This window comes from Ceratotherium simum, chromosome 2 (genome assembly GCF_057802395.1).
Source record: "Ceratotherium simum simum isolate JZ-2026a chromosome 2, ASM5780239v1, whole genome shotgun sequence".
NCBI lineage: Eukaryota > Metazoa > Chordata > Mammalia > Perissodactyla > Rhinocerotidae > Ceratotherium > Ceratotherium simum.
The window spans coordinates 72,181,665-72,253,753 of record NC_141901.1 but is presented as its reverse complement, the minus strand read 5'-3'; the positions used below and the strand labels follow the sequence as shown (position 1 = coordinate 72,253,753).

General features: G+C 37.2%; 1 protein-coding gene across 1 annotated transcript; it reads left to right on the top strand.

Moving 5' to 3' along the window:
• Positions 1-25,370: 25,370 nt before the first annotated feature.
• Positions 25,371-71,553, top strand: BRDT (bromodomain testis associated). Its single transcript, XM_014780157.2, is given in 17 exon segments — positions 25,371-25,601; positions 26,341-26,478; positions 27,909-28,023; positions 34,560-34,732; positions 35,340-35,693; positions 43,368-43,496; positions 44,203-44,391; positions 45,007-45,179; positions 45,259-45,548; positions 45,637-45,750; positions 45,826-45,969; positions 53,236-53,297; positions 56,400-56,571; positions 62,793-62,893; positions 67,025-67,230; positions 67,748-67,922; positions 71,345-71,553. Coding segments are annotated over 17 exon segments (2,808 nt in total). The 5' UTR covers positions 25,371-25,412; the 3' UTR covers positions 71,429-71,553.
• The last annotated feature ends 536 nt before the right edge of the window (positions 71,554-72,089 follow it).

The window sequence follows — 72,089 nt, the reverse complement described above, 5'->3', positions numbered from 1 at the left end:
TTTGGAAGTAGGGGCTTTGCAGACATAATTAAGATATAAGATGGAGTGTCTACAAGACAAGGAATTTCTTATATGTTTGCTATTAACAATTGCTTAAATTTCTGCTTCTCAATTATGGTTTTTTTGGGTTTTTTTGGTGGGGAAGATTGGCCCTGAGGTAACATCTATGCCAGTCTTCCTATATTTTGTGTGTGGGATGCTGCCACAGCATGGCTTGATGAGCTGTATGTAGGTCCATGCCCGGGGTCCGAACCTGCGAACCCTGGGCCGCCAAAGCAGAGCGTGTGGACGTAACCACTATGCCACGGGGCCAGCCCCTCAGTTATATTTTCATAGGAATACAGCCTATGACCACTAACTACGCATTTTGTGCTATCTTCTTATAAATCTTAGTGTCAGAAAATTGTGCAAAATAAATAAATGAAGTATAATACTAAAGTCCTTGTTGAAAGATTAAGAGATCGTCAACATAATCTAAAAATAGAAACAAGTTGAAGGGTTGATTGGGGTTGTGTTTTCCCGTTTACTCAGTTAGTCCATTAAGCAGGCCAACCTTGGTGACATTCTGGAACCACGTAAAAGAAGCTCAGAGATGCAGAAGTTCTTCAGCTCTTCTCAAGCTCAGATTGCTGTTGGTCATGAATGAGATGCATCATCTTTCCCGAGGCTCAGAACTGATTCTGGAGTTATCTGAGGGTTGTTTCTCAAGCCTTTGTTTTCTTGTTCCAATTGAATTTTTTTTTTCCTGTTCCTTGCAACCTGCTGCTCATCAGGTTTTCTAAATACTGCTGCCAGGTCAGTTTTTTGGTCACATGCTTATACTTTGCTCTGATTTACTTCCAAGCACCTCACGTTGAGGCGCTACATGGATCCATCAAGGAAGGATTTGGAGTAGTTATAATGTATTATGCCAATCTAGGAATGCTGCTTTTTTTTTTTTTTTTTTTTGGTGAGGAAGACCAGCCCTGAGCTAACATCTATTGCCAGTCCTCCTCTTTTTGCTGAGGAAGATTGGCCCTGGACTAACATCCACGCCCATCTTCCTCTACTTTATATGTGGGACGCCAGCCACAGCATGGCTTGACAAGTGGTGCGTAAGTCGGAGCCCAGGATCCAAACCTGTGAACCCCACGCCACTGAAGCGGAGTGCACGAACTCAACCACTGTGCCACCAGGCTAACATCTATTGCCAATTCTCCTCCTTTTTTTTTTCCCTCTTTTCTCCCCAAAGCCCCAGTAGATAGTTGTATGTCATAGTTGCACATCCCTCTAGTTGCTGTATGTGGGAGACCACCTCAGCATGGCCAGACAAGCAGTGCCTCGGTGTGCACCCGGGATCCGAACCTGGGCCGCCAGTAGCGGAGCACACACACTTAACTGCTAAGCCAGGGGGTCGGCCCCATCCATATCTGTTTTTTAATCAAACAAAATAAGAAAGATAGTAAACTCTAATAATATTTAATATACATAATGACACAGGTACATAGACTAAGGAAAGTAGGGGACGTTTGTCACATGCATGGCTGCCCAGCATATTCTAATTAGCCTTTCCATTTGTGTAGAAATTCCCACATCATGAGGCCATTTGCCTCACTCAAATACACAGCAGGTGCAGGGGCTCTGCCACTTAGTGGCGCCCACATCAGACTTTGATTCAGGATTAAGCAAGAAAGGAAATTGGGCTCTGAAGGGAGTGTCCACCTTGATGGCACTGTTGGCAGCAAAGCTGGATGCACCGAGGAATCCAGCTGTTGAGGGCAGCAGGGGCTGCAAGGTCAAGTTCCTGATGCTGAAACTTTGTTGTGGAAAACAGCAGTAGCAGCTGCAGGAAAGCTTAGAGGAGCTGCTTTCACTTCAGGCCAGTTCCACAGCAGGTTTGGAGTATTGTTTCTGGAAGCTTAGCTTTGAGTCTGTTTCTCTAAACTCAACAATTCTGCGAGCTCCCTAATATCCTTTAATAAACCATTTCCTGTTTAAATTAATTAGGGTGGATTCTGTTATTTGCAATTAGAAATGTAACTGATGCAGTGAGGTATCTTGGGGGTAAGTGGGAGCTAACAGTGTCACCCTTACTCAATTGTTCATTTTAAGCACATTGCAGTTGCAATTTACATGGGCCTGGTTAAGCGCCATATAGAGTATTATGTGGTATAACAAAAAATATATATTTGGTCTTTTTCCTGGCACAGAGCTCCTGAAACCCTTGGAATTCACTGTCTGTCTTTGGTTATTCACAAGCCCCTTGCAACCACACCTGAGTTTATGCTAACAAGATGGATCAAGGTGAGGCCCCTTAGATAGCTTCGGAATGGGAGCTGGTCACCAGAAAGACCAAACACTTGATTAGAGGGTTGGACCTTTCAGCCAGGGAGGGGAGGGGGGACTAGAGATGGAAGTCCATAAAAACTCTCAAAGGAGGAGATTTAGAGAGCTTCTCAGTTAGCCAACATATTGAGGTGCCGGGACGGTGGCTGCCAGGAGAGGACATGGAAGCTCTGTGCCCCTCTCATTGCTCTCCATATCTCACCCTCTGTATCTCTTCCATTTGACTGTTCCTGAGTTGTATCCTTCATAATAAACCTTTAAACGTAAGTAAAATGTTTTTCTGAGCTCTGTGAGCTGTTCTAGTGAATTACGAACCTGAGGAGGGGATCACGGAAACCCCCAAATTTGTAGTCAGCCAGGCCGAAGTGTGGGGAGGCTGGGCACCCCATTTGCTGCTGGCATCTGAAGTGGGGCAGTCTTGTGGGACCGAGCCCTTAACCTGTGTGGCCTGTGCTGACTTCCGACAGTTAGCGTCAGAATTGAATTAAATTATTGGAAACCCAGCTGGTGTTGGAGAATTGGCTGCTGGTATCAGAAAAACCACACAGTATTACTATCTAGTTTGACTTAAAATTTTTCCTGGAAGAAGACACATATTAAAAAAAACAATAAGGCAAACAGAAGCTAATAAGAAAACAACAAAACTGACATATTATGAGCTTTTTATCAGCCAGGTTAAAACAGTGTGACAATCTAATTAGATATTACAAGCAGTCATCCAATGAATAAGAAATTGCCTTTGAAAAGAAACTCATGCTATGAAAGGAACATTTTGAAAATTGACGTGTGAAATTATTACTATGTTTTTGTGTAGGGAAGATTAGCCCTGGGCTAACATCCATTGCCAGTCCTCCTCTTCTTGCTGAGGAAGATTGGCCCTGGGCTAACATCCGTGCCCATCTTCCTCTACTTTATATGGGACGCCGCCACAGCGTGGCTTGACAAGCGGTGAGTCAGTCCTCACCCAGGATCCGAACCTGCAAACCCCAGGCTGCAGAAGCAGAGCGCGTGAACTTAACCGCTATGCCACCAGGCTGGCCCTGATGTATGAAATTATTTTATTGTTTGTAATTTTGTTTCCCAAAATAATATAACTGTTACCTCTAAAGTGTCACCCGCACAGTAAAATGACGTGGAGACAATTTATCATCTGCTTGGAAATTTCAATGGGTTTTGAAACTATTTGTTAAAAATATTAAAAATGCAAAATCTCCCATTTATTTCACAAAACATTGATTGACACATCAGGAAAGAAAGAAATTTAGTGGCCAGATTTTAACAAAACTTTGCAAAATTGGTGGATTGAATTGAAGAATGAATATCAAGATTTAGTAAGTATAGACAACAGTGTATTTCCATTTGAATTTGTCTATCTTGGTGAGACGCTGGCTCTGGTGGTCTAGTGGTTAAGATTCGCTGCTCTCACCGCCCCGGTGAGAGTTTGGTTCCTGGTCAGAGAACCACAGTACCCATTTGTTGGTTTCAGCAGAGCTTCCAGAACGGACAGATTAGGATGAAGAACCTGGCCACCCACTTCCGAAAAAATTGGCCATGAAAAACTCTTTGAATAGCAGCAGGGTATTGTCTGATACAGTGCCAGAAGATGAGAGGATGGTGCAAAAAGACCAGGCAGGGTTCTGGTCTGCTGTACAGGGTCGCTAGGAGTCAGAATCCACTCCATGGCACTAACAAACAAAATCTTTGTGAGATACCTTTATCAGCTAGGACTGTCATTAAACCAAATACCAAAATAAACTGAACTCTACGTCAGAATCCCCAGCGTACTCCTTAAATGCTGTTGCCTGAGCCTTGTGTTCAAGACATACCAGCACCAAACTGAGATATTCTTCTGGGTTTAATACGAAGAGAAAAAGAATAATTTTACGACCATGTGATTCTCTCTTATTTAATGCTGCCGCCCATGAAGCATCTCAAGTCATTGGTGAAATGCTTCCCACAATTTAATCCATTGATTTGCGGCATTTCAACATAGATTTCATGTTAAGTTAAATTCAGTATTAGTGAAAAACCTGGACTTTATCCCAGCAGCTACTTTATTGAAAGAGTTTTGTCTACTTAGTGAACTGGAGAAAGAAACTGGAAACAGAGAGGACCTGGATGGAAGGAGATGAAGGAATACGGCCAGAAGGAGAACAGCAGAGACGGCCCTTCTGCAGGATACTCTTGCCTCCCAGTTTCTCAATCTCCTAAACTCCAGAGACTTGCATTTCCACTGCTTTTCATCCACCCACCTTGGACCTGGTCCTCACTTAGAATGGCATGACCTCCAGGACCTCAAAGGAAGCTTTCTTTCTCTGATCACATCTCTTTCCTGTCCCTACTCCCTCAAGCTTGTTGAACTGCTCTTCCTTCTTATAACCTCTGGTCCCTCGCCCTTCTCCTAGCAGAGCGCCTCATTTCCAGTTTCCCTTTCCCTGACCTTTAGTCCAGACAGGATCTAACATTGGGGAAAAGATTGTACCCCTTCAGAGCCCAGAGCCCTTCATTATTTTGTGCAGGGTGCCTGGTAGGGCCTGGTTAGAGGTTCCCTACGTTCCCAGGACAGACACTTTGTCATGGGCACAGCCCAGCAACATGATCCAAAGCCCTAAGGCTGAAACCTCCCATCTGAGATTCTAAGATGTTTTTAGAAATTGACCTTAATAAATTACTTGAATGCCATCCAAAAGTATAAAAAGGTAGACACAATTATATTCTATACTCAAGTATTTGATAAATAAATTGTGGTGAAAAAAATAACAAAACTATTCATTTTTCATCAGTTATTGTATTGAAGACTTTCTTTTATAAAAGAGACAGCAACAACACTGATTAAAATAGACTGAGGGAGTGGCCCGGTGGTGCAAACAGCTAAGTGCATGCGCCCCGCTTCAGCGGCCTGGGGTTCGAGGGTTCGGATCCGGATCCCAGGCGTGGACCCATGCACCACTTGTCACACCGTGCTGTGGCAGCATCCCATATAAAGCAGAGGAAGATGGACACAGATGTTAGCTCAGGGCCAATCTTCCTCCGCAAAGAAGAGGAGGATTGGCATTGGGTGTTAGCTCAGGGCTGATCTTCCTCACACAAAAAAAATAAAACAAAATAGACTGAAAGGCATATATGTTTTTCAAATAAGCAGCATTAGTAATTACCTCTCTGGATACTATATTAATTACCTTATTGTACTTTTGAGAGATGATTTGTTTATTCTATTAGCCTAAGAGATCAACATGTTATAACACATTTTCTCATCACTTATAATTTGAATTGCTTCATTTTCTGGTAAAACTTAGGATCAAGAAATACAAGCATTATTGATTCTGACATCTGCAAATCCCAGCATTTCTAGTTAAACAAATACATAGAAGTTATATGTTTGAGGATCTAACTATATAAAATTTTTTTAAATCAAATAATTTTACCATGTTAAATATAGTCAAAAATTCTTTTTTTTTTTGCCACTAATAACATTTAAAAATTTATCTGTGTCAGGCCCCGTGGCTTAGCGGTTAAGTGCACGCGCTCTGCTACTGGCGGCCCAGGTTCGAATCCTGGGCACTCACCAACGCACCGCTTCTCCGGCCATACTGAGGCCGCGTCCCACATACAGCAACTGGAGGGATGTGCAACTATGACATACAACTATCTACTGGGGCTTTGGGGAAAAAGAAAAAAAGGAGGAGGATTGGCAATAGATATTAGCTCAGAGCCGGTGTTCCTCAGCAAAAAGAGGAGGATTAGCATGGATGTTAGCTCAGGGCTGATCTTCCTCACAAAAAAAAAAAAAAAAATTTATCTGTGTCAATGATCATCTCTGAAAAGTATGGTAAAACAAATTCAAAGGAAAACAAACCAAAACAAATAAAAATTCCTTCCCTTTTCATGATCTGTGCTCCAGTCTGTCAAAATAAAATTCTTCTAGTATTGCTTATTTGTTTCTGAGGAGGTTTTGTGTACACTGTAAAATTCACCTATGTGTCAATAACAATACAGGAAGTGGCTGAGTTACAATGTGCAATTCTCCAACAGAAATGCATCCTTAGAATTGATTAGGTCTGGACAATGGGTCAGAATTCCATAAAATTAATGCAAAGGCTCCTAAGAAACAAATGATTAAGCAATAAAAGAATTTTATTTTGACAAATTGGCTTATTTTCCTTTGAATTTGTTTTAAAGCTGTAACTAATTTTTGCTATGATGACTCTTTCTCTGATTCTGTCAGAGGGGATTTTTTCCCCCTTACGAATCGTTTGTTTAGTTCTGATCAAAGAATTCAGATATGAGAAAGACCCATTGGGTCACTGAAGGTATCTCCTTCAGTCCCCTGACATGGATCGTAATTGTTGACGGCAGCCAAAAGACCAGGTCATTGTTCCATGTGTAAACTTTTCCATTGGCCTGTTTCTTTTTCAGCATAATAGAGAATATACTTGCCAATTTCCAGCCAATTAGGAGAGGTTTAGATACACAGAGTTTTGATAATTTCAACAATATTTGAAAGCTGGTGGCCTGTTTAAATGTCTGGGCAATCTTGGAAAATATTTAGGAACTCCCTAATCTATTCTTTCTTTTTTTATATATTTATTTTTTTAACTGAGATATAATTGACATATAACATTGTATTAGTTTTAGATGTACAACATAATGATTTGATATATGTTTATATTGCAAAATGATTACCACAATAACTTCAGTTAACATCCATCACCATACATAGTACAAATTTTTTCCTCCTGATGAGAACTTTTAAGATCTTCTCTCTTAGCAGCTTTCAAATATACAATACAGTATTGTTAACTATAGTCACCATGCTGTACATTACATCCCCAGGATTTATTTATCTTATAACTGGAAGTTTGTAACTTTTGACCCCCTCCCTAATCCATTCTTCAGTGCAAGATAGTCTTTTCTGCCATCACTGTTGAGCCATGTCAGGGAACGTCAGGTTTCTTCTCAGGCCCAAGTTAGGGCACCGTCTTCTACTTGTTACTTTGGCAGGTGGATTTCTCTGTTCACTTTACCTCTTTGTCTCCTCCATTCCCACCTTTGGTAAAGAGTGATCTTTAGGCAAAAATCACTTATTCATTATTAGACCACTGTCAGTTGAATACTTGCTACGTTCCAGATACTCTATTAGGTACTGAGGATAAGGGAGAGAATAAAACAGACAAAAATCCCTTCTCTGAGCTTCCATTCAAGGAAGAGAGAGAAATTAAACAAATAATCACATAATGTGTCAGATGGTTATATGTGCTGTGGAGAAAAATAAAGCAGGGACCATGGAGAGGGAGTGTGGGGGTGGAAGTGGTGCTCGCTCTTTTAAATAGGATGGTGAGGTCTCACCAGTAACGTGAGTGGAAAAGTGATGGATTAAGAAATACAGCATAATTGCCCGTTTGAGGTTCATGGTGATAAATTTAAAGAAAGACCTGAAAGCACGGTTGTGCATTTTCCTTTAGTCACACTGAGCTGCAAGGCACAGAGTAGATACAGACTTAATCAGGATTGGATTTAAGCTTTAATAAGGGTTTAATAAAGGTTGTGATCTTGCCAAGCATGAAATGAGGAAGAAGCAAGAGGGGGCAGAGGAGTTGAGGGTGATTGCAAGAAGAGAGTATCATGATTGACCATAGCGTTACAGCTGGGTAAGAGGTTGAGGGATAGTGAAAAGGTGTTAGGGTTAACGGATTACTGATTCCGGTGGAGGTGAAGGATTGTTCACAATCCTTCCTGTGAAGGAACAGTCCACGAGTTCCTGATTCTCTTCTGGGATGGAAATCAGAAGCCCCATTGGGGTTTGATCCTCCATTTTTATTTTGGAAGGAGGGGATCACCATCACCCCTCCTCAGCCCTTTAGGAATCCAGACTTGGGCAAACAGACACTCCTCTGTAATGGTTCCTCTTCTCAGGAGGAACCTGAAAATGCAATCAAGGCCAGACAGTAGGCATCCTTTTGACTCAAGGGGGCTAGGAATTCCTGAGGACTTCAGATTAGGTTACAGCCGTTTCACAGAGACAGTCTCTGTAACTTCCTACTTTACCTGATTTATATTTTTTATTACTGACAGAAATGTTTTGTGTCGTATAGTTTCACCATTCTAGATGCAAAATTAACTTTCTTTTAGCGTTTTCCAGTGTGATTTTGCTATTTACAAAATCTTGATTTACAGGGTTAATGGGACAGAATCTTACAAATAAATTTTCTTAAGCTGATTAACTAAATTCTTAAGTTTTGTGGTAGTGCTTATAGAAAATTTACGGCTTCTCTCCTCACAGAAGGGGCCCATGTTTACTGCCCACTCCCCCAAAATTATTTGTAATCTTTATTTATTTGAAATGTTTATACTAAGATAATTCATTATTCACTATACACGTTCATTTACATCCAAATTTGAAAGTTCTACACTCTAAGCTATATATGAGGAGCATTATTTAATTATACTTAATATGATTTCTAAAATAAATAAATTTGTTAAGGAAAATTGTAAGCTTATATCTATTGGTAAACATTATGCATTTTATTGTCAAAATAATTTAAAAACTCATTTAACTTCACTTTTTAAAATAAATGGGAATATAAGAGCTGAAAAGCTGCTAATAAAAATATTGATGTCTACAGCAAGTAAAAGGTCAAATTTTTTTCCCCCAAAGCCCCAGTAGATAGTTGTACGTCATAGTTGCACATCCTTCTAGTTGCTGTATGTGGGCCGTGGCCCCAGCATAGCCGGAGAAGCAGTAGGTGCGCGCCCGGGATCCGAACCCGGGCCGCCAGTAGCGGAGCTGGTGCACTCAACCACTAAGCCACAGGGCCGGCCCCCAATTTTTTTTTTTTGCAGGGAAAGATTCACCCTGAGCTAACATTTGTTGCCAATCTTCCTCTTTTTTTTTTTTTCCTCCCCAAAGCCTCAGTACACTGTTGTGTATCCTAGTTGTAAGTTGTTCCAGTTCATCTATGTGAGCCACAACCACAGCATGGCAACTGACAGATGCGTGGTGTGGTTCCGCGACTGGGAAGCGAACCCGGGCCACCGAATCAGTGAGCACCAAAATTTAACCTCTAGGCCATCAGCGCTGGCTCTCAAATTTTTATTTTTTTTATTATTTTTTTTTAATATTTTATTTATTTATTTATTTTTTTCCCCCCAAAGCCATGGTAGATAGTTGTATGTCATAGCTGCACATCCTTCTAGTTGCTGTATGTGGGACACAGCATCAGCATGGCCAGAGAAGCGGTGTGTAGCTGCACGCCCGGGATCCGAACCCGGGCCGCCGGCAGCGGAGTGCGCACACTTAACTGCTAAGCCACGGGGCCGGCCCCTCAAATTTTTAAACTATGAAGTTGAAAAGGGAGATGATAAGACTAGGACTGCAATCAAGCCCCCCCTTGAAGTTAGTGTATGTGTTATTTGACTCAAAACCTTTTTTCATGCTTTGTCAATGAATAGGTCTTGTTTCTTCAAACAATTATGGAGCAGTCTACCTGCCACTAGTACTATTCTGTTTTCTTCTCTCAAAATCATATTTGTAATTCTTCAAAGCATTTTGCATCCCCCAAATTTACTTATTCTTAATATATGGCTCACTAAGCAGGTCTGCCCAGGCAAACTTACCTATGGTGATATATGTATAAACACAGCTTATCCCAATTCTTTATTTCAACTGTGTTTTTCCCTATTATACGGTCGTAAGTACGTATCTTCTTTCTGTGACAGAGCAGAACGATCCAGACACATATTAACTAATTCATTCATCGAATAATTATTGAGTGTCTCCTATATGCCAGGCACTGTTTTAGGTACTTGGGACGTATCAGGAACAAAACTAATAAAAATCCTGGCCCTTATGGTGCTTACAATCTCATAGGGTAAGGAGACAATAGATAAGATAAATAAGTACGAATACATAGTATGTTAGCGATTAGAATTAAGGAGAAAAGTAAAGCAGAATGGAAATAAGAAATATGTGTATGTGTGAATGTATGTGATGTTTTAATTTAGATAAGCTAGCTAATGGAAGGTCTCACTGAGAAGCTCACAGTTGAGGGGAGATCTGAAGAAACTGAGGGAGTAAGCCATTCAGCTCTCTGGGGAAAAAGCCTTCCAGGCCAGGGGAACAGCTAGAGCAAAGGCTCTGAGGCAGGAGCATGGCTAGTGTGTTCTAGGATCAGCAAGGAGGCAAGTTTGACTGCAGTGGAGTGAGCATGGGGGACAGTAGCCCACAATAAGATCAAATAACAATGATGGGGTGGGGCGGTAGGGATGGAGGTTGGGGTAGATGATATAGAGCCTTGAAGATCATTGCAAGGACTTTGGTTTTTACTGTGAGGGAAATGGGAAGCCATTGAGAAGTGCCGAGGGGTGGAGTGACATGAATTGATTACCAAAATCATTCTATTGCCGTGTTGAGGCTAGACTGAAGGAGACCAAAAAGAGAAAGAAGCAGAAGCACTGGAGATCAGTCTGTCGTAATAAACTAGGTGAAAAATTATATTGACTTGGACTAGTTTGGATTCTGGATAGGTTTTGAATATGTAGCCACAAAGATTTGCTGATGAATCAAATCCTTTTGGACTTGACTGGCTGTAAGACATGCGAGAGACGATGACTGAAATTTTTGGCCTGAGTAACTGTGAGACTGGAGTTGCCATTTACTGAGATGGGGAAGACTGTAGGCAGAGCAATTTGAAGCGAGATATCAGGAGCTCAGGTTTGGACATACTAAGTGTAAGATGCTCATTAGACTTTCCACATGGAGATATCCAGTAGGCAGTTGGATGTATGAGTCTGGAGTTTGGACAAAAGGTTCAGAAATCTGGGAGCCAAGAGTAGACAAGCCTTGAGACTGGATGTGCTCCTAAGGGTGTATGATAGGGAGATCCAAGGACTGAGCACTAGAGCATTCCAACATTGAGAATGGAGGATTGAGAAGAAACTAGCAAGAACTGACTTTTGGATTTAGCAACACAGAGGTAACAAACATTTTTATTTTTAGTAATAAAGCATCTCCTATGTCTATCTGTATTATATTGCCTCCTAATTCCTGGACAAAACCATCTGTAAATTTAAATTCTTTAACTGTGAGTTCTGGGGACATTTGTGAATCCATAGGAAACCAGAAAGATGGGCTTCCTCTTGCTGAGTCTGCTGCTGGAATGAAAGATGGGAACTTTAAAATGTCTTTCAGCTATGTTCATATGATATCTTGATTAAAACTAAAATACTTCATGGAAATATGTGTGATGCTTTAAAAAAACATAATTACAACTATTTCCATATGTCATAGAATAGAATATTTTAGAAGCTGCTTTTCTCTGTCATCTTTCTGTGACAAATCTGTGACATCCCTGACAAATCTTAATGTTGGATAAAAGCAACTATCTTACTTCTCCATGAACACTCACCAATTTCTGGGTCTTAACTGCCTCAAATACGTCTTACTAACACATTTACCCAGGTAGCTTTTTTTCTTGTTCTCCATAATAATTTTGAACCTTTTTCACTCTCCTAACCTCCTTCCTGCCCTCCTCTCCCATCTTCAGCCTAGACTGTATTTTTACCTATATAATAAACTCCCTATTCAAAATCTCTACCCAGATATCTTACAAGATCCCTGAACTCATTATGCTCAAAACTGAACTAAAGATCTTACGCCTCCCTCAAACTTGTTCCCCTCCTACATTTCCCTTCCCAGTAAATGGTGCCTTCCTCCAAGAGCTCAAGCCAGAGAGCTCAAATCATCTTTACATCCAATCTAACACCAATCCTGGGGAGTCTACCTCCCAAATAAACCCATTCTCCATTTTGCAACCATTTTAAGTTATTTTGAATACTCAAATCTGGTTTTGTCACTCTCTTCCTCCCCACCCACCCACACCCTTAATTCAAATCTGATTTGCCACAGAGCTTAAAACTCGGCAGGATCAAAAGATAATGTACTCGATAATACACTTTAAAGGTTTTTGATACTTTGCACTCATGGTGCTTACTGTCTAGCGGGGAAAACAGACATTAAATATACCCCTAGCTATATCATTACAACCATAGTAAGTGCTATGTAATTAGGTTGTAATGACAATGTATAACAGGAAGATCTAATCTAGTGGAGGCCTCCTTGAGGAAATGACTTTAGGCTGAGACTGGAGTGTGGGATGGGAGGAAAGAAAGAAAAGCCCATTATACAAACCCTGAGGGGGGGGGCTCGAGGACAGAGCACTGGGACGAGCTGAAAGGTTAATGTGGCTGGAGATGGGGACACTGCTGGACGGGTGGTAGGATGTGAAGATAGATAATTCTTGTAGGACCTTGTAGCTCATCTTAAGATTTTGATCTTTATCTTAAAAATAAAGTGATTGAAAGGTTTTAGAGGCGTTAACATAATAAGATTTGGCTTCTTAAGAGATCACTCAGGCTTCTCTGTGGAGTGTGCATTTCTCTCTTCCATTGGTTCTCAGGAGAGCCAAAAAGTTGACAGTTGAGCAAGATTTACATTGAGTCATTCCTGGCTTTTCTTTCCTTTCACCTCCCTTAGACCTTTCAGGGTGTGAGGGTCACACCCTAGGTCTGTACCTAGTCACACCCTAGATCCCACCTTTTCTTGGCATAGTAAGATTTTAAGCAACAAAAACAAGTACACAAACATCAAATCTACACAGTATATGTTATGGCATTTACTCTTCCATACAATTCGCTTTGTTTTGTTTTGTTTTGGTACAATTCTTGATCAGCGGGTTCCTTGGAAATAAAGGCCTTCTCATGCTTTCTTTGACTAAAGTAAGCCATTTTCAGTGTTTTGAATAAGATCCTTTCTAACGTAAAAATGCCTGCAGCTCCAGTAATTTATATGATCTCTAGCAGTGTGTTGCTTTCTTGTGAACAGTTGGTCCTGAGGACCTTCACACATAAAAGCGACTGAATTAAGATATGCCAAGCTGTTAATGACCCCCTGATTTGCGCTTCCCCCTGATTTGCGCTTCAGGAAACTGCAGATTGATTGGGTTTTGACGGGTTTATCCAGCCGCTGGTCAGCTGTTTTTGACTTCCTCTCCCCAATCCATCTTTCCATCCTCTCATCCATCTAGGAATGAATATTAAGAATTTAGGGGGCCAGACGCTGGTGGCTTAGCGGTTAAGTGCACACTCTCTGCTGACTGCTGCTGGCAGCTCGGTTCCCACCAGGGCGCGCACCCACACACCACTTGCCGGGTGGTGCTGAGACGGCTTCCCACATACAGCAACTAGAAGGATGTGCAACTATGACCTACAGCTATCTACTGGGGCTTTGGGGAGAAAAGTGGGGGCGGGAAGGAGGCTTGGCATGGATGTTAGCTCAGGGTCTGATCTTCCTCGCCAAAAAAAAAAAAAAGAAAACGAATTTAGAAACATTGTTTGCAATTGGATCCAAAAGGCAACTACTGTGCTAAATACATTCTTCTGATACACGTCCACGAATAACCAGGAGGTAGTCGCCAAGACTCTCAAATCCTAAATTACTCTCCTTACGCAGCTGTTGTGAAACAGCTCTTAAGTGCCATTTTAAACCCAATGAGCTTCCGTCAGCTCCACCCTCAGCTGATACCTACTATTAAGCACTCACTACGTGCAAGAGACAGGAGCTTTGAGGAGGGCTGGAGAAAAGTATGAAAACCGCGGAAAGCGCCGCAAACTCACGAAGCTCCAAAACAGCAACACAGGGCTACTGGACTAAGAGTTGTGTTAAGGGTGAACGCCTCCAGGGCGGCGCTCCTACCCCTTAACTCCCGCCTCTGCGCACCGTGCCTGACTTAGTAAGCGCTCAACAAGCGCGCGCTCGCTGAGCGAACCGCCTCCACACCTCGCTCCAGCCCCGGGCCGCCCGGCTCAGCCCTCGCGCGCCGTCGGCCGGCCGGAGCCCAGGCGCGGCCACGTGACACGCTCAGGCCAATGGGCGAGCCGCCCGCCGCCCGTCTCCCATAAAGGCGCGCGTCGCTGCCCGCTAGCGGCTGCCATTAGGGCGAGAGCCGGCGGCGACGCGCGGTGGAGGCCCGCTGCCCTGCAACGTTTCATCCTGTGCAAGCCGAAGGGGATGATCAGATAAATAAGGTCCTTGTCTCAAGAGGTGAGAGCCTCTTTGGGGAGCGCTGCCCTGGGATCAGGGCCCTGGGTGCGACCCTGAGGGGGAACAACCGTTTTTCCTCTCCTCCCCTCCCCCATCAACAGTGTGCAACGGGCAAGGCAGTTAGGGAGGCCGTCCCGGTGCCAGCCTGCAGCCCTCCTTTAGCCTTTCCAACTGCAAGCTCGTTGCCCCAAAGGACCTTTTTAAAATTTTTTGGCTTTTCTCTTAAACGCTTGGGGTCTTTTGCAAGGAAGGGGTGGGAAGAAGGAGGCTGGGGCGACGGGGTGGGGGTCCAGGTGTGCAAACGCCTCCTCCCCATCTCGAAAAACACTCATGGTCTTTGTAGTTCTCTTAGGTCTTGCATTGGTGGATCGCTGCTTGTACTGTAGTTTCGGGCATGCAGGAGAGCCTTCGGAGCTTTAGCTGTAGCTGGCATCTTTGTTGTCTTTATTCTGGGCGTCATTATTTGGGACAGAGAAATTCCCGTCCTTGATTCATTCAGTCGTTCAACTAACATTATTAAGCCCTTGGAACTTGCTAAACCCTCCGTTGGGCGTTGAGAATCGGAGGGCCTGACCTCAAGGCGCTGGCTTGTGTTAATTAAGATGAGGTAGGTACAGGGTGCTTTGGGACCCCTGGGAAGGGCCTGGGTGGATGCAAAGGAGCGAGGGAGGCTTCCGGATAGCGGTGATAATTGAGCTGGGTCTTGAGAGACAAATAGAAGTTAGACTAAAGAGTGATGAGGGGAGCTCTGGTAAGGATGACTAAATTTTCAAAGGCATGGAACTGTGTGAGCACAGAGTAGGCTGGGGCAGTGGAGAACTGCAAATATTTTTAGTGTGGCTGGCACAGTATTGGTGGATGGTAGAGTAGCAAGAGATGAGTCTAGTGAGATAGGCAACGGGTCATAAAACGGTTTATATATTTGTATTGCACGAAGGGCAATGGGTTTAACAATATGATCTTAAGTTACTAAACAAAAATCAACATCACCATTGCATTAATTCATGTGGGAAGTGACACGTGATTGAACAAAAGGAGTGGATTAGGGGATGGAGAATAGGAACACAATAAGTATTCAGAATATGTAAATTTATAATCAGGAGTCATTTGTATAGAGTATTTGATACCTTGGAGTGGCAGAGATCTGCATAAGGGGAGTGTGTAGATGGAGTAAAAAAAATGCAAAGGAAGAACTGGGGAATATTAAGGGATTAGCAGAAGATGAGATTATGAAGGAGGTAACTTTCTTTGGAATTCCACTGTGATCCTCCTATTTGTTCCCTTCACACCCTGTTCTTACCTCTGGCATAGCAGTAATTATATGTATCATGTTGTAATTGGCTATTTATAAGTCTCTGTAAAGAGACCGTATCCCCAATGCCTAGCTCAGTGCTTGGTACCATTGTAGGTGCTTTATAAATATTTAATAAATGAACAGGTAGAATCTGGGAAAAAGTGGTATCCTGGAAACCAGAGCAGAGTTTCAAGAGAGTCACAATAGTCTAGTGACAGATGTAGCTGATAGGTCTCAAGTAAGATAAGATTTTTCAAAAATAATCCATTGGATGTAACAACTAAGTATGGTAAGTATTAACCTCAGGGTAAGGGAAGTTGTAGAGGAATGGCAGGGGGAAGAAGTGAAGTGTGAGGTGGAGAGTAAAGACAATGTCATTTTTTAGGATGCTCTGGTGTGAGCTACAGAATAGAGAAGATTGAGGCTACAAGGAGACAATAGGATCCAGAAGAATTTTAAGGAGACTTGAGAAAGTTTGTATGAGGGAAAGCTAGTATAGAAATGTTGACGATACCATCAAGAGAGAGCAAGGACCTTCAGGAGGGGGGTCATTATGAAGAGTAACTGGGAAAAGAGTTCTAGACAGGAAAGGTACCTCATTCTTAGACTGAAGGGAGGAGCAGATGAGAAGATTGAATTGTGAAGAACAGGCATTTCTACAGATTACTTGTTTGACCTTAATTGAAGACTGATTTTTTTTTGAAGAAAACATTTTCTCCAACATTGGAGACAGCTCATTTGATGATGCAGGATTTGGAGTATTTGAGCTTATCACAGGGCAAATTACTTTTGACCTTCCTGAGCCCTAGAGCAGTCTGATATCCAGAATCCAAAAGTCTTTAATTCTATTCTGTACCGTTTCCCTGCACTTATAAGATCTATGAAGTCCAACCAGAAGTGCCACCACACAGCAGGATAACTTATTCCCTGCCATTTATTGAAATGGATGGAAAATAATATGTTATTGTATCTTGAGCCTGGAAGGCTCAATTTTAGATAAATATAGTTGAATTTTTTGAGGCTTTGAATCAATATTTTTGTTTTTTAGTCAGCTCGATTCCTTGAGACTCCAGTATGCATATAGGGCAACACAATTTAATACCTGCACCACTGAGGTAGTAATAATTGAGGAATTAAACATTTTCTTTTCTTGGTAAACCCAAGAAATTTGTTGGTCCTGATATTTTTGAAAGGGGGAAACCTTTTCCAAAGCGATCAGACTCTTCCTGATATGCCTGTGTGTCCATTGAATTAGAGGTGAACTTTTGTGTTTCTTGTTACATTTTGGAAACATTTTTTAGCTTATGCATGCATTTTGGGAAATCTTTGGTCTATACATATTTGTCAGGGATGACTGAAATATTTCCTTAGAAGTCTTTTTTAGAAGTTTAAAATTTTACTCTTGCACATAGTTGGTAGAAATATAAGTTTGAATAACTTCTGGAGAATAATTAAACATCTAGCAAAATTTGAAAGCATTGGCCCAGAAATTGTTAATAGAAATATATCCAATAGGCCAGGCCAAAAAAAGAGAAATATATCCAATAGGTGTTGGCGTATGTATGCAATGATGTATTTATGAGGCTATTCATTGCAACATTGTATATAATATCCATATGTCCACATCCATGTGATTACATACTATGCAGCCATTAAAAAGGGGGGGGGGCTGCTCTAGGATATTTTCTAAGATGAATTAAGTGTAAAAAACAGACCATTTCTAAAAAGATGCACAAGAAATTGCTAACAGTAAAGAGGGACTCTGGTTGGCTGGGGGACAAGAATGGGAGGGGAAACTGTTGTATACCATTTTCATCAAAATTTTATACCATGTGGATGTTACAATTCAAATAAACTCGCTTATTTTTAAGAAATTCATAAATGTTGCATTATCTTTAAGAATTTCTCCAGAATTCCTAAGAATGTTGTATAATGAGCTATTAAGTGGGCAAAAGGTATTTAATTTTCGGGCAACTTGCTGATGGAACTGTAGAACGATTTAACAAGGTGCTGCTACATTATTATGTGATTATCCTCATCAAAGTTAACCAGAACTTTTCATAATCATTTATGATACATTGTCTCTGAGCAATTGTAACTGGTGGTTGTTACATAACATTCAGTTGTTATTGATATTAGATTTCCTCTGCCCATGCTGTCTTTCTTTTTAGAAATGTGTCCACTGGTAAAAGATGTTTTGAAAGCAGAAATAACGATAAAATGACAACTCACCATAAACATTAGAAACAGTGGACTTTCACATAGAAAGGATAGGCTCCGGATTATGCATAGTTACCGGTATACATACTTGTAATTCCATACTTTAGCATGTTGGAGTGTAAGTTAGTACTTTTAGAGAAAACCTTGAAATAACCAATCTATTTAAAGGGGTGACAGATTACTTCTGACACCTTACAACTGATTGTGACCCACCATTATGTCAAGATAAGGTGAAAATTTCTTTTGGAATGTGTTGCTGGACCATTGTGCTGGCATTTTCTGTTTTCTGTTCATAATTAAGAATAAGAATTAAGGGGCTGGCCCCATTGCCTAGTGGTTAAGTTTGGTGTGCTCCGCTTCAGCAGCCCAGGTTCGTGGGTTTGGATCCTGGGTGCCAACCTACACCACTTGTCAGCCACGTTTTAGCAGTGACCCACATACAGAAAAAATAGAGGAAGATTGGCACAGATGTTAGTTCAGGGTGATTCTTCCTCAAGCAAAAAAAAAAAAAAAAGAATTAAAACTGATAGTAAAAGGCTTTAGAGAAAGTAAAATGGTAAAATTGGCAGCTAGCTAACACAGAAATTTACCAAATATCATAAAAGCTACATAAGCTCCTTTTAAAAAATTTTTAAATAAGAAACAGAAGATTAAAATATGTTGAACTGTAAGACTAGGGTAATTACAAAGAATATTTTGTAAATGGGAAATTCCTAGTCGTCTATAGTGGACAGAAAGCTTCACCTCACGCTAGACACCAGGGCCTCTAGCCAAGGAATGCAGAAGATTCACTCCTGAGATCAACAGATTATCAAATATTAGCTAATTCTTTTGCCCAGTGATAATTATCAGAACTCTTATTCATGGTCAATCCATCTGCAGCCCTCAGTCACAGTGTACTTTAAGTTTATTATCAAAAATTTCTAATATATAGAAAAACAGATAAAATAGTACAAAGAGTACCTATATATCTACCAACAATTGTCAGCATTTTGCCATGTTTGCTTGTCTGTATAGAGTTTTTTCCCCAAACCATTTAAACATATTTTACAGATGTGACTGTTCACTCCAAATTTTTTGAGCATACATTTAAATATTTTTCATACATAATCGCCATACTTGTTTCACACCTATCAAAATGAACAAGTCCCTAAATTTCTCTAGTTGTCCCCAAAATATCTTTAATAGTTTATCTCAAACCAAGATTTGATATAGAATGATAAGTTGAGTTTGATTATGTCTTAATTTAGAGCAGTTTTTCCTTATTTTCTTTAATGATCTTAACTTTATAAAAGATAGACCATTTATCTTATAGAATATTCCATGTTCTACATTTGTCTGTTTCCTTATGGTTTCATTTCATTTGTTCTAGCACTGTCCCATAGAACTTTCCTCCAGTGATGGCGTGTTCTGTAGCTGCACTCTCCCATACAGTAGCCACTAGGCATATATGGCTATTGAGTACTTGAAATATGGCTGAGTTTTTAATGTTATTTAATTTTGGTTAATTTAAATTTAATAGCTACATGTGGCTAGAGGCTGTCATATTGGACAGTGCAGCTTTAGCCCTTGAATTTATGTTAAAGTTAAATCTAAAATCTTGTTACACATTTTTTGGCAAAAAGCCTTAATAGGTACTATGTATATTATACTTTGTCTTATCAAGAGACATATAGTCTTTTATCCCAACACATGCTACTTTAAGTTCTTGCTAGTTATTATCTTCCTAAGTACTACAAAAACCTCAGTTTTGCATTTCACTAATTTGGTGCAGATGTTTGATCAAAGTACCAGAAGCAAGAAAATATGGACAAGTGTGGTTAAACTATAAGGGTCATATGGGGAAGTGGTATGAGTAGCTAGGGATGCATGGGATGCAAAGGAGGAGAATGATTTTAAAAGATTTGAGTTGTTAGCCATTGTAATACTACAGAGAAATCTGGGAAGATAACTGAGGAAAGCCAGAGAGGGATTTGGAATCTTTCAAGGTATTAGTGATCTTTGGGAGAGCAGTTTTAGAAGAGAGTTGGAGAAACCAGATGAATGTATTTGACTTTTAAAAACAAAACAAAACAAAAAAAGCCTGGGTGCAAAGATTTTTAATAAACATGCAGCAGGAAAGGTTTTTTCTTTTTTTTTTTTTTAAGACTTTGTTTTTTAGAGCTGTTTTAGGTTCACAGCAAAATTGAGAGGAAGGTACAGAGATTTCCCATATGCCTCCTGCCACCACACATGCATACCCTCCCCCATTATCAACATTCACCACCAGAGTGGTACATATGTTACAATGGATGAACCTACAGTGACACATCATAATCGCCCGAAGTTCATAGTTTGCCTTAGAGTTCACTCTTGGTGTACATCCTCAGGGTTTGGGCAAATGTATAATGACCTGTATCCATCATTATGGTATCATACAGAGTATTTCACTGCCCTAAGAATCCTGTATAGCTCCATCTTTTCATCCTTTCCTCTCTCCAGCACCTGGCAACCACTGATCTTTTTACTGTCTCCATATTTTGCCTTTTCCAGAATGTCATATAGCTGATATCATACAGTATGTAGCTTTTTCAGATTGCCTTCTTTCGCTTAATATACATTTAAGGTTCCTCTATGTCTTTTCATGGCTTGATAGCTCATTTCTTTTTAGTACTGAATAATATTCTGTTGTCTGGATATTTTTTCATAGTTTATTCTCCTACTTAAGGACTTCTTGGCTGCTTCCAAGTTTTGGCAATTATGAGTAAAGCTGCTATAAACATCCATGTGCAGGTTTTTGTGCAGAAAGGTGTTTTTAAGAAAAAAGAATTTTATGACACTGACTAAGGGCCTAAGAGCCCTACATGTTCTAGCCACTGTCTGTTTTTTTATTTTTTTGTTTTATTTTATACCACTCCCCCATTTTCTGTACTTCACTGGCCTCCATTCTTCCTTTAAGTGTCCCAAGCTTGTTGTCACCTAAGAGCCTTTCCACTTGCTGTTCTTTCTTCCTGGAACACTTTGCTTAGTCTTGCAGCTCAAGTCAGAGAGGCCTTCCCTAACTACATTCCCAATCCATGTTATCCTGTTTTTCTTCTTAGTATTTATCACTTACTAAAATTACTGTATTTTTTCTTTTTGGTCTTCCTCCATTAGAATGTAAGCTCTGTTAGGACAGAGACTTTTGTCTTGTTTACTGCTGCGTCTCTAGCACAGTACCTGGCTTAAAACTAGTGCTCAATAAATATGTTGAATGAATTGATTAGATAACATGAATTTGTAGCATCTGGGCCCAAGAAGAGAAATTACAGGGTTTACCAAGGGCTGGGATTAGGCTGAAAGATAGGAGTTAGTGGGGATAAGGGAACATAGGGTATAGGGAGGAATATAGAAATAGCTGTCAGGGGAGAAGAGCGTGGTCAAAGCTGTAGAAGGAGACGAATGAGTTGAAATAGTACTAGAAGAAATGTTGCAAGTCTGTAGTAAGCACAGTACTGTAGATCAACACTGTTTAGTCAGTTTTCTGCAATGACAGAAATATTCTGTATGTGCTATCAAGTATGGTAGCCACTAGCCACATGTGGCTATTCAGCACTTGAAAGTAGCTAATGATTCTACTGAGGAACTGAATTTTTTATTGTATTTAATTTTAAGTAGTTAATTTTTTTTTTTTTTGCTGAAGAAGATTTGCCATGAGCTAACATCTGTTGCCAATCTTCTTTTCTTTTTTTTTGAGCTGCCACCACAGCATGGCCACTGACAGACGAGTGGTGTGTGTCTGCGCCTGGGAACCGAACCCGGGCCACCGAAGCGGAGCATGCTGAACTTAACCCCTAGGCTACTGGGGCTGGCCCTAATTAGTTAAAATTTAAATATCCACATATGGCTACCATATTGGAAAGCACAGTTTTAAGTTAAGGAGACAGAGGTAGAAAGAATTTTCTTCAAAGGGAAGCTTAAAACCTATATACTGCACTCCTTTTAAAAATTTCATTTTAAGTAAGAACTCTTAAAGCTGGTTCTCTAGGACTCCTCACCAACACTTTGTTATGCATTTAAATTTTGTAGATAAACTCAGAAATAAAAAAAATAATAAATTTGAATTTATTCAGAGATCTCTTCTTTATTTGTTCACTTTCGGAAGGTTATAAGTTGATAAATGTACTTCATTAACAATAATAACTTAATTCATCTAAAAACACCAGTAAGAGACTGAGTATGTAAGCCATAGCATGGGAGAAGATATTTGTAACACACAAAGGTTTTGTATTCAGAATATATGGGGATCTCCTAAAAATCAATAAGATAATGACAGATAACCCAATAGAAAAATGGGTAGGATGCTTCAACAGGTGCCTGACAAGATACCCATGTGGCCAACAGACATATACAAAAGGGTTTCATATCATAAATCATCAGAGAAATACAAATTAAAATCACAATGAGATCCCGTTATACACCCACCAGAATTGATAAAATGGAAGATACTGATAATACCAAATATTGAGGGCCGGCCCCATGGCATAGCGGTTAAGTGCGTGCACTCCACTGCTGGTGGCCCGGGTTTGGATCCCAGGTGCGCACCAATATACCGCTTGTCAGGCCATGCTGTGGCGGCGTCTCATATAAAGTGGAGGAAGATGGGCACAGATGTTAGCCCAGGGCCGGTCTTCCTCAGCAAAAAGAGGAGGATTGGCATGGATGTTAGCTCAGGGCTGATCTTCCTCACGAAAAAAAAATATATATATTGACAAGGATATAGAATAAATGGGATTCTCAGACTGCTGTTGTGTATATAAATTGGTACATTTTGGAAAACTGTTTGGTGGTATCTACTAAAGTTGAACATATACGTAACTCAACAGTTATGTATATAGAACATAGAACTCAACAGTTCTACCTCTGGGTTTATACTCAACATAATACATGCACATATACACTACAAGCATGTTTATAGCAGCATTATTTGTCATAGTCAAAAGCTGACAACAACCCAAAAGTCCCAATAGGAATGGATAAATTATGGTATAATTCCACAGTAGCATGGTATACAGAAATGAAAATGAACAAACAACATAAGCAATAACACGGATAAATCTCACAAACGTAATATTGATGAAAGGAAGCCAGACACAATGTCACACATAGTAAATAATACTATGTTTATGTAAAGTTCAAAAACAGTCACAACTTAATCTATGGGGACAGAAGTCATTGTGAAGGAGGGAAGGTGTAGTGATCGGGACACTCAAAAGGTAGGCTAGCTTTATTTTTGTGTGTGTGTGTGTGTGTGTGTGTGTGTGTGTGTGTGTGAGGAAGATCAGCCCTGAGCTAACATCCATGCCAATCCTCTTTTTGCTGAGGAAGACTGGCTCTGAGCTAACATCTATTGCCAATCCTCCTCCTTTCTTACCCAAAGCCCCAGTAGACAGTTGTATGTCATAGCTGCACATCCTTCTAGTTGCTGTGTGTGGGACGTGGCCTCAGCGTGGCCGGAGAAGCGGTGCATCGGTGCGCGGCCGGGATCCAAACCCGGGCTGCCAGTGGCGCGTTGCGTGCACTTAACCGCTAAGCCACGGGGCCAGCCCTAGGCTAGCTTTAAATAATTACAAAGCCAGGATGAGAGCCAGTTTCAGTTGTGACACTATAAAATATCTCCTTTGTTCTCAATGACTTTTTATTAAGAGTTCTAATTCATATTTGTATAACGAGGAGAAGAGTGAAATCATGAGGTGAAGTAAATTGTAAGATTATCCATCTTATAATTTGATAATTATAATTGATTATTGATATCAATTATAATTGATAATTATGCTTGATAACTAACCTCCAAGTTAATTCATTTTAGCATAGTGGTTCTTAATCCTGGCTGCACATCAATAGCACCAGGGAACTTTAAAAAGCAAACAAACAAAAACACTCCCAAGCCCTGTCTCCAGAGGTTGGGGCCTGGACATTGGTACTTGCAAAGTGATCCACATCGCCTCACACCCATTAGGATGGCTACTGTTAAAGCCAACAAAAAACAGTAAATAACAAGTGTTGTGAGGTTCTGGAGAACCTGGAACCCTGTAGACTGTTGGTGGGAGTGTAAGACAGTGCTGCCGCTGTGGAAAGCAGTGCTGCTGCTACTTTCTCAGAAAATTAAAAATAGAATTACCATATGATCTAGCAATGGCACTTCTGGGGATGTGTCCATAAAAATTGAAAGCAGGGTCTTGAAGACATATTTATACACCTATGTTCATAACAGCAGTGTTCACAATGGCCAAGAGGTAGAAGCTGCCCGAGTGTCCATCAGTGAATGAATGGATAAACAAAATATAGTCTATAAAATGAAGGAAATTCTGACACATGCTACAATATGGATGAACCTTGACATTATGCTAAGATAAATAAGCCAGTCACAAAAAGACGTACTGTATGATTCCACTTATCCGAGATTCCTAGAGTAGTCAAATTCATAGAAACAAAATAGAATGGTGGTTGTCAGGGGCTGGGGAAAGGGGAGGATGAGTTGTTTAATAGGTATAGAATTTCAGTTTTGGAAGATGAAAAAGTTCTGGAGATTAGTTGCTCAAAAATATGAATATACTTAACACTACTGAACTGTACACTTAAAAATGGTTAAGATGGTAAATTTTATGTTATATGTACTTTACCACAGTTTAAAAAAAAGATCCACAACTGATTAATATCAAGCAAGAGTTGAGAACTCACACTGCTTTAATGCAAACAAAGATGTACTGGCTAAATGTAGCTAAATGTAACTGTTCTCTAAAAATGAACAATTTAATAATCATACTTTTCATTTGCTGATTGGTAGTATCTTTGTTCTTTTATCCTTAAAGTAATAATGCTGTCTAAGAATGTGAGATAGTAGCTTTCTGAAATACTCACGAAGTTTTAAAGTATTTTATTTTAGGTGTAGTAATATGCGCTAAAGAGTAGCATTTTAACACTTGTCATGTTTCTTTCTAATAATTAGTTTTTTAAATAAATCACTTCATTTAAATTAGCCAGAAAAATCCTTTACTTTGCCTTTTTCCCTTCATTGAATTAATAATTGTAGAATAACTATATACTAATATTATCTTTAACATTCCCTGTTATTTCTTTTTTACCAGGAACTTACAGACTTTTCCTGCTAAGACTTCAATTTGTGTTTTAGAAAGACAGAAAGAAATACTATGAAAGATTGAAATAACTTTAATCATCCAAAACTAGGCATATGTAATGAAATAACTTTTAGTACTTATATAGAAAAAGGTTTGTATTTGTTTATAAATTGATTATTTATTATTTGGATTTTTTTTTTTTTGCTGTCTTAATCATGATGTGCTTTAAAATATTTTATCTGTTACTCTTAAATAACATTTTTTAGTTCCTATGGAAACCATTTTAAAAGTGGTTTGAAGGTAGCTCAGTTTTTTGTTTTTTTTTTAGGACATGCACTTGTAGACAACATTAGGATATCAGGGTTTGAAGCCATTAAGAATGTCTTTGCCAAGTCGACAAACAGCTATTGTTAACCCTCCACCGCCAGAGTATATAAATACTAAGAAAAATGGGCGATTGACAAACCAACTGCACTATCTACAAAAAGTTGTCCTGAAGGCTTTATGGAAGCATAATTTTTCCTGGCCTTTTCAGCAGCCTGTGGATGCCGTGAAACTACAGTTGCCTGTAAGTGTGTCTTATAATTATGTTAGTTAAAAAAAAAAAAGAAAAACCTTGTAAATCTCTGAAAGAAACAAACTAGTCTTTAATATTGTAAAATATATTTAATAAACACCTAACTTATTCAGCACCACTGAAGAATATCCCAATGAGTATTTTTTCCTAAACAACAAAGCTCATTTTTCTGAGCATTGAAATTCTTATTTTAACAATTTGTGGTAAATTATAGTACATGCTTTTTTGTTATAGCATCTGTTAGTTGACCTTTTGAAGTCACTCTTGACACTTCTGGCAGACTTAGGTGCATCTCGCACAGAATTCAACTTTAGGTCTTATATTAGGAATTTTTAGCCATCTGGTAACAGAATGGGTAAGTAGTTTGTGATGTAACTAGTACACTGTGGAGCTAGGATTGTACTCTGGATCTGTCAGACTTCATAAATACTAGTTTCTTTTTCTTCATGCTCTTCACTTTTTATTTTCCAGGATGGTTCTACTCTTACGTTCTTGTCTTTGTTATTCTTCATTTATTGGCCTTTTTTTTCCTCTCTGGAAAATAATGCCATGGCAGTCAGCTTTGTTCTCATTACTAAAGGTTTTTGTTTACAGATTATGGCTTTTTAAAGGTAATCAACTGCTCTCTCTAGTTATTGGTGTATGACTTCTTAACTATTTTTGTGTACCAATGATTGTAGTGAATTCATTCTTACTACTAACATTTAGAATTTCTTCTTGAAAACTGTAGGATTATTATACCATTATAAAAAACCCAATGGATTTAAATACAATTAAGAAGCGTTTGGAACATAAATATTATGCGAAGGCTTCAGAATGTATAGAAGACTTCAATACAGTGTTCTCAAATTGTTACTTATACAACAAGGTATGTAAGCCTTATATTATATCTGCTAATTCTTTGCTGTTGAAGTAGGAGATGTGTATAAATAAGTGTGCTGATTTCTAGTCTTGATTTGGGATATTTTACATATTTTTAAGGATAATGATTTTTTTACTGGATTTTATAATTTTCATATATCAATATTTGTTTAATCTATTTGCTATATTTTTTGCCTGAATAGCTATAATGGCTTTTTATGTTTTAAAAAATGAAATACCAATGATAGCTGATTTCTGTGAGTAAAGTGTTATTTCAAAATGTTCTCTACTGCACTTCTGCCATTTTAATTATAAGATGAATGATAAACCTTATTCTACACTAATCTTGATTAAATAGTCATGGTATGGATCCCCCTAGCCATAACCTAAGAAGCCAAACAAATCACATACTTCTAAACTTCATGACAAGTTAACATAAAGATCAGACATATTCTCTGTTATATCCCAGAAGTAGTATTTGCATTTGTGTTAATGCATTAGCCTATGTGATAATATATGTGGACATTTTGAACTTAAACTTCACATTTGCTTTCATCCATAAATAGATTTGTGTATTCAATTTTTCCTCCATATAGTATGCAGAGTACTGCATCCTTTTCAAGCTGTTCTTTGGTATCTAAAAATTTTATAACATATCCTATTTATTCAAAATCGCTAGTGACGCTGAAATGTAGTAGAAATTTTGATTTGGTTCCCAAGGTAACTATCAATGCCACCTTATATATATAAAAGATTTAAGAATGTTAGCCAATATGAATTTTCTAAAAATCAGAACTAATGCTATTCTTAAAAAACCGTTGGCAACTTCATTTTAATTTAACAATTCCAAAGGGTCCTTTTACATTTAACATTTTAAAATGAAGTTCAGTAATTTTCCTGAACTACCTAACTTAGAAATAAGTGTTCTCTGCCTTAGACTTTTGCTTTGCAATTTACTTAGTATTTTCTTAGTAGTGAAGTAAAGCACAAGAAAGACTTCTAAGCAGAGAGCAGATTTGAAACTGAGTTAGCTCCACAGTGTCATTTTATTGCTTAGTTAATTGAAAACTGAATCACGTCAAGTCAACCGTGAGGTACTTTGCACAGCCATGAACAAGTTTGTTTTAACTTATTTGTGAGGTAAGAAATTCCAATTTCTAATACCTTTTTGTATTAGTAGGATTGGTTGGATTGTAACCCTCTAGTGCTCAGAAAGGCATCCTGGGTCCTTTTAGAGGTTAAAGGGGTAGGATTAGAATTTAAAATGTGAGCTGCTACACTATTTTCTAAACTTAATTTAGAAGCAGTAAATATTGTTTAATAAATAAAGTCTAAGAGTACTATGTCGCTGCCTTCTTTGAGGTAGCCTGAATTACAGAAACTTGGTACAGTGACCATACTGTGTAACCTTAATGGTATATTTTATATATTTTCTAGCCTGGAGATGACATTGTTCTTATGGCACAAGCTCTAGAGAAGTTGTTTAGGCAGAAATTATCTCAGATGCCACAAGAAGAACAAGTTGTGGGTAGTAAAGAAAGAATAAAGAAAGGTAAGCCAGAAAAAGTTTGTTCTCTCTCTCTGTCTCTTTCATATATATAAAAGTGTGTGTGTGTGTGTATAAATATAATGTCTAGAGCTAAATAATAAATCCCTGAAAGGAAATAGACATCCAGAAGTCCTTCTACATCCTATTCTATTAGTATAAAATGTCCATTTAAACAGTCCGTTAAACCAGTTCTTACCTTCATGCCACCAGACATCTCACTTGGATGTCTTATACATATCTCACACACAACATGCTCATAGTTAAACACTGATCTTCCCCAGATTGTTCCTTGCGACAGAAAGTATTAATAGACAGAGTTGTTCGAGCCAGAGTACTAGAGGTTGTCCTTGATTCTTTCCTTGCTTTGATTCTTTCTCACACATTCTGATCATTAGTAAGTCATTTGGATTCAGCCTCTAAATTGCCCTTGCAACCATCCTAGTGATCCTTACTCCCAGTGATCCTGATTATCCTGCCTGGTCTGTTCTCATAAATGGATATTGGATCTTGTCAAATGCTTTCTCTGCATCTATTGAGATGATCATGTGATTTTTTTTTCCCTCATTTTGTTAATGTGGTGTATCACATTGATTGATTTGCGGATGTTGAACTATCCCTGCATCCCTGGTATAAATCCCACTTGTTCATGGTGTATGATCCTTTTAATGTATTGCTGTATTTAATTTGCCAATATTTTGTTGAGGATTTTTGCATCTATGTTCATCAGTGATTTTGGCCTCTAATTTTCCTTCTTTGTGTTGTCCTTGTCTGGTTTTGGTATCAGGGTAATGTTGGCCTCAAAGAGTGAGTTAGGAAGCATTCTATCTTCTTCAATTTTTTGGAATAGTTTGAGAAGGATAGTTATTAAGTTTTCTTTGAACGTTTGGTAGAATTCTCCAGAAAAGCCATCTGGTCCTGGACTTTTGTTTTTTGGGAGGTTTTTGATTATTGTTTCAATCTCTACTTGGTATTGGTCTATGCAGATTCTCCGTTTCTTCTTGATTCAGTTTTGGGAGCTTGTATAAGTCCAAGAATTTATCCATTTCTTCTAGGTTGTCCAATTTGTTGACATATAGTTTTTCATAGTATTCTCTTATAGTCCTTTGTATTTCCATGGTATCTGTTGTAGTTTCTCCTCTTTCATTTCTTATTTTATTTATTTGAGCCTTCTCTCCTTTTTTTGCAGTGAGTCTGGCTAAGGGTTTGGCAATTTTGTTTATCTTCTAAAAGAACCAGCTCTTGGGGCTGGCCAGGTGGTGTAGCAGTTAAATTGGCCTGTTTTGCTTCAGTGGCCCAGGGTTCACCGGTTCAGATCCTGAGCCCGGACCTACTCACCACTCATCAGGCCATGCTGAGGCAGTGTCCCACATAGAAGAACTAGAAGGACCTACAACTAGGATATACAACTATTTACTAGGCTTTTGGGGAGAAAAAAGAAAAAGAGGAAGATTGGCAACAGATGTTGGCTCAGGGCCAATCTTCCTCAAAAAAAAAAAAAAGAAACAGCTCTTAGTTTCATTGATCCTTTCTATTGTTCTTTTAGTCTGTATTTAATTTATTTCTGCTCTAATTTTTATTATTTCCCTCCTTCTGCTGACTTTGGGCTTTGTTTATTCTTCTTTTCCTAGTTCTGTTAGGTGTAGTTTAAGATTACTTATTTGAGATTTTTCCCATTTGTTGAGGTAGGCCTGTACTGGTATAAATTTCCCTCTCAGCACCACTTTGGCTGCATCCCATAAGAGTTGGTATGTTGTGTTTTCATTTTCATTTGAATGTCCCTTTTATCTTTATATACTGCCCCTCTTTGTCTTTTTTATCTTGAAATCTGCTTTGTCTGATATAAGGATGGAAACACCTGCTTTCTTTTGCTTGCCATTTGCTTGGAGTACTGTCTTCCATCCCTTCACTCTGAGCCTGTGTTTGTCTTTAGAGCTGAGATGTGTTTCCTGGAGGCACCATATTGTTGGGTCTTGTTTTTTAATCCATCCAGCCACTCTGTTTTTTGTTTTTGTTTGGTTTTTTTTTTTTTGGTGAGGAAGATTGGCCCTGAGCTAACATCTGTTGCCCATCTTCCTCTTTTTGCTGAGGAAGATTGGCTCTGAGCTAACATCTCTGCCCATCTTCCTCTATTTTGTATGTGGGATGCTGCCACAGCAAGGCTTGATGAGCGGTGCGTAGGTCCATACCCAGGATACAAACCTGCGAACCCCAGGCTGCTGAAGCGGAGCACATGAACTTAACCACTATGCCACTGGGCTGGCCCCTACTCTGTTTCTTTTGATTGGAGAATTCAATCCATTTACATTTAGAGTGATTATTGATATATGAGGGCTTAGTACTGCCATTTTATCTCTTGTTTTCCAGTTGTTCTATACTCGCCTTGTTCCTCTTCCCTTTTATTTCTGACTGCCATTTCAATTTGGTGGTTTTCTGTGATGGTTTTCTCTTTATTTATCATTTGTGGCTCTGCTCTGATTTTTTGTTTAGTGGTCACCTTGAGGTTTGTATAAAAGATCTCATAGATGAGATAGTTCATTTTCTGATAGCCTCTTATCTCCGTTAGCCTAAGCAGATTCCATCCCTTTCCTCTTCCCCTTCTGAGTTATTGTTGTCACAAATTGTTCTTTTCTATGTTGTGAGTTTGTGACTAAATTGAAGTGTTTATAGTTATTGTTGATACTTTCCTTCCCTTTGTCTTTTATGTTATAATTGTTTACTAACTTATTCTGATATAGAGCTGCACTTTTCTGATTCTGTCTGTTTATCGCCTTGCTTAAGGTTTTGTAAATCTTTGCTTTTTAGTTTCAGATGGGAGGGCTCCTTTCAGCATTTCTTGTAAGGCAGGCCTAGTGGTGATGAACTCCCTCAGCTTTTTTTTTTTTTATCGGGGAAAGCTTTTATTTCTCCATCATATCTGAAGGATAGTTTCACTGGATAGAGTATTCTTGGCTGAAAGTTTTGTCTTTCAGTATTTTGAATATATCATTCCATTCTCTCTTAGCCTGTAAGGTTTTTGCTGAGAAATCCACTGAAAGCCTGATAGGGGTTCCTTTGCAGGTTATTTTCTTCTGCCTTGCTGCCCTTAATGTTTTTTCTTTGTCATTGACCTTTGCCAGTTTTAATATTATATGCCTTGGAGAAGGTCTTTTTGCATTGACGTAATTAGGAGCTCTGTTGGCTTCGTGTACTTGTGATTCCAGTTCCTTCCCCAGTTTTGGAAAGTTCTCAGCTATTATTTCTTTGAACAAGCTCTCTGCTCTCCTTTCTCTCTCTCTTCTCCCTCTGGAATACCTATAATCTTTATGTTCCTTTTCATAATTAAGTTGGATATTTCTCAAAGAATTTCTTCATTTTTTTAAAATCTTAGTTCTCTCTCCTCCTCCACTGGAAGCATTTCCATCCTCTAAGTCACTATTTCTGTCCTCCATAATGTCAGCTCTATTTTTTATGGATTCTAGATTATGTTTTATCTCATTAATTGTAGTCTTCATATCCAGAATTTCTGTTTGTTTTTTTTTAAAGTTTCCATCTCTTTGGTGAAGTATACCTTCTGCTCATTAATTTTATTCCTGAGCTCATTGAACTGTCTTTCTGAGTTTTCTTGTAACTCGTTGAATTTCTCTATAATAACTATTTTGAATCCTCTGTCATTTAGATTGTAAATTTCTGTGAGTTCAGGATTGGTTTCTGAAGACTTGTCATTTTCCTTCTACTCTGACGTGTTAATGTAGTTCTTCATGGTGTTTTATGAAGTGATCCTTTGCTGGCGCATTTGTGGTAGTATCAGGTCGCAGATTCTTCCTGCCACTGCTGCGGGGGAGCAGGAGCTGTGTTTTCTTATCCTGCCCTGTCTGCTGGAAGTTGTGTGGGTAGGGCTACTCTGCATTTGCCCAGGCTGGCCCTCATGGCTCTGCACATTACGCTCACGTGGGCAGGGCCTCTGTGCTGGTTGGACAGGTCAGGCACTGTAGGCGGGGCCTCTGTGCTTGGCAGGGGACCAGCTAAGCTGCCGCGCACTAGGTATGAGGGGGTGGGGCGCTTTCTTTTGTGCACACGAGGGCCAGCTCTGTGCTCACAGGTGGTTTGGCTGAGTTGATGCACTTTGTGGGGGATGAGCTGCGCCACTTGGTGGGGAGTGTTCCCAGGGATGGGGCCGCTGTGGCATGGTGGGCATTCCTGTGGGCCAGGCCACCACTCTGAAAGTGTTTGTGCACAGGCTGGGCTGCCCCTGCCTCCTTTTACAGTCTTGGCGGCTGGCATGTAAGGACCCGTGACCTATATCGCTGCCACTGGGGAAGGGGAGAGGTCTGTTCACCCAGTTCCGCTGCTTCCCGGGGATCCAGTCCCCCAACCATCAGATGTTTGGCTGCGTGGATCTCTCAGACGTCCTATTGTGCTGTGTAGGGGATCCTCTGTTGGTTAGTTAATGTCTGTTTACTTGTAACTTAGAGAGGAGCCACAAGGGGAGCAACTCACTCTGCCATGATGCTGATGTTACTCTCCAGATTTTGGTCTATTTTCTACAGGATAGCAAAAGTGATCTTTTAGAAAGAAACTGGAACATGTTATTCACCTGTTTCAAACCTCTCTTTGGCTTCCCATGAAAGAATGAAGTCTAAATGCCTAAAGTAGCCTTTGTGATCTGGTCTTTGCCCAATTCTCCATTCTCATCCTGAGCTACTTTCCTCTCATTAGCTAAAGTTTTCCCTACTGGTTTTCTTGAAATACATTTTTACTGCCACCCCATTCTCTGTCTGGCTGCTACTTCTCATTACAGTAACATCTTAATTGGCACCTCTTCAGAGAGGCCTTCCTTGGCTATCTTCTTTGTAATAGATCTCTGCCTTAATTTAGTTAGCACTCTATTTATTTCCTTCCTAGCACTTAGCATCACTTGTAATCGATTTGATTACTTATTTTTTTTATGTCTATTTCTTACACTAGACAATATCCAGAATCCTTTTTTCCTCATAGAGCTTTTTGTTCTAGTTAGGAACATAGGTAAAATTAAGTAAATGTAAGTATTCCTCATTATACATATCTGTTTAACACCTGAGTTCAAACAGCAATAGTTGGGATATCAAAGGATATAAGATTATCTGAACCTATTTGATTTCTAAGTTTTAGTTAGTGAGTAGTGAGAACTCAGAATATGAGCAATACCAGCCCCATCTTAAAATACATTCAAATCTATTTGGTTCCTGAGTTTGTTTAGCAAGAATTTGGAGAGTCAAGAATACCTGTATGTTGTATGTCAAATGTGATAACATTGTGGAAAAAATAAGAATAAGAGAACTAGAGAGTGGTGGGTGTAGAAAGAGAGGGTTGTTTTATATATGGTGGCTTGAGAAGGTGACATTTGAGTAAAGGCCTGAAGGGAATGTTGGAGTGAGCCAAGAGGATCTCTCCTTCCAGACAGAGTAAATAGTCTGCTTATGCTTACCTAATTTGAGGACAGCAGGCCAATAGGCTGGAGTGAAATAAGTGAGGGGGAAGAGTGATAGGAAATGAGGTTGGAAGAAGGGCAGAGGTAGAGGGAAAAAGGTAGAAAGATCATACAGGTCCTTACAAGCCATTGTGAGGACTTCAGCTTTTACTTGGAGAGAAGATTAGAAGTCATTGGGCGTTGAGCAGAAGTGTCATGGTCTTATTTGAATCTTAAAAGATCACTTTGATTGCTCTTTTGAGAATAGACTATAGGATGTAAAAGCAGAAGGAAGGCCTCTTAGGATGCTATTGCAGTAATCCAGTTGAGAATTGATGATGCCTTGGACCAGGGTGATTCCCATTTGTAAGAATAGTTGGATTCTGGATAAGAAGATAGAGCCAAAAGGGTTTGCTGATGAATTGGATATTGAGTTTGGGAGAGAGTGGGGTCAAAGATGACTTCAAGGTTTTTAGCCTGAGCAATTGGAAGAATGGAGTTGGCTTGATGGAAGGATAGACTTCTAAAATAATAGATTTCAGAGTGTTGTGATCCAGATATCTTAAGTCATGCATTCTCTATGAACATACTAGGCAGAAGAACGTGCACAATTATTCCTTTGCCAGAATCATCTGAAGGATATATTGATGAGAGAATCACTTTCACATCTGTTGTTCTGTGTCAACCAGTGATGGACTGTTTGTAACAATTTTGAATTCCTTGGATATTTATGCAGAGCATTCTGAAGACCTCACACAGTACTATATAGTTTGTCTTCAGGATGTCTGAAATTTTTGCTCATGTTAACAGCTACCTAAAGCTAATCACAGAGTTCTATTAGTCTGAGTTTAAATCAGGTACCTTTTTGAATAAAATTGATAAGCCTAATAAATAAATAAAATTAATAACAGGTTTTGCAGTCTCCAATATTATATCTAAATTGGTCTAACACTGTCAGCAAGTGTGTGTGGGAGAGTTTCAGTGGGGAATTGGAGTATATCGTGTTTATATTGCTAAAAAGCTGACCTAAATGAGTTAAAATAGCATACTAAGAGAAAAATAGTGTTAGTTTTATATTTTACTCAAGTATTGTCTCTGGTTCACACTTTACTAGGCACTCAACAGAATGTAGCAGTTTCTTCTGTTAAAGAAAAACAATCCCCCAAAGCATCGGAAAAAATATTTAAGCAGCAAGCGATTCCCTCTGTATTTCCTGAGACATCTATTTCTCTTTTAAATGTGGCACAAGGTGCTCCAGTCAACTCTACCTCACAAACAGTGGCCCAAGTAAGTTTACTGTAGCTTTAAAGTATTTCATTGTAAATTTGGTTGTTGTGATGTCTATACCATTTTTTAAGTTCATATGAAAATTGGTCTTCAGCATATACCAGTTAATGTTTGTCTGTATGCATTTTTTGAACAGACAGGATGTGAACCAAATTTTAGAGATTTCTTAGAACTTGAACTGGTTTAGTATCTTTGTAGTATTAAGATCAGATGTCTAACTTAATTTTTTTTTTTTTTTTTTGCGATGTAACTTTTCTTGACTCACAATTTGCTGGGTTGATAATTTTCTTTTTTGAATTATATACTCTAGCTGATTTCAGGTATTCAGAAACTTTTGTTATAACTATGACTTTTTTCCTATCTTGCATTGGTCTCAAAGGTTTGCACAAGACAGTTCATGGGGAGTAGGAAGAAAATATTTGAACTATTTTACCAATAAAAGAGAAATTAACCTTTACTAATATTTAATACATGGAAGACTTGGTGCTAGTAATCCTTTCCTTTTTTTTTTAACTGATAAGGGTAATGATCAAAAATAGTTTGAAAACCGTTGCTCTGAATGTCACCTTAATTTTGTTTTTTTTGTTGTTGAATTACTTTGTTTTAGGTGACAAGGGGTGTGAAGAGGAAAGCAGATACAACAACTCCTACAACTTCAGTAGTTAAAGTGACTGGTGAATCTTCCCCAACTCTTAAAGAAAACAAATCGGTGAAAATGCCACCTGTGAAAGAAAATGTGTTAAAGAATGTTTTACCGGACTCTCAGCAACAATATAAAGTTGTAAAGAGTGTTAAAGTAACTGAACAATTAAGGCACTGCAGTGAGATTCTTAAAGAAATGCTTGCAAAGAAACACTTGTCATATGCATGGCCCTTTTATAATCCTGTTGATGTTAATGCTTTGGGACTTCATAACTACTACGATATTGTGAAAAATCCAATGGACCTCGGAACCATCAAGGTAAATGTTGTCTTAATAGGAGGAACTTCTTCTCTTGATTATAAAAGTAATCTTGTCATTGTAAAGAAATTTGAAATTCAGAAAAAGATGAAGAAAATTAAAATCATCAGTAGTCATACCACCTGGAGTGAATCATAGGAACATTTAAAAATGTATCTTTTTATTTTCTTCTATTCAAACACATCCATGGTTCTTTACCACAATATTTGAGTTACAGTGTGTAATATAATGCTGTAGCCTGAATTTTCACTTACTATATTGTGGACATTTTCTCATTATATATTCAAGAATATTTTTAATAATTGCATAATTCTAATGCATTTTTTTTCTGGTAAGGCATTTATGTAGTTTCCAACTCTGCATTTTTTTTTTTTCCGTCTTCTGGTGGATTAGTAAGTTTTCTTTATTGCTGATTTGGAAACTTAAAATTATTGGCAAAATTTAATTATGTATATTAATTTTAAGTAATTAATTATGTATTTTAATTCTAAAAGCATAGAACTGTAACATTTACAAAATTGTTACCTCAGTCTTCCTCCTGAATGACTACTCATTGTACTCCCTATTCTTTATTATTGTCTAGAAGTTTGGTTGTTCTCTTAAACAGTTTTGTTTTATTTTTTTGATCATCAACATTGTTTATTAACATGTTACTAGTTTTTGTGCTCACCCTTATTTCTTGCCTCTTACTCTTCTCTTGGTTTTTCTTTTGGCTGAAGTGCAAACTTTAGTGGCTCTTCCGTGGGTGTTTATAGACAGTAAACTCTCAACAGTTGTGTCTCTGAAAGTGTCTATGTTTTGTCTTGAATGATTTTTTTAACTGACTATGGAATTCTAGAATGACAGTTATTTTCCCTCAGTACTAGGAAGATATCTTCTGGCATCTATTGTTGCTGATAAGAAGCTGTCAGTCTGCTTGTCATCCCTTTGTAGGTAATCTGTCTTTCCTCTCTCTAGTTTAATTTTTAGTTTTGATTTCCTCTCTCTAGCCTTTAATTTTATACATCTTGATTGAAGATTAGCACTTTCAATCTGAAGCTTGTGTTTTAAATTCTGAAAAAACATTTAACCATTCTCTCTTCAAAATAAGTTTTTGTACTTTTCCCTGTATACTAATTCAGACTGAGAGGTCATGAAACATTACCTGAAATAGGTAAATCTGTGCTGAGTCTTAAAGGATAAACAGGACTTAGTAAGTCATAGGACATTTCAGTCAGGGGGAGCAACTTGGAAGGCCTTGAGGTGAAGAAAACATATCCAGAATACTATATTTAGGCTAACATGAAACATATGGAGAATATGAATCAATGACTAGGGGGAAATGAGACTGGAAGGAAACTGGGGCTTGCACATGAAAAACGCTCATTATAAAGAGGCCAAGAGCTGCCATTACACCTGAGAATTATGTCCTCCTATTTAATTCTTAGAATGATTTCTCTAGTAGTAATCTGGAGACTGGTTGGGAGGCTATTATAGGATTACAAGGGTAATAACATGGTGATGTCGGGGGAAGAGAGAGAATGTCCCTCCGCCCTCTTCCTTAAGGTTCTTATGGCTGGCCAAATAATTAACAAGACAGGTTAGCAGGAGAAAATAATACCAAGTTTAATAACATGTATCCATGGGAGAAACTCAGAAATGAGCACCTCGTCCCTCTGTCTAAGCCGCTTGCTTAAGTATTGCAGCTAAAGGCGAGGAGCGTGTTGGGGGTGGGTAGTGGCCTGGGACTTCAGAGGGCAGGAGGACAATTCTTATTCGGGGTCATCTATAGATAATGTGGTCAGGGAGAGACAGAGTTTTTGATAAAAGAGGCTTGGTGCCTTTGCTATTGTAATCTCTATCCTACATTATCTTTACAGCCATCATGATAGAAGATCTGTTCCAGGAAGGAGCCACCATGTCAAATTCTTTAGGCAGTTAGTGGGGGAGGTCAAATGTCCTTCAGAGAAAACAATCAAGGTAAAGAGATATATTTCAGGGTGGCCAAATCTTGATCTCCCACAGTCCCGCCTTTGAAACTAAAAGTTTCACAGTCCTTTTGAAACTTAAAGAAGTTTCATAGTCCAGAAGCTGAGTTGGTAGATTGTTTCATCTCACTGAACCCATTTCTTAGTCCTGATAATAGATCAGTTCAATTAAGTTCATTTTAGAAGGTGGTGATGCAGGTGGGCTCTCAAGGTTAAACCTATATTGTGGAAGCAAGCAATCAAGTATTTAATAAGAAGCATTTCTGTGTAAACGAAAGAAAAACAAGGTTAATGGTTAGAGCAAGTTGTAAAGCAGTTTTTGAGTTCAGAGGACAGCCAGTGAAGAAGAATTTTAGATGTCAGCGTCAAAGCATCTTTTGCAGTTTAAAATGTCCCTGATGATGTCATCGGGTAATCTCTTAAGTTTGTATCAAGTCCATCGGCTTCACTTTGTAAGGCTTCAGGAAAAAGGGCAGGTTCAGTTTTCAGTGATTCCAAATGAAAATGATGGAAAAAATCAAAAACGTTAGTTTGGACATCTGTAGCCAGATATTTCAGGAGACTAGAAGAAATCAGGATCCAGTCCAGTCAACAGATATAAAACAAAAACCTCAAAAGACAACAAAACTAGGATCTAATATCTGCAAATGTATACTATAGTTTTTACTGAAATATAATTTTTCTTTCTAAAATCACCCTCATTTTTGTTAAGATAGCCAAATTAAAACTAACTAGTTTGCAAAATAAGTCTAGTTCCAATAGAGTTGGCCCAATTATTTACATAAGTACAGCAAGAATAGCAGTTGATCACATGGGCTCTTTTAAATCTGCTTTGCTGGAACTTTTTATAAGGAATCTCACATTGGACTTCAAAGGCCTCTCGAGGCCAGGAAAGCCAAGCCAAGGATTTTGTCATCAGACTTTGCCTGCAATACCTACAGATTTGGGTGAATTCCTCTCCTCCGAGGTTCCCCCCAAATATTTCGAGGTTCCTTGTACCTGCCAGATAAGTGACATTCTTTACTTATCCTGGTAAGTGCTGCTTGGAACATAAGGTACCAGGCCAATAGTTCCACGTGGCTTTATTTCATAAAGTCCAATCTTCATTCCTCAAAAGCTGTATGGTTATATCGCAAATATGATGTTCCAGTCACAGCCTTGGTAATATTACCAGTGTTTCCAATTGTGTTCTGTTATAAGGAGAACAGATTCTTATTGAACTTATGCAGATAACTATATTGCCATGAAAACAACAATACTCACTTACTAAGAGTTTCCAAATCCTGGAGGGATCAGGTAGAGAGAAAAAGATAAATATTTTAATTTTATTTACAAAAGTATCATTTACCAAATTGCTATATATCATAGCTAGCTCAGGAGGAAAGAGAAAAAGTTTTCCTTAAATCTGAAAAAACAAAACTTTAAAAATTCAGCAATACTTCAAATGAAAAATCATAAAAATTATAATCATCCTTATCAGTTCATTCAGTCCTGTGTAATCCATTCTTGATCCCAATCTTTTTGTTAGCAGCTTCATGAAGTCATTAGTTTCTCCATCGGATTTCTGTAATTTTTTTACCAAGTTCAGTTTTATGATCAGAAAGTTTGTCAGAAACTTGTATTCTAGAGTAAGTGTTAAAGTCCTTTCCATGAACTTCTCTGAAGATGAAACATATTTTGCAGAAGCATTAGAGCAAAGAAATAAGTCTATAAACAACAAGACCTCAAAATGGCAATTGACAAGGAAATTTGGTTAATTTTGTGACATACAACACTTTAAAATAATAATAACCAGAATTATGACTGATAACCAGGACAGATCAGAATTTCAGTAATGTTATACAATTTTAAAACGCCTATATCAATAACGTTTGCCCACATAATAGCACCTAAGCAGACTTATCATCACTTGTCTGACAATGCTTTCCATGTAATTTAACATACTGAATAAGCCTAATAAGTTTAGTATCTTCCTCCTTATAGGAAGAGAGCAAATTTCTTTGAGAAGTTTCAGGGCCCTTTGAAAATTCTCAAAGAAAAAAACTAAAAAGAAAGACTTTATTTAAGATATGAATTTTGGGGAGCTTGTCAAAAATATAAAAAGTCAAAGCAAACAGAGCATTAACAGTCCAAAAAGCCTTAATAGAGAGACTTCAGTCTTTTGAACACAGGAAATTATTTTAACAGGTTTTTTTTTAGGTAGACTTACTCAAAGGTAAAGAAAAATCTTTTGTAACCTCTTTATCAAGTTTAAGCAAATTATCTTTTTAAGAGACAGAAGACTAAATTTTAATTTTGCACCAGCTTACTTTTGCTATTAAAACTCATTTACTTAATTAAATTCATTTTAATCTTAGCCAACTTGACCATACCTAAAACTCCTTTTCCAGAATTCCTTCCACAAACCTTCTATAACTTTCTTTTTACATTCAGAATTTGTCCCATGTCTTTCTTTTCCCTCCTAGTACTTGAGGACAAATTTATCTTTCTTAATCAACCAAACAAAATATTTCCATTCTTTGTACCTTCTTTATACATCTTACTTTCCTTGTACACAGACATATTTTTCTTAATTTTTAGTAGCTTCAATCACATATACTAATTAGAAATTTTAACCTTTAGAAACCTTAATTTCTAAGTAAAAACTAAACAATTATAAACAATTATAAACTTTCTTTTACATTTGTATCTTGTGGCTTGGAAAATTTATGAACACTTCATAACTTCTAGAAATATGTTACTTTATAGTACAATCTTTTAATAAAACACGTTTACCAATAGACCCAAAACACCTTTTAGTTTTCCTGTAATGAAAACCCAAAAGTAGACAAACGTACATTTAACAATCAATGTCTAATATCTTATGTTCTTTGGAAATGATCTAGATACTCAATTGAATTTTTATCATAAAATTTAGCAAAACTCTAAAGTTTTAAGTCACCAAAAAGAGTTTGGAAGCTGTAACCACCATAACACATAATTATTATTTAAAGTTCACCCAACATTCATCTTTTTCACAACTATTTAGTTACTTATTCCCAATAATTATTTAGATTGCCTACAAGACTTCATAAGACATTAGATAAAATTAGCCATCATTTAAATTACTATTTTTGTTAACCAGTTCTGTAATAGAAATAACATCAGTTTTTTCCTACAAAATTTCATGTAAATTTCATCACCTCTTATACCTTTAAACATAGTTTTCATTGAGATTTTTATCGATAGGTCTTGGTCTTCTAATTTTGGACAAGGGAAGCATTCCCAGTCAGACATTTTAAAACATACTCCGGCAAAGTTGATGTAACCTCTTTATATAAAATTAGCTAAAACATTCCAACCTTTATAATCTTATCAACACTTACACTTTTACGTGTTCTCATTTCAATTGTAACCTGAGTCAAGGTCTTAAGGCTAGTCAAATTTTTCCCTTCCTTTTTCTGGCCTTTTCTTAGGTTCCAATTAAACAATTATGTGAGAGCTCTCAAAACAATTTTTTTCCCCCAATTTAGAAGTTTTCCCAATTCAAAGGATCCGTCATCTGGCCATTGACGAGTAGGATCTTCATTTGTATATTTATTCCAGTAGTGACTCGAACCAATAAGCCTTTTTAAGGAAAGACCCGGAGGTAACTTTCCACGCTTAGAATAAATCTTTCCCATGGACGCAAGAGGCGTCCCTGGTGAGGGCACAGATGATGCAGCCCCCATGATCCACAGAATTCACTCCCAAAGATATTCAGAGAAAGCAAAGACCTTCGTTGCACAGGCGGTAAGGATGGTGTAGTGAAAACGGTGTCTCCGGTCTCCCACAATAGTGTGGGACGCCTCCAGTCACAGACCCGCTAATCTGTGACACCAGGCAGGCGATACTGGAATGGGATTTTTCCAGCACTAACAAGCAACAAAGGTTAAGACGACAAAAGCCCTTATGGACTGGGCCCTTTATGACAAACTCCCCTGAGAGCTTGGCACAGCCGGACAAAGAGACAGTTCGGAACCCCAGTCTACTTGACTGGCCACCAAGGTACACCCCAGTAAATGCACCTTCCGTATGGTGGAGACCAAGGAGAAGATTCTCACTGGTCACAAAGCCAAGTTCTCAGGACACAGAACAAGATAGAGACTACTCTGGGAGGAAAAGGGATCAAGATCAAAACCAAGAGTACTCTACCAAATTTAAACCAAGAGTCACTAAAAGCCCAAGAAACTAGTTTCCCAAATATTTTCTCCTGCCAATCTAAATTTAGAAAGAGAAAAAATTCTCACCATTTCCTCTGCAGATAGAGATTCCGGGAGGCTGACGTGGTAAGAAGTCTTACCTTTTGCCGGCTTTCGTCAGGCATTCCCGTATCTCATCATCTGCAGTAGTCCAGGGAGAAGGCAGGTCTTCCAGCCAGAGAAGGCAACTTGCCAGCCAGTGTGGCTCCTGGCGACTACGCCAAAACTGTCGGGGGAAGAGGGTGAATCCCCCTCTGCCCTTTTCTTTAAGGTTCTTATGGCTGGCCAAATAATCAACAAGACAGGTTAGCAGGAGAAAATAATACCAAGTTTATTAACATGTATCCATGAGAGAAACTCAGAAATGAGCAACTCGTCCCTCTGTCTAAGCTGCTTGCTTAAGTATTGCAGCTAAAGGCGAGGAGCGTGTTGGGGGTGGGTAGTGGCCTGGGACTTCAGAGGGCAGGAGGACAATTCTTTTCGGGGGTCATCTATAGATAATGTGGTCAGGGAGAGACAGAGTTTTTGATAAAAGAGGCTTGGTGCCTTTGCTATTGTAATCTCTATCCTACATTATCTTTACAGCCATCATGATAGAAGATCTGTTCCAGGAAGGAGCCACCATGTCAAATTCTTTAGGCAGTTAGTGGGGGAGGTCAAATGTCCTTCAGAGAAAACAATCAAGGTAAAGAGATATATTTCAGGATGGCCAAATCTTGATCTCCCACAGTGACTTTAATTTAGTTCTCTGAAATCCTTCTCAATTGCCAATGATCTGATTGGTAGAAAATTATGTTTCATGTTTTAGTTTTGTGTTTCTTTAATTACAAATGAGGTCTGCCGTGTTGCATTGGTTTATTGGCCTTTTGTATTTGTTTATGAATTGTCCATTAATATACACGTGTTTTGCCCAGCAGTCTATAGGATTTTCTTGTCTGTTTGTTTGTTTTTCTTTTTATAGTGTCTGCCTAACTGGCTGCTCTACATCCCCACTCTTCTATCCACTTCATATGCAGCTACCTAAAAATTTAACCTCTGTTGATATTTCTCTTCTGTTCTATTTTTAATGTCTTTTCATTCTCATGAAAATTTTAATATAAATTTTTCGTTTAGATGTTCGAGATTGGTTTAAGGAATATATTTTTACATGTCTTTCCTACGATCAAACTTGTCCATCCAAGATTATCTGGAAACGCTCTCTTTTCCTGCTTTTGTCATTTTGTTCCTGTTCTTTCTTTATTTGGAATGCCCTCATTTCTAATCTGTACTTGTCAAAATTCACTGGGTTTTTTCAAGGTCTAACAGTACGAAACAAATGTAGCAGAAGTTTAACATTTGTCAAATCTGGATGGTGGGTATCTGTTTTTGGTATTATTTGTATTCTTCTGTATGTTTGAATTATTTCATAATATGAACACTTAATATAGGTGCCCAAATAATTATTGAACTATGTTGTTTGTGAATCCTGTAATTTTTCCTTAATTTAGGGGAAAATGGACAACCAAGAATATAAAGATGCATATGAATTTGCTGCAGATGTTAGATTAATGTTCATGAATTGCTACAAATACAATCCTCCAGATCATGAAGTAGTAACAATGGCAAGAATGCTCCAGGTGAGTTGTTACGTGTGCTCTGACAGTGAGTTTCCTTTGAACATACTCTAGAAATTTTAGAACCATAACTCAAGAGATAAAGAATAACACCCACACCCCCAAGTAGTAAAGCAGAACTTGTAAATTATACTCTTAAAACGGTGGGGGTTGTTTGTTGACGTATACCATCTTTAGTAGCAAATCTTTTAATGAAGCTGTCCTGCATATAGAGGATACTGAGGAAATACTAGTGAAGAGGCGACAGTAAATATCTGAGATAGGATTTACTGGAGCCCATGTCCCACTGAAGGGAAGGCTCAAGGACTTTTGAGACTGAGCCATTGGGAAGTAGTAGAATGATGCACCAACCACAGGGCAAGAGATCTTTGAAAGGAGGTCCGCTATATCGTTTGAGAGGTCTGTCCTACCTGGAAAAAAGGAGAAAAGTTGCTAAGGTTGGCAGGAAGAGAAGCATGAGTCTTATTATATTTCTTCTTCTGGCAAATCTTTTTTTTTCCCCAGTTTTATAGGGATATAATTGACATATAACATTGTTCAAGTTTAAGGTATACGACATAATGATTTGATATTATATTATGAAATGATCACCACAAGGAAAAATAGAATTCTCGTCAAAATGACACTGAAATATACCTTTTGTTAAAGGTGTTCTTGCTGATTAAATCAGAAATGCAGAAAACCTTAACAGTCTAATTTTCCATTATAGGATGTTTTTGAAATGCATTTTGCAAAGATCCCAGATGAACCTGTTGAGAGTATGCCTGTATGTTACACGAAAACAGATACCACTAAAACTGTCAGCAGAGAAAGCAGCAGTGAAGCTTCCTCTGAAGATAACTCTTCTGGTGATTCCGAAGATGAACGAGTTCAGCATCTTGCAAAGCTTCAGGAGCAGGTAGTTGATTGTACTGATACAAGTTTTTATATTCTTTCTATGAGCTGCTGCTGCTGATCTGTTATAAAATCCTATTTGTGGATTAAAAGCTGTTCTATTTAGATCACTTAGCAACTGTGGCTTTATTTACTTATTGACACATTTGTAACATTCCTACTCAAAAATCTATATATCTTAAAATTCTGTTATTTATGTTCCTAATCACAATGAGTTGATTCTCATTGACACAATTTATATGACATAATCTGAGATACTTTATGGATGAGATCTTTATTTAACATTTGCTACCTTTTGTGATAAAATGTTAACCTGCTCTGAGCTCAAGCCTGAAAAATCAATGATTAAAAACTTAAGACTACCTGGAAATGTTAATTATTCTTGGTCTGTTTTTAGATGAATATTTAAGTTTATGAGTTGAGTACATGGTAGTGTTTAATTTAATGTATGCTCTTCACAATAATGAATTTCTGAAGTAAAATAAGAACCTGGAAGAAATGTACTATGAAATGAATTTCACAAAGGAAGGATACTCTTGACTTTTGAGTGCCTTCATTTTTTTCTAGTATCTTTAATTATTTAGAGCCATGAATGTTTAAGGAATTTTTCTTTTATCAGCTTAAAGCTGTTCATCAACAGCTACAGGTTCTGTCCCAAGTACCTTTCCAAAAGCTAAAGAGAAAGAATGAGAAGACTAAAAGGGAAAAGAAAAAAGAAAAGGTTAATAATGGAGATGAAAACCCAAGGAAAAAGTTTAAACAAATGAAATTAAAGGAAAAGTCCAAGAGCAAGTAAGTATCTTTTGTGGTGACTTATTAAAATAATAACACTATCTAAAATAAATTTGACTAAATTGAATTTTTGTTACAGCCAGCCAAAGAAAAGGAAACAACAGGCCTGTGCTCTGAAATCTGAAGATGAAGATAATGGTAAACCTATGAACTATGATGAGAAAAGGCAGTTAAGTTTGGATATAAACAAACTCCCTGGAGATAAACTTGGGCGAGTCGTTCATATAATACAATCAAGAGAGCCTTCGCTGAGAAATTCCAACCCTGACGAGATAGAGATAGACTTTGAAACCCTGAAAGCATCCACACTGAGAGAACTAGAAAAATATGTTGCGGCATGTCTAAGAAAAAGACCACTAAAACCTCACGGTATATGTTTCCATGTATTAATGGAAATCAGCCTGGTATTTGTTTTAGTTTTTGGTTATCCTCACTCTTATTCTTCTCAATCACATAGGTAAGAAAATAATGAAGTCCAGAGAAGAACTTCATTCACTGAAAAAACAGGAGTTGGAAAAGCGATTACTGGATGTCAATAATCAGTTAAATGCTGGAAAACGTCAAACAAAACGTAGGTGGCAGTTTTTTAAATGTTCCTGTGACTATTTAGTTCTACTGGCTTTTAATGTGTCTTCCTATTTTGTAGCTGAGAAAACACAGTCATCCAAGCCCGTTGGAGGTGGTTCCCGGCTGAGTGAAAGCAGCAGCAGCAGCAGCAGCAGCAGCTCATCAGCCTCTGAAAGCAGCAGCAGTGACCTGAGCTCCCCAGACAGCAGCGATTCCGAATCAGGTTAGCCGTCCCCTTAAGTGCACCTCTGTTTGTGGGGAAGTTTCTTTCTTGTAATATTGAGACTTATATTTTGAAGAAATGTTTGTTACTTACCCAGAACCTATGGTTTAGATGCCACACTTATTATTTAATTGCATGTTGACAATCTTACTATTTTCCTTAGAAGAGATACTGTGTAAAATGAAACTTCATATTACACGTGTGTGACTTACAGGCTTGTCATGTAGAAAATAAGTTTACTAAAGGTGGGGTAGTCTCTTGATATATAATACCAGATCTTAATCCCAGAAAATATCAAATAATAAAATGCTGATCTTCACTTCTTTTTATAAAAATAAACGATTATTTGAGGACATCTTTCCCTTATTCCCCCTGATAGATCACTCTAATGTTGCAAAGTATGTCCTGTTGTGACAATATATGTTTATCATCGACTGTATCAAGCGTAACTCATTCATGTTTTTTTTGTGCTCTTTCACTGATGGTTGTGTAGTTGACAGGTAATCACCGCCCCAAGGATACTGACTTGGCAGTAGCATTCCATCATTGCTCACCAAAAAGCAAATTCGAAATACAGGGCACTTTTGTGCCTAAAATTTTGCATTATTTTAAATGAAGTGTTTCTTATTTTTCATGAAATTCAGTTCTCTTTTTAAAAAAAAATCCCATACAGCATATTGTCACATCAAAAATTCTTACCATTTATAAGAATAGCCCTCTCATTTCAGTCTGGTAGTACGAGTCTGCTGGCTCACAGTACGTTCTGTTTCACTTTTGGTTTAGTTTAGTTTGCATTTATGTGGTGCGGATTGTTTCATTTTCTTTTTACATTTCTAAAGTATAAAATGGTAAATCTTTTTGTTAGAGTAAACAGTTTTTACTTTTGTTAGAATTTGTCATACTAGAAGTATTTTAAATTAATTTAGGGCTCTGGTTATACATTATTTCCTTATATTTGACTTTTAAGCATAAAACAACACTGGAAAAACTCTAAGTTACATTTAGTATTTTAAATTGTAACTAGCATTTGTAATTTCATCTAATAAAGCATTTGTGGCCTAATATGTTAGAGCACTTTGTCTTTTATTGTAGGATAAAGCTCTTATTGAAACTGTTACTTTGAATCATCTAATTATATATTGACCACTGGTCAATAAATGCCTTGAGTATTAGAGGAAAAGTACTATATACAGAGTGCTTCGATAAAGTACCTTAATTTTAATTTGAATTATTAGTTTTTGATAGAATCTTCCAGAATGTTTGCTTGAAGGAAAGAATGCTTATCATCCACTATGTTGTGTTCTTAAAATGGTGTTAATATGTTTTCCTAACTTTTCTAACAGAAAACTCAGCCTCAGAATTCTAATTTTAAAACACTGTGTTGAATTTTTACTTTATGACTGACATTCTTATTTAATGTCATCTTTTTCAGTTAACAGGGGCTGTTTTTAAAAACATGTTATGGTTAAAATCAAAGTAGCAAACTTTTATATTTCAACCTACATTATGGATAGTATATAGGTTTGTGACACTAAGATCAGTTTGTCCTCCAACATGTAGTATGAGTTATCATTCACCTTTGAAATTTTCATTGTTTTTTGAACATTCAAACTATGTACTTCATTTGGAAAACACTGTATTTATATATGATATAAATTGCAAATGCAATGCCCAACTTAATGGGGAAAAAATTATATTTTTGTTTACTAAAATAAATTAGTAAATGAAGCAATAGGACCTTTTGTCCTAAGTATTAACTTCAGTTGTACCGTTTAAAATACTGAAAGGCTCTTAATTTCTAATATGTAAGGTAAGAACTTTTTTTACTCTCCTGAGGACAACAAAAACTATAAAGTATTGTAAGTTGTGAAAAATGATTGTCAGACCATATCAATAGCAATATCTATCATAAAAATAAGTTAAAGCATCTACCATTCTTAATTATGCACATGACATTCTCAAGGAGCAGAAAACAAATCCCAAGTCTAAGTTTCAGGGTGGGGGAAATGGGGCTGTCTACTGAGAAAATATAATTTGTGAAAATTAGGTATATTAGCAAAAACTTTGTTATATAAGTAAAAATTAACTGAAAATATAAATAAGATTTTGTAGCTTTATTATGATTTGTCCAGAACTGAAACTTATAGTTGGAATATCTTGATTCCCAGAACTCTGATTAATAAGGCCTTTGATTATTCAAGATACAAGATATGAATATAATTTCATTTCTTTTTTTTTTTTTATAATTTTTTTTTTTTTTTTTTGTGAGGAGATCAGCCCTGTGCTAACATCCGCCAATCCTCCTCTTTTTTTGCTGAGGAAGACGGCCCTGGGCTAACATCTGTGCCCATCTTCCTCCACTTTATATGGGACGCCGCCACAGCATGGCTTGCCAAGCAGTGCGTCGGTGCGCGCCCGGGATCCGAACCAGCGAACCCCGGGCCGCCGCAGCAGAGCGCGCGCACTCAACCGCTTGCGCCACTGGGCCGGCCCCTATAATTTCATTTCTTAAAAATTTTAATAGTGGAAACTCTTCTGAAAGCTTTTGTGAGAAATTTTTTCTGATAGAAGGATATTGATCTTGAGTAATTTTTTCCTTAATCTATTTTTTAATACCTGTATTCCTGTGTTTTTATAGCAACTTGACTCTATGCAATTTTCTTAAGCAAGTCAGTCTTATTTATAACTTTGGTTATCAGGGACAGAGCTCTAAGTTAACTTTACTAAATCCCTTAATATTATTGACTCTTAAGGTTCTTATAGCTATCCTGTATTATGAGTTGGTCTATCTTTACTGCAGTATCATTCTGTTTAGGTGTGCCAAAATGTTTTAAGGGTAACATCTGTGAAAAACATTTTAAGTGTTGTAAATAGTGTTAGAGCTGTTTATTCCACATTACTTAAATGATTACCTTCTATGTGTTCTCAAACTTTATTTTATGTACTTTTGAAAAATATGGACTTAATTCTGCTTTGTTAAATAGGATTAATTAAATGGCAGAGCAGTGATTTCCAAGGAAAGTTTTATTTAAAAATTCTTTAATTATCATTTCAAACAAGTATTAAATCAGTTCCAAGGTAGAGTTGTAATGAAATCCCAAATCTTTGAAAAATAAAAATGAGAAATCTGTGGAGTAGAAGCAGTACTTAATTGCAAATTTCAATGTGATTTGATTTTATCATTTAGATTATCTTCTTGACTGATATCAGCATATGCAAATTGTCATGTGCAGATAACATTTTTTTAAACATTGGTATAAATATAAAACCTTTCTAAACTATTTTTCATAACCATCAAAGTATCATTAAATGTCAGATCAAAAATGTAAATGAGGCTTGACAATAAAATGAATTCCATACGCAGATATCCTTTGTTAGCTAGGCTGTGCTAGTGTGTACACACAAGCTCTTCAGAGTATTCTAATGTTTAACAACCTTGGCTATCTTGATGATATAATAGGGAGGACTATAATTAATAGATTTAGTCCTATGACTAATAATATTACTGAGAAACAATCAAATGGAGCAACTCATCAGTAGTAGTGCTTTTGATTGAAACCTTACAGAAAATAATTTTTCAGGAACTGTCTAAAGGTAAGCTCATATACTTGATTAGTGTGGAACTGAATGTTTTTCAGGCATGTTTATAATTCCACTTGTTAAGCAGTTACACACAAAGAAACTCAGTGGTTATGGCCTTAATTCTTTACCCGCTTAAGACAGAGTGAATTTGTCACTTTATCCTTTGGACTTTTTGCTTTTATTGGCTTTACGGTAACGTTTAGAGAATGAAATTTATGAAGTTAACAATTGTTTCTTTTTTTTTTTTTTTAAACTTTCTTAGTTATGGGTGACTTTAAAAGTACGAATAAAATAATTTCTCTTTGTAGTATTACAACCTAGGTCTTCTGTGGAAGTGAGAAGTATGTGTTTTTTGTTTTTTGTTTTTCATGCAAAGGAAAAAGGACAAACTAAGTTCAAGCCTAGATTTTGTTTTACCTTTTTAGGGGGAAGATGATTTAGTAAATGTAGGAAGTACGAAATGACAGTTTTGGAGTAACCTCTGCCATTCAAGCTAGAAAGTTAAAGAGAAATGATTAGAGTTTATCATTTAAATTTTCTAAACTTTTATTAGTTTCTGATCAATGGAAGTGTTTTCAACGCACCAGAAGGATAAATTCAAGGACACAGGCTTGATTAAAGACTTAAATATATTGAGGTCATGCTTGAGCCTTAAGCCTTAGAAATAGTAATAAGTTTTGCCTTATGCATTTTAAAATTTTCTGTGCAAACTGGGTCTTCCTGAATAAACAGGCTATCTAGAATAGTGTTTCTCAACCTTCGCAGTACATCGGAGTCACCTGTAAAGCTTTTAAAATAAGTGTCCAAATCTGAATTGAATGGAGAGTGGGCCAGGTGTATGTAGTGTTAAAAAGTATCCCAGGTGATTCTAATGTGCTGCCATGTTTGAGAACCATCAGTCTAGGTTTTTTGTTTTGTTTGTTTCCACTTTCTAACTGTAGTTGAAATGACCCTGGTAAAAGGAACATGCAGTTTATAATTGGTTTGTTCATCTGTATTAAAATAAGTACCAGGGGCCAGCCCCCACAGCCGAGTGGTTCAAGTTCCACACACTCCACTTTGGTGGCCCAGGTTCTCAGGTTCAGAACCCCAGCATGCACCTACACCAGTCGTCAGCCATGCTGTGGCGGCGACCCACATACAAAATAGAGGAAGATTGGCACAGATGTTAGCTCAGGGCAAATCTTCCTCAGCAATAATAATAATAATAATAAGTACCAAACACCTCGTGAAAATTGTCAAAACATTCTTTAAAGGGAGCAAATTTTTTTAATTCAAAAACAAATTGCTTGATTTTTATCAATAAAATATGGCTTCAATGATAAGGCTGGGTAAATCATTTAACATCTTTGGACATGCTTTCTTTTATAAAATAAGGTAGTAGAACCAGGTAGTGACTTACGATCACTTTTCTATACCCTGTCCTATATAATGGAAGTGTGATTGTTTTTTCTAATTTAAAAATCTTCACTAATTTTTTCTGCTATATATGGCGTTACATTCTGGGTTTGCATTATGGTATATTCCTATTCAGCTTATCAAGTTTTTTAGTCCATATTGGCTTGCCGATAATATTTGGTATCTCTGGAGCACTTATTCTCAGTGCTTTGATAGGTGATGGGTATTAAACAAACTCTTTAATCAAATATCTCATTCCAGCTCTCTTTTTTTTTATTCTGTGATTAATTTTTTTGGCCTTATTTTAAAATGAAAACTTTCCAATCAGAGTTTTATATTGAGGTTTTTGGGTAGATGTGAAAATAGAACACATTATATAACATTCATAATATGCATTTGTTTAGTAGTTATCACCCAATTTGATCCTCATAAGGTAGGTATGCTGTTACCACAGTTAGTTCCCTGGAGAAATTAGTTTACAGTATATATGTGGTCACTATAGTACTCAGTTTTGTTAATGTTTGCAGGACCTAGTAGGGCTTCTTCATTAATTGAAATGTAATCTTAAGCTTGATAGTGAAAATGTGTATGTTTGCTTTTTAATTCCAAAGGCCAGGAACTCATAAATAAACAGAAATAATGCAGTTTTCCTTTACTGTGTTCCTAGAAAGTCAACTATGTAAGAGTAGAATGAGAAGCAAAATGCTAAGTTATACGCTATCCATCTATCTATGGTCTGTAAGACTTTTATGAGACATACTATATTAGGTGGCTTTGATTTTTTTTTTTTAATTAAAACTCTTCTGCTAATGTCTTCAGATTTTGAGGTGCTAATTTTTATAATAATTCTGAGTTTTAGTTTTATATGTCATAAAATCTTTTAGCAGAACACTAACATGGTATGTCATATTTTTATTATACTTAAGAGCTTATGTCATAGAATAATGTAGTTTAGGTGTATATTTGAATAATTAAGATAGATGTATAGATGTACATGTATTGTATGATCATATTAATGAAGTTTTTTTTTTTTGTTCAAAGCCGAACACATAATTTCTCCCCTAAATGTGAAAGATACCTGGATCTGTACCCTCAAACTTTGCAGTCTGTCTTCTTTTCTTCCCCTTCCACCTAACCTCCAACACTTAAATAATACTTAGTGGAGTAACATTAAAATGGTTCATGTCATTTTTAAATACTTGAATTCTTTAAAGCACATCATTGAGTGGCATTTAGCAATTTTAACAATGTTCAGCATCAAACATTTTAGGAGAGGAAAGAGCAGTAACACATCCAGTGGAAACTGATGGCATTTCAAGAGGCAGAAGGTAATTATTAAAATTAGAATATTTTAAGTTTGAATAAGATTTGGTGTTGACCCGTCTTGGTGCCGTGGAACCTGAAGCAAATAATGCTCAGCTGGCTCATGAAAGCTGGCCTGGAGAGATGGGTCAAGGCATTAAGTACTGATTTGGTGCTTTACCGTACTGACCTGGCCTTGTGATTGGGGAGGATAGCACCAGAATCAATTGTAGGATGAAGAAAGAAGAACCTATGAACACCCTGTCAGAGATCTCTTTCTAGATCTACTCTATTGCCCGTGTCAGCTGTAAAGGTATTTCAAAAGGTAAAAGAGGTCCTATAAAACCCATTCATTGCTATGCAGTTGAGGCTGCCAGAGAGCTTGGAAATAAATAAGTAGAATATTAATTAGATGGGATCTTTATTATAATGCTTAGCAAGCAGAGCAGACGTTACCATGAAATAGAGAGCGTCACTTTTAGTAAAAGACTGTATCCTCTCAGATAAATGACATAACCTTCTCTTATAGTAAGTTCTTAATTATTTTAATTAAGCCTCTTATGGCTATATTTATGGCTACTTGGTAAAAGACGATTTTAGTATAATTGATACTGCTTGTTTAAATCCTTATCTCTGTTGTTGTAACTTGTTCCTTTTTAAACTATCACTCAAGCTCTTTACCATGAAGTAACACACTGTTCTTCTTTGCCTAAATTGTCCAAATTGAAATTTATGAGTGGATATTTATTCCATTATGTGGAAAAGAAAATATCCCTTTTAAAAGCAAGTATCCCTTTCGAAATTTTGACTGATTCAAAAAGGGCAAAAACCTGGTAACTATAAGAATTTCTTAATTTAAGAGGTTGGTATTAAAGCCATTTTCTTGAAGTTACCATTTTATTTCTAATATGAAAAAATTTGTAACTTAGATGGTAATTTTTTAAGCTGGCAAGTGTTGAAATATTTATTTATATACATTTGCAGAAACGTTTCCTAAATTTACTGGAGTAAAACAGAATGATTCTCCTTCTAAAGAGAAAGTAAAGGTAAGCTAATTCTTTGTTTTTATCTTGGAATTTAAAAACTATATATCTTAGGCCCTATAAATAAATAAATAAATAAAATTATTAAAGGAAAAAAAACTATATATCTTATAACTCACTGGTATAGTAGTAGCTTTCTTTAAAAATTGTTTTTGATTTTATTTACATCAAGAGTTGTCATTCTTTTCAGTTTTTCAACTAAATGTTCAAAGATTTCTTCCTAAAAAAGATTGAATAGAGAAACTATTTGACTATTTGGCTACGTTTTTGTTTTTGTTTTTGTTTTTTAAAGATTTTATTTATTTATTTTTTCCCCCTAAAGCCCCAGTAGATAGTTGTATGTCATAGCTGCACATCCTTCCAGTTGCTGTATGTGGGACGCGGCCCCAGCATAGCTGGAGAAGCGGTGCGTGCCCGGGATCCAAACCCCGGGCTGCCAGCAGCGGAGCGCGTGCACTTAACTGCTAAGCCATGGGGCCGGCCCTGGCTACGTTTTTCTAATAAGATATAATTGTTACATAATTTAAACAGGTAGAAAAAATTATAGAAGTTTTGGCTTAGCCTTGAGAGTCTAAATACAGAGGGACAGCCTTGGTACTCCCATGTGCACACAGTAGGGTGTGCACAGTAAGGTAGAATTTCTTTAAAAAGATAGTAGCCAGGGCTGGCCCCGTGTCCTAGTGGTTAAGTGCGCATGCTCCACTATTGGCAGCCCGGGTTCGGATCCCGGGCGTGCACCCATGCACTGCTTCTCCAGCCGTGCTGAGGCCGCGTCCCACATACAGCAACTAGAAGGATGTGCAACTATGACGTACAACTATCTACTGGGGCTTTGGGGGAAAAAAAGGGAGGAGGATTGGCAATAGATGTTAGCTCAGAGCCAGTCTTCTTCAGCAAAAAGAGGAGGATTAGCATGGATGTTAGCTCAGGGCTGATCCTCCTCACACAAAAAAAAAAAAGATAGTAGGGGAATAGTAGTTAGGATTTCTAAAGGTAAAGCTTATAATTAACAGCTATTAATTTTAGCACATCTATGTTTGATTAGTAGTTGACATGCTTTGAAAAGGATAGAAATAATTTTATCTTTCACTAATTCAGCTTGTCATTCTCATATAAAACTTTTAATCCTTTGTACCCATCTCAAATATAGAATTACAGGTATATACCTTTATTAAAGTACAAATTTATTTAACAACATCTAACTACGTTAGAGGAATACAACATAAATAACACTATCTTGAAGGAGCTCTAAGTTGTGAGAAGAGGTACAGTCACATGGCTAAGAGAGTGTATGAATAGTGCTATAATAATCTGTATTCATAATTTATTGAGAAAAGGAAGAAGGAATATATATACTGCCTGAAGGAGGGAATGCTTAAAATGAGTTTCAAATTACAGGGAAAGGGAAGAAATGGTTAGTGTATTAAATACTGATTAGGGACTTTTTTAAAAAACAGAAGTAGCATGAAGAGAGGCAAAAAAAAAGCACAGGCGTTGTGTAAATATGGTAGCAGAGGGTGTTTGTAAGGGGTAAGTTGGCTTGGGAGATGTAATAGAGAGGGCTTTGAACACCTACGTGAAGTGTTAATATTTAATTTGTTCAGCAGGAGTGAGCTCTCAAAGGCTTTTGAGTAGGAAGAAGATACAGATGGTCTGTCTTGCCATAGGTATTAGTGGAATCAGAAAATTTTGACAAGTTATGAACAAATTTTGGAAGCATTCTCAATACATAGCATGTAGAATGCTACCTTTATGATCGGCTTGAGGCCAAAATTTTTTCAGTGTTGCTGAAAAGCAAAATGCCCATTTATGGTAACAGAGGGAATATATTTATAGGATCATGAATAAATGCTTATATTTTTTTCAGAAAGTGATTTTTTTTTTTGCTGATTTAAGCCACAGCATTTGACTTTTAGCTTTGGGCTTGGGTCTATATTATTGTTGGGATAAACATTCCTGTGGCACTAGTTTTAATCAAGCTAGCATAGGTATTCATACACTTGCTTTATCTACTCACTCATTCTAACCCCTTTATTAGACGGAGGAGAAAGACTGTTTTATTCATCTCTATACTATCTCAACTCAAAGCTTGGTAGACAAGGTACCTGGGCTTTAGTAGTGTAACTTAGCTTGCCAGTCAATAGATGTGAGATTTTAGGTAAGTTGCTTTTATTTCATCTAAGTCATATTGTAAAATGTAAATGCAGATAATAATTATGTCTAACTCATAGGATTATTGTGAGAATCAAAGAACTGTATAAAGGGCTTAGCCTTGTTCCTTGCACATAGTAAATATTAAATAAATGTTAGCAGGGCTGGCCCGGTGGCATAGTGGTTAAGTTTGCACACTCAGCTTCAGCGGCCTGGGGTTCACAGGTTCGAATCCCAGGCTGGACATACACACCACTCATCAAGCCATGCTGTGGCAGCATCCCACATACAAAATAGAGGAAGATGGGCACAGATGTTAGCTCAGGGCTAATCTTCCTCAGCAAAAAAAGAGGAAGATTGGCAATGGATGTTAGCTCAGGGCAAATCTTCCTCACCATAAATAAATAAATAAATAAATGTTAGCTATTACAATACAGCTTTTACTTAATAAACAGTTAACTGAGTACTGAATTAGAACTTGTTGATAGTCTTATGGGTTGACCACCATGTGATTTTTTTTTTTTACCCTCCTCCCCCTTATGTCTATAATTCAGAAAGGAAAAAGGAGGAAAGAAAGTGTATTACTCTCTAGATTTGGTACAAAAGCTCAGTTTTTATTTTCAGTAAATCACAAGAAAGCATTTGAAAATAAGCAACATTGTTTAATGACATACATGTAAGTCTATGTTGTACTGGTAACTAAGATCATAGGCTTTGACTAACTCTACTTATAAGCTATATGATGGCCAAGTTATTTAATCTTTCTAAACCTTACTTTTCTCATCTGTAAGATAGGGATAATATACCTTATAAGTTTGTGTGAGTTAGATAATATCATATTCAAAAGAGATAGTATTAAATTATATTCTTTCCTCTTGTGTTTCTATTTTCTTGTTATATTTCTTGTGTGGTTAAAACTCTGAAAGATAATTTTGTTTAACTTTATCTTAACAGGTACAGTCTTCTGTGCAAGATATAGCCTCTACAAAAACTACCCTTGTTCATCAGACTACACATGCATGTGGAACACCACCAAATCACCACCAGTCAGCATTTAATCATCAAGAATTAGAACATTTACAGAGTGTGAAAAACACTTCGTCTTTACAAATTCTGCATCCTTCAGGTAAGAAATTAACAGGTAAATAACTGTGACTGAGAAACTGACTTCTAAATCTATATATGAAGATACTAAGGTCATCTTAAATGTTATGTATCTGGGATACTGAAAATCATAACTAGTAAATTCCAGGTTAGAAAGAATCACTGAAGCACATTGTTAGAAATTATCTGCTTTATACCCAAAGGTACTTGTTGCATTTGAATGAAAGAAAATTATATGTACAGTTCATATAGATTGTACACTTTCATATAGATTGCATACATTGGCATGTGGGCCATATTTAAAAACCTGTAACTACCAGAGCCCATACTATCAAGTTCTGAGCAGACTCGAGAAGTGTTGCTCTAATTTCCGTGACGGCTGTGTGGGTTGGGAAGGTAGGATAGAGTAAGGAAAAGATACTTAGAGATACTGATAGAGAAATGAAGTTGTATACATCAGAAATAGTTTACAGTTAAGGAATCTTGGGCTAGAAATACTTGCCTAGTTGTGGTTCCTATTTACCAAAAACATCTTCCAAAACTGGCTAAATTTCTGTATCATCAGATTCATTTGACTTCATAAATATCTCATCTGTTAGTCTCATCAGAAATGAAGGTATTGGACCGGCCCCGTGGCTTAGCGGTTAAGTGCACGCGCTCCGCTGCTGGCGGCCCAGGTTCGGATCCCGGGCACGCACCAACACACCGCTTGTCCGGCCATGCTGGTGCCGCGTCCCACATGCAGCAGCTGGAAGGATGTGCAGCTATGACATGCAACTATCTACTGGGGCTTTGGGGGAAAAATAAATAAATAATAAAAAAAAAATATTAGAAATGAAGGTATTGCCTGTCTCAGCCTGGCTCTTGAGGATATATGGCACAAAGGATACTTCTTTGTTACTGATGAGCCCAGCCCTAGGGAGTGCCTGAACCTCGAGACACTAACGTATTCAGGCCTAGACCAGAGGCAGGAGTGAATATTCCTTGTCCATGTCTCCTTCCCTCTAGGCTGCTCCCTGGTTTCCACTTGGCCTTCCAAGGTCAGGGGTTTCTCCAAAGCAGAGGAAACTTCTAGGCTGTTGTACTGTAGGAAACATTAGGAGAAACAAAGCAGTTTTGATCCTCCTTTATTGTTTCCAGTAAAAGCTCCCTACTGTTCTGTGTTTGAGTATTCCATTTTGTATTTAAATCGAGTTATAGCCCTTCATTGTGGAGAAGGGAGTGGAGATCAAGAGAGAAAATATCTAAAGCAACACTAGAGTGCATCCAAGGAAGAAGAATAAACAAGATCCAAAGTATGACATATTTATATTCATCCTTTTCTGGAAAAAGATTTTCAAGAGACTCAGGAGAATAGCTGGAGATGTAGTGGTTCTAGGTCATGAATTACCTTGCATATCAGTGCTACGTTTGGGTCTTTTATTTTGTACACAACAAGTATCTTCAAACAAGACCATAACAAAATCAGATTTTATATTAGGAAGAGATCGCTGCTTACTATATAGAGGATCGATTAAGGTGAAGATGCTCTGATGTAGTGGGACCAAGTAAGGAAGCTGAGTGCTATAGTCTAGGAAAGAAATTATGAGGAGCAAAACTAAGGTAGTAAGCATAGAAAGGAAGTGGATAAATTAGAAGGATATTTTTGTGGCAGAATTGATAGGTTCTGTTAGAATGAATGTCTTACCAGGACATTATCCAATAGTTGGATTGAAAATAAGAGGCAGTGGTCATTTTGGACATGTTTGAGGTGCTGCAGAATATCTAATTGGAAATATACAACTAGAAATAGGTTTCTGGAACTAACACGGTATAACAGGAGCTATAATTTAGGAATTACCGTTATTTAGAAACTACTTGAAGCTGGGAGAATGAATGAAAACACCCAGGAAAATGCACAGAGCAGGAAGAGAAAGGTCAAGGACAAAATGCTGGGAAACAAAACTTCCTCAGTAAGAGTAGACAAAATTAATAGGGTAAAAGAAGAGGTAATCAAAAGTAAGGGAAAAAGGAAAAATGGTATAATAGAAATCCAGGAAGATAGGTTTTTAGAAGGAAATCATCATCAAGAGTATCACATACTACAAAGCATTAAATAAAGTAGGCTGAAGAATGAGGAGAGAGGATTAAAATTGGCAATGTGAGATTTTTTGCTTTTGCAAAAGCTTTTTTAGTGGCCATTGTGATTGGGGCAGAACCCAGATTGTTATAAATTGAGAAGTAATGGGATATGAATGCAAACCAGTTTGTTGGTGAAGAGAATGGAAAGATAGCTGTGGCTTTAACTGGAAGATAGATTTTTTTTTTGGCAAAGACCTGGGAGAAATTGTTTTGTTTGTTTTTGAGGGTTTTTTTTTTTTCTTTTTTGCCTCAGGAAGATTAGCCCTGAGCTAACGGCTGTGCCAGTCTTCCTCTGTTTTGTGTGTGGGTCACCCCCACAACATGGCTGATGAATGGTGTACATCCGCGCCTGGGATCCGAACCTGCAAACTCGGGCCGCCAAAGCAGAGCACGCCGAACTTAACCACTGTGCCGTGGGGCCGGCCCCTGTTTTTGAGTTTTCGAATCAGAGAATTTGAACGTTGTTTGAAGATCGATCAGAAAGAACCAGAGCAGGGAAAAGTTGCTGTTTTCATTATACTAAGTTCATAGAAGAATGGTAGGAATAGCCTTGAAGAAGAATAAAGACTGAAAAACAATTGAAAGAATGTAGTCAAGATGGTCTTTTGTTCCTATTTTAAGAAAACATCCTATCTATGAAAAGTCAGCCTTTAAATACCTAAGTCTTCAGTTGGGATCAGTTTAGTGTATGACTTCAATTCTGGTTATATGTGATGGCGAGTAACATAATATGGTGTAAAGGGAAAGTCTGGATGATGCTGGAGTGGCTATTCCACTGTATTTACCAAAATTTTCAGAACCAAAGTGGTTTGCATTTGCCAACTGTAGGTGGCACTATGCCCAAGGGAAACTGCAAATGTATATGAGCTATAAAGTGTATATAGAATTTTACTTTTCTGGAGTTTAATCTCAATGGAAATAAATTTTTGGTTAAACCTTTAAACAATGAAAGTAAAAAATCTTTTTACTGATATTTTCTTATTGAAAATACATAGTTTGACAACATGTTCATAAGTACATAAAAGATTTAAGAAATTGAATTTTTTTTTTTTTTTGGTGAGGAAGATCAGCCCTGAGCTAACATCCATGCCAATCCTCCTGTTTTGGCTGAGGAAGACTGGCCCTGGGCTAACATCCGTGCCCATCTTCCTCTTCTTTATATGGGACGCCGCCACAGCATGGCTTGATGAGTGGTGCATCAGTGTGCGCCCAGGATCCAAACCCTGGCTGCCAGCAGTGGAGCACACGCACTTAACTGCTATGCCATGGGGCCGGCCCAAGAAATTGAATTTTTAAGTGTTACCAGTTTTCTTCAGAACCCCTGCCATCATCTCCACATGAACTGGAAGATGTCTAATTTTTTTCCTTGAAATAAGTTGAAGTTTTTAGTCACAAAAGATTATTAATCTTACCCTTTCCCCAGCTCATAAAAATCTTCACTCAATTGTATTAAGAATTTTTTAAAACAAATCTTTATGCTGTCATATCAATCTGAATTAACATGGTAAATGAAAAGGTAAATCAGAGCTTGCCATCTAGTAGGAAAAATAAACAATGGGTATATAAAGTACAAATAATGTGCCCTAAAGGAAGCAAAAATGAAATTTAAGGCGGTGAGGAAGGCAGAATTACCTGATCTCTTTGGCAGGTGTGTGTGTTACAGAATAAGTATCATTTGAGCTGGATATTGGAGGAAAAATAAGACTTATTTATGTATATCTAGGATTGAAAGACATTCTAGATGGAGGAAACAACATGAATGAAGGTATTTATGCAACCAGTAATTCAATGTGATTAAAACTTAGGTTGGATAAACAGGAATACCGGGAAGTAAATTTGGAAAGGTAGATGAGGTTCATATCCTAAAGAACCTTGATATCTGGAGACTTTGGACTTAGTAAGGGTATAGTCAGTGGAGAGCCAATGAAGGTTTTTTAGCAAAGCGTGTGCTTCAAGGTAATTAATCTGCCAATATTATTTAGGTCAGTTGGAGGAATGGGGCATAGACATCAGAGAAGGAGATGACCAGTTGGACTGTTGCAGTAGTAGAAAAAAAATGAAGTAAAGTGATGGAAAGAAAGAAGGGGAGAAAGTTGAAAGAAATGACAAGGGTAGAATAAGGAGGTCTGCAAAAGATGAATATATGCTAGGTTTTAATAACAAAGGAATATAACATTGGCTCAGAGAATACTGGCTGGATACTGGTCCAGGTTGGCAGACCTAGAATATAGATAAAGAACAGATGTCTGAGGAAAGATGAGTTTTGTAGTATTTTGAGGTGCCAGAGGGTCATCCACATAAAAATGCTTTACAGAGAATTGGGCCCTTGACACACTTCTAGGCTTCTGTGACACTATTCTTTTGGCCATCCCATCTCTTTGAACATTTTTTACGGATATCTCTTTATTTGCCTACCTTTAAATGTTTATAATACTCTGAATTACATGCTTAATCCTCTTATCTTTTTACTTCAGGGCTTCCTAGCCATATTCCAAAGCACAGGTTTACTAAGCTAGTAATCCCCTCAGCTCTCATAGCAGTAGGCTTGGAACAGCCATCCCATTTATCCAGGTGTGCCACACACTGATCATTCTCTGCTTATAGAAGGCAGTGATCTATATGTTCCTCCTGGGTGATCTCCTTGGTGTCTATGACTTCTAGTCTCATTTTTACAACTCAAGCATCCAGGCCCCCGGCGTGTTTATACAACTCTACTGAACATCTTAAACATCACATAGGCATGTCAAACACAGCATGTCAAAACTGAATTTCCCTTTTTTAAACCCTACATTTTAATCTTCCCTCTTTAATTCTTGATGATGACACTGTCATCACTTACCAACTTAGAGTCTGCAAACTGAGAGTCATTTAGAATTTACTTCTCTTGGCATATATACTCTTTCTACTTCTTAAATAATATCTGGCCCTAAGCAGAGAAGAGAGACAGTTCTGTACTTAATAGCTTTTCTCCCTATTTTTCCATTCCTTGTTGAACTGAGAAAACATAGGTGCATTGGTCCATGTAGTGACATGGAAATTGAAGCTTTGTTTTTTCATTCATGCATCCTTTGACAGTGTTTTGTCTCACCCTTTTATGCTCACTCCTATCCCTTAATGTTCCTCTCTTCTTCAAGCCTCAACTTCAACTAGTGTGATTCAGCCAGAGAATCAGTCAAGGGATTGATGGGTGGTCAAGCCTAATATAAGTTCCTACAATATGTAAGTGGAGAGGATTTTGTGAGCTACAGTCAGTTAACAAAGATAGAAGCTCAGTTTTTATTTGTCCCTCTGTCCTTTTGCCACTAGTTGGGACCTATAGACAAGAACCAGAGAGAATTGAAACAGAAATGACCCAGATAGGTTTCATGCATCAGGATCTCTTGGTCGCAAATGACAGAAAACTCAGCTCAAGCTGGCTTAAGCAATGAGGAATTTTGTTAGCATATATAACCAGTAGTCCAAAGGTCCGTCGTTTAGGCATGGTTTGACCAAGGCTCAAGCTCTATTTCTGTAATTATCTTCACCCCTAGTAAATGAAATATTTGTATGAAAGCTTAACAGTTAACAGGATAGCATAGTTTGTTCTCTTCACTTCAGGGTCAGACCAACCTTTTGCATTTCTTACTCCTATCCCCTCACTATTATAGGTGTCTGGTGTCTTAGTTCTTTCAGTCTTTGTGTTTGTTCTCAATTTGGCCACCAGGAAGCATCATTCCCTGCAAGCCCTACGTGGGCTTAGGCCTGCTTTTTCCTAAATGACTTACTGGTGTGGGGGTAGGATTACTATGATTGGTTTGGCCTAATGAAGACTCACCTCTGGAGCTGAGGTCAGTCTACACACTGGACGACTGCTATAGCACAGGGACAGGTAAAATAGATTTTGGTGGGTAAGCCACATGTCACCTATACTTTATGCTGACAGAAAGAGAAAGAAGGGAGGAAGGCAGGAAGGAAAATTTCAAGTGAAAAATATAACAGTTCCCCAACTAAGAATACTCCAAAGTTAAGAAGCATCAAAATACTAGTCATTTTGTTTTCTGACGTAGAGGGGAAAAAAGTCGAATTCTGGACAAGTAAGATGAAATATCTTGATTATACTATTCTAAAAATCTGTGCATCTAGGTGATTCTGAACAACGCTCGAATGGCCTAACTGTGATGCATCAGTCTGGTGATAATGACACAGTGGTGTTAGAATGTGAATGTCAAGTTCCTGTGCAGAAGGTAAGGTAATGTTATTTTTTTCTCACAAACCTTGAAGGGATTTAAAATTGAATATGGAAATGGCACAAGAGGTATTTTAAGCCCTAACTTGAATGAAATTTTGGATCTCTAAGCCTAATTTTGCCTACTTATTTAAAAAAAAAAAAAAAGTTACCTGTGAGCCCCCACCATCAGTTCCCATGCTTGTGTTTAATTGTGAATTCTGTAATGCTGGTCTTTGCCAGCTCTCCTGATTTTAAAGCTTGGGAACTGAGCTTTAATCTGAGCTTAAATCTCCCCACAATTTAAGAGGGGATTTCCTAATGGAGTCTTTTGTGCAATTAATCTCAAACTACGCTCTTATCATTCTTTCAACAAATATTCTAGATGTTTGGGATACATTAGATACATCAGGTACTATTCTAGGCATTTGTCTCTAATTCTCAGAAACTGACTATGAAAGAGATATTTACATGTTGTCTTTTCTTTTCTTCCCTTCTTTCTTTCCTTTTTTTCCCCTTGCAAGTACTTCCGAGGACAGATCTTACTGTTGGGGCAATAATTACTGCACAGATAAGCAGCAAAACATCAAGTATATGTTATACCATTGAAGTTTGCCCTAAAAGTAAAAGTGACGTAGTCTACTCTCTGTTTATTCCCAATGCCTAGCACCTAGTGGGAACTGAAATGCTGAAATGGAAGCTTAAGGAGGAATGGGATTGTGTGGCTTGTTCTCTTCGCGGCAAACTGTTCCCATTCTTGACATTATTTCCCACTCTTGCTCTCTCACTATCGGCAGTGTTACCACTTATTGAAAAAAGAGGCTAAGAATTTTGGTGTCAGAAGAGATCTTTGAGAATTAGTCTTTAAGAATAAACTGCAGGGCCGGCCCCGTGGCTTAGCGGTTAAGTGCACACGCTCCACTGCTGGCGGCCCGGGTTCGATCCCGGGCGCGCACCGACGCATCGCTTCTCTGGCCATGCTGAGGCCGCGTCCCACATACAGCAACTAGAAGGATGTGCAACTACGACATACAACTATCTACTGGGGCTTTGGGGGGAAAATAAATAAATAAATAAAATCTTAAAAAAAAAAGAATAAACTGCAGCTAGATGGTTATCTTGCCCAAATAAGAGCTGGGATTAAAACAAAACTAACTCTCAACCTCTGGTTTTTTTACTCAGAAGCCCTAGCTTTGCCATTCTTCTCTTACTTCTGCCTCAGGAAAAGGTATCTGTCTTGCCAAGACAGACTCATCTATCTCTGCTCTTAATTTTTTTCTTTCAACAGATTTATAATGGAGCTCTCCTGCCACCTGTATAGTCTCTATTAGTCCTTTTTTTTTTTAATAGTAATTCTTTTTTTTTTTTGTGGCAACATTGGTTTATACCATAAATTTCAGGTGTACATCATTGTATTTCAATTTCTGTATAGATTACATCCTGTTCACCACCCAAAGACTAATTACAGTCCATCACCACACGCATGTGCCTAATCATCCCCTTGGCCCCTGTTCACTCCCCCCTTCCCCTCTGGTAACCACCAATGCAATCTTTGTCTCTGTGTGATTGTTGTTGTTTTTATCTTCTCCTTATGAGTGAGATCATGCGATATTTGACTTTCTCCCTCTGACTTATGTCGCTTAGCATAATACCCTCGATGTTCATCCATGTCACAAATGACTGGATTTCATCATTTCTTATGGCTGAATAGTATTCTATTGTGTATATATACCACATCTTTATCCATTTATCCCTTGATGGGCACGTAGGTTGCCTCCAAATCTTGGGTATGGTGAATAATGCTGCAGTGAACATAGGGGTGCATGTATCTTTACTCATTCGTGTTTCACGTTCCTTGGATAAATATCCAGCAGTGAAATAGCTGGATCTTATGGTAGTTCTATCCTTGATTTTTTGAGGAATCTCCATACTGTTTTCCATAGTGGCTGCACCAGTTTGCACTCCCACCAGCAGTGTATGAGAGTTCCCTTCTCTCCACATCCTCTCCAACACTTGTTGTTTCCTGTCTTGTTAATTATAGCCATTCTGACGGGAGTGAGGTGATATCTCATTGTAGTTTTGATTTGCATTTCCCTGATGGTTAATGATGTTGAACATCTTTTCATGTGCCTCTTGGCCATCTGTATATCTTCTTTGGAGAAATGTCTGTTCAGATCTTCTGCCCATTTTTTAAATTGGGTTGTGAATTTTTTTGTTGTTGAGATGTATGAGTTCTTTATATATTTTGGAGATTAAGCCCTTATCAGATATATGGTTTGCAAATATCTTCTGCCAATTCTTAGGTTGTCTTTTAATTTTGTTGATGGTTTCCTTTGCTGTGCAGAAGCTTTTTAGTTTGATGTAGTCCCATTTGTTTATTTTGTCTATTGTTTCCCTTGCTTGGTCAGACATGGTGCTTGAAAATATGTTGCTAAGACTGATATTGAAGAGCGTATTGCCTATGTTTTCTTCTAGAAGTTTCATGGTTTCAGGTCTTACATTCAAGTCTTTAATCCATTTTGAGTTAATTTTTGTTTATGGTGTAAGATAATGGTCTAGTTTCATTCTTTTGCATGTGGCTGTCCAGTTTTCCCAGCACCATTTATTGAAGAGACTTTCCTTTCTCCATTGTATGTTCTTGGCTCCTTGTTGAAAATTAGCTGTCCATAGATGTGTGGGTCATTAGTCTTTTCATCTTATTTTATTTTCCCACCAGCTGTTTATATCTTAAACCAGGGTTTCCCAACTATACCACTGTTGACATTTTGGACTGCATAAATCTTTGTTGGATGTAGGCCTGTGCATTGTAGGATGCTTAACAGGAACCCTAACCTCTACGCACTAGATGCCAGTAGCACCCTTTCCCCCAACCCCATGTGACAACCAAAAATGTCCACTGACATTGTAAAATGTCTTCCCTGGGCAGCAGGAATCACCCTCAGTTGAGAACCAATGCCTTAATTTTACCTAGCATCTAGCCACTCCCCTATCCCTGGAATTACCCTACCAGAGGAACCAGCGACCTCTAAAATTGCTATATCCTTCCCAAAGTCTTGATAGGGTAAGAAACCAGGGTCTTCTACTACCTCTCTCTCTGTGACTGAACATCCACTCTGGTGATTTCAGTTATAGTCTCTATGCAGATGACTCAAATATATACTTCTAGACGAGACCTCCTGTAAGTTTTAATCATTTTTGATGACTTCTCAGTCCCCTATAGCCAAGGAGTTGCTAAATCCTTTGGGTTTTACTTCCACCTCATAAATCAGGCCTTATTGCCTTTAATCTGAGCTCTTTATATCACAGTCATAACTGATCTGACTAACTTGAGACCCTCTTTGTTATAATCCATTCCCTTTTTAACATTCTTACATTGCTCCTCTTGCTGTATTGTTCTGATGATATTACTCATCTGTATGAAACCTTCAGTGGTTTCCAACTTTGACTCCAGAATGAGGATTAAACTCCTTTACATTATGACCCCAATCTAGCTTTTCAGTCTTAACTATGTGCCTTGTAATTTGTTGAAACTGAGCTACTCATTTCTTCCCAGATATACCTACTAATACCTTTATATTCTCTCTTCAATGAGGAATGCTTTCCATCCTTATTTCTGCCTGTCAAAAGTCTTCTTGTTCTTCTCTGTGACACCTGAAAAATGTCCTGCGCTCCAAACCCACATAGAAGCTTTCCTGTTTTGGCGTCTGCCAAAATTTTGTTGCAATTAAATAGATATTTCAGACACAAAGCCAGAGACTTTACCTCTTATTAATCAATTGTATATTTGCTTTATTTTCCCTATATATGATATTTAAATCATAAATATCTTAATTACAGTGATTGGTTATTTATTTTTGTATTCTTTGTAGATTGTCATACCCTTAATGTATATATATATTTTACATTAAATTGAAATAATTGGCAAGCATACTATTTTAATTTGGTCTTAGATGAATAATTGAGTTTAGCTTATCTGTTATCATATTTTCATATTTTTTCTAACTTTAGTAACCTTTAACTTAAGTTTAGTAAAATTACATGAAGGCCTTTGGAATCTTAATTTGATCTATTACTATATCAAAAAATATTATTTCCTTCCAAAATTTGGTTAACATCTGTAGATGTAGACTGAATCAAATATTTGTTTTAGGATATAAAGATCAAGAATGCAGAATCTTGGAAAAGTTTAGGCAAACCAGTCAAAACATCAGGTGTACTGAAATCTTCAGATGAGCTATTCAACCAATTTAGAAAAGCAGCAATAGAAAAGGAAGTAAAAGCTCGAACACAAGAACTAATACGGAGGCATCTGGAACAGAATGCAAAGGAGCCAAAAGTATTTCAAGAAAATCATAGGTCTGTAATTTACTGGATTAAAGGAGGCCTTGGGAGATGTATTTTAAATATATTAAATTTCTTTTTTGTCAAGTGGCTGTGATGCAGCTATTCAGTAGAATACAGAGCAAATTATAATTGCAAAAAGACTAAGTTTTTATTGATATTTTTTATTGATAAGCAGTAGTGTCTACTTTGAAGAGTCTAGAAATAAGCAAGTGATTAAACTATTAAAGATACTAATATTACTAAATTATGAAGACATTATTATTTTCCAGAAATGTCTTAATATTGTTTCCATTCTATGTGTAAGAAGATAGTGGTATACCTTGGTCATAGTTTTCCAAAACCTTCTCTTTGTTGATATAGATTTCCCTGTGTAAATTTTGATAAAAAATAAAGCTTAAAAATAATGTCATAACATATGAAAAGGAGCATCTAGAATGTCACTTTTATATTTGTTATTTAATAACATATCTTTGTAATAAAAACTTTTAAGAAACTTGAAACCTACTTTGAGCTATATTGTTTCTTTAAGGGACCTTGGCTTCACCCTAGAATCCTTTTCAAATAAAATGCAAAACAAATACCTTGGAGAAGAGCAGAAAGAACATCAGCAGTCATTGGAAGCTCAAGATAAATGCAAACTCTCGCTTCCTGAAGAGCGTAATTTAGCAAGGGAGAAAGAGCAAGAGCGGAGGAGGAGAGAAGCAGTAAGTGAATTTCAGTTCACTAAATCTAACAAAGGAAAGATTTAACAGAGCAGTGTCTTTTATACATTCAAAGATGTATTTGGGGTGGTTTTTTTTAGTGATAGTGGAGTTACCTCTTTAGTGAGGATTAAGTTCTAAAATCAAAGCCTAAAATAAAATTTTCATAGTCAAAGACACAAGCATAGTGTAATAATAAGAGTATTGACCCTGGAGCTACTAGACTATGTGGGTTCAAATCCTGATTCTGCCATTTACTAGATTTTTGGGCCTGGGTAGTTTATTTAACCTCTCTGTGCCTCAATTTCCTTATCGGTAAAGTGGGAATAATAATGCATCTTGTGAAGATGAAATGAATTTACATGTATTAAGCACATAGGTAAAGTGATTTATCACTTACTGTTATTACTTTTGAAAAATCCATAAACCACCTATGAATTCTGGCCAAAAGATATGCTATCTCTCCCTCTGTTTTCAGCGATTGCTTTCTTCATGTTTCTTGTGCTTTCTTGAGCTTATTGGAGATGTGTGTTTATAGTTTTCATCAAGCTTGGAAAAATTTTGGCCATTATTTCTTCATATTTTTTCTGTTTCCTCCTTTTCTCTTTTCAGTGACTCCAATTACTCATGTATTAGGCCACTTGAAGTTGTCCCACAGCTTACTGATGCTCTTTTTTTTTTTTTTTTTAATTTTATTTTATTTATTTTTTCCCCCAAAGCCCCAGTAGATAGTTGTATGTCATAGCTGCACATCCTTCTAGTTGCTGTATGTGGGACGCGGCCTCAGCATGGCCGGAGAAGCGGTGCCTCGGTGCACGCCCGGGATCCGAACCCGGGCCGCCAGCAGTGGAGCTCATGCACTTAACCGCTAAGCCACGGGGCGGGCCCTCACTGATGCTCTTTTAATTTTTAAAATCTTTTTTCCCCTCTGTGTTTCATTTTGAATAAGTTCATCAGTCTTTTCTGCAATGTCTAATCTGCTGTTAATTCCATCCAGTGTATTTTTCATCTCAGACATTGTAGTTGCCATCTCTAGAAGTTCAATTTGGGTCTATTTTATATTTTTTGTATCTCTATAAAACTTTTAAACAGATGGAATACAGTTATCATAACTGTTTAAATGGGTTTCTCTACTAATTCTGACATTATGTCAGTTCCAGGTTGGTTCCAATTGATTGACTAGTCTCCTCTTTATGGATAATGTTTTTCTGCTTCTTTCCTTACCTGGTAATCATTGATACCAGATATTGTGAATTTTACCTTGTTGGGTGCTGGATATTTTTGTAATCCTGGGAAAGACATGAGGATTCATAAGACATACAGGAACTTTAGTTTGAGAAGGAAAAAACCATTGGCTTTAGTTAAATTATTGATTATAATACAAATGAATTTCCTAGGAAACAATGTACAAAACTTTTGTCAGCTTCTTGTTTTATAACACTAAGGTAGAAACAAATTACATTAAGCAGTGTTGTAACATATGGTGGAGTTTACTTTAGAGCAGTGTGATCTTATAGAACTTTCTACAGTGATAGAAATGTTCTTTATGCAATCAAATATAATTGAGCGCTCAAAATGTAGCTACTGCGACTAAGGAACTAAATTTTATTTAATTTTAATTAAATAGCAAATTTTTAAATATTATCTGTTTTTTATAGTTTTTAGGAACTAATTTCATTAGTACTTTACTAGAAATCTTTCTCCAGTGACCTAGGAATTTTTCTTGTTGGTACTCACAAGGGCCTGACTTCAGTCACCCGTAAGTGATTTCTCAGCAACCTACTTGCCACCTAACAACCCAGCTAGGTAACCTGATATAATTTCTAGTATCCTCAGCACTTTTCTGGAACTTGACTAGACCTGGAACTCACTGAAATGTGACTAATAATGCCATGTTTAGCAGTTTGATAACTAACAACTTGACCTTGGATCTACCTGCTATCATTCTTGACAACCTAACTCTTATGTTGCTGCTACTTGACAAATCCATATGCTGAAAAGCTGCAATAACTTGACACCTACCAGAGCTCCCAAGAGTTCTCATGCCAGTTCCCTTGACCAAGTTTTTGGTCTTAAATCTGAATCGTTGAAGTGTATATTAGGACCACTGAGAAAGGAATATCCAGGTTATGGTGTCAGCTGCAGAGAGCATTAGTTAATATTTAAATCATGGTATCTAAGTTTAATTGGTGTAGAGAATAACCAGTTCCATATCAGTAGTTATTCCACAAGTGCCAATTTCAGTCAATATGGAAGAGAATCTAAAATAAATAAAGTACCTTTAAATAAAAACAAGTTTCATTACATATTCTTGGAGTTTTGCAGTATGTCTGGATACTTACAGGAGTATCGCATGATATTTAGACTAGGTTAAAGTATCCAACTATCATATTGGAGAGTTAAAATAGAACTTTGAGGAACTGTCTGGGATACACATTTGGCGTCCTAAGAGCTGGCATTAGGAAAGTAGTCTGGGTTAAGATTTAAGAATATATCCTTTTGTCTCTAAGGCATATTTAAATAAATTTTTGTAGTTTGTAGGAGTCACAAATACCTTTTTAATATCCTTCTTGTAGATAAGTCATAATTCCAAATCTTCTCCCACATAGCCAGTGAGAACACTGATTCCCATCCAGGAAGTCAAACAACTGTTGCAAATTGGCACTTTTACCTACCACCTTGAGCTGTTACTGTTTACTGATAAAAAACATTTTTTGACTTTCATAGTTGGGGTGTCATTTCAGATGCTAAAGAATACCTAACCTGTATCACAAGGGCATTTAGGGAAGGCTTCAGAATATAGTAAACATTTGTTTCCTTTGTCTTAATTAGCCTTTTCTTGACTTTGGCTTATTTTTAATGGTTTATTTAGCATTTAATAAACAACATTGTGCCAAGTGTTATACATGCAGTCTGTTTTAATCTTCATATATATTTACATATAAAACTTGGTTAAATAATTTGCCTTAGGTTACACAGTTAGTAAGTGGCAGAATCAGGGGAAGCCCATAGCTTTAACATTACATATTATAGTTCTCTCAAATAGGTAAGATATTGGTTCATAGAAAAATTAATTTTATGTGTCTAGCACTTTGTTGGTTACAGAGATAGATGAAACAATGTAATCTCAGTTTGTTCTTATTAATACCTACTCTGTCAACACTGAGAGTTTTCTCTGTTACTTGGAGAGAAAGGTTAAACTTAGTGTTCTTGTAGGTTTTAATTTTTATTTATCACAGAACAATATTTTAACAAAAATCAGATAATATTTGAACAGAAATAAAAACTTACATACAAACTCATCATGTTAAATAAATTGCATCCATTTTGTATGATCTGTTCCAAATGTTGCATAATCATTTTTATATAGATGTAATGAAGGCATAAATTTAAGTAACATTTAAATTTTCCCTTCTTTTCTACAGATGGCTGGTACCATTGATATGACTCTGCAAAGCGACATTATGACAATGTTTGAAAATAACTTTGATTAAAACCCAGTTTTTTAATTAACCATCAACTTAAAATGATAATATAAAAGATTAAAATGCATATAGTAAAATGATTGCTTTCAGACATCAATCTTATATTGTATTTTGACTGCTCTAAAATGATTAAACAATTTTCACTTACATTTTTTAATAGCTATATTTTCATTTTTTTAATGACATAATTTACAGCAAATTTTATAATTTTGGATCCCTAAAAATTTAATAAGTTCCCAGATGTTATTCATTTTATAAATAATTGTCTGCTATGTATTATAGGCCCTGTTTAAACAATGAAAATCCAAAAGAGTCTTCTTGTTTAAAAATGAAGAATATATAAAAATGTATCAAAAACATAGTTCCCATTGAGTTTTTAACTTTTAAAACAAATATTTGTCTGCCTTCAAAAATATTTAGAACTTCTAACAAATAATACTTCGTTTCTTTGCGTGTCAGGTTACATAAGATTCTCTGCTGGTTCTATATTCAAAGTTTATATTGGAATTTAGTTTAAAGAAAGTATTACCTGTCGTTTGAAAGATGTTGAATTTGAGGCAGAATAACAGTAAATATTAATTATCTATGTAAGTTTCTATAGGAACTTAAATGGCATTTCTTAATTTGCATATGTGATAGCAATGAATATTTAAATTTTTACTTAATTACAGTAAGTATTTAAATC